This window comes from Molothrus aeneus, unplaced genomic scaffold, assembly GCF_037042795.1.
Source record: "Molothrus aeneus isolate 106 unplaced genomic scaffold, BPBGC_Maene_1.0 scaffold_30, whole genome shotgun sequence".
Taxonomy (NCBI): Eukaryota; Metazoa; Chordata; class Aves; order Passeriformes; family Icteridae; genus Molothrus; species Molothrus aeneus.
Genome location: NW_027098964.1, coordinates 1,237,645 through 1,304,523, shown reverse-complemented (window position 1 = coordinate 1,304,523; position 66,879 = coordinate 1,237,645). Strand labels below are relative to the sequence as shown.

The 66,879-nt window shown below is 53.6% G+C and overlaps 6 protein-coding genes and 1 long non-coding RNA gene across 8 annotated transcripts in view; 4 read left to right on the top strand and 3 right to left on the bottom strand.

Annotated features, from left to right (window-relative positions):
• The window catches only part of KPTN (kaptin, actin binding protein), a 13,569-nt gene extending 7,883 nt beyond the window's left edge, over nt 1–5,686 (bottom strand). The window contains exons 1-4 of one of the 2 annotated variants that reach the window (XR_010785511.1): nt 5,576–5,686; nt 4,027–5,260; nt 1,724–1,806; nt 1–944 (exon numbers count right to left, since the gene is read on the bottom strand). The exon at nt 1–944 is cut by the window's left edge and continues 143 nt beyond it. Coding sequence is in view for 1 of the 2 variants with exons in the window: in XM_066570611.1 (XP_066426708.1) it covers nt 860–944; nt 1,724–1,806; nt 4,027–5,218 (1,360 nt within the window). In the remaining variant the exon portion in view is untranslated. The remainder of the gene's footprint in view (nt 945–1,723; nt 1,807–4,026; nt 5,261–5,575) is intronic. The other variant, XM_066570611.1, reaches the window with a different exon arrangement.
• Nucleotides 5,687–6,374: 688 nt separating this feature from the next.
• On the bottom strand, nt 6,375–18,681 carry NAPA (NSF attachment protein alpha). Its single transcript, XM_066570728.1, has 11 exons — nt 18,491–18,681; nt 17,975–18,054; nt 17,426–17,542; nt 15,842–15,888; nt 14,788–14,865; nt 12,575–12,630; nt 10,808–10,892; nt 9,709–9,813; nt 8,877–8,945; nt 8,021–8,071; nt 6,375–7,254 (listed from the first exon to the last, which is right to left on the bottom strand). Exons 1-11 carry the CDS (start codon nt 18,592–18,594, stop codon nt 7,153–7,155), a joined length of 894 nt encoding a protein of 297 aa, XP_066426825.1. The 5' UTR covers nt 18,595–18,681; the 3' UTR covers nt 6,375–7,152.
• Nucleotides 18,682–19,288: 607 nt separating this feature from the next.
• BICRA (BRD4 interacting chromatin remodeling complex associated protein) lies at nt 19,289–43,037 on the top strand. The gene is made up of 14 exons (XM_066570832.1): nt 19,289–19,320; nt 23,246–23,291; nt 24,426–24,468; nt 25,238–25,303; nt 26,980–28,722; nt 32,568–32,685; nt 33,865–34,013; nt 35,155–35,226; nt 36,018–36,076; nt 37,112–37,260; nt 37,705–37,799; nt 38,239–38,341; nt 39,696–39,930; nt 40,015–43,037. Exons 2-14 carry the CDS (start codon nt 23,251–23,253, stop codon nt 41,123–41,125), a joined length of 3,984 nt encoding a protein of 1,327 aa, XP_066426929.1. The 5' UTR covers nt 19,289–19,320; nt 23,246–23,250; the 3' UTR covers nt 41,126–43,037.
• Nucleotides 43,038–46,469: 3,432 nt separating this feature from the next.
• Nucleotides 46,470–53,471, top strand: LOC136570331 (EH domain-containing protein 2-like). Its single transcript, XM_066570831.1, has 5 exons — nt 46,470–46,873; nt 48,097–48,194; nt 50,223–50,635; nt 51,382–51,540; nt 52,316–53,471. The coding sequence occupies exons 1-5, from the start codon at nt 46,470–46,472 to the stop codon at nt 52,862–52,864; spliced, it is 1,623 nt and encodes a 540-aa protein (XP_066426928.1). The 3' UTR covers nt 52,865–53,471.
• Nucleotides 53,472–54,338: 867 nt separating this feature from the next.
• Nucleotides 54,339–65,295, top strand: NOP53 (NOP53 ribosome biogenesis factor). Its single transcript, XM_066570679.1, has 13 exons — nt 54,339–54,553; nt 55,166–55,230; nt 55,326–55,416; nt 56,279–56,487; nt 57,077–57,147; nt 57,915–58,010; nt 58,853–58,951; nt 59,509–59,667; nt 60,357–60,532; nt 61,095–61,161; nt 63,510–63,586; nt 64,623–64,679; nt 65,249–65,295. Exons 1-13 carry the CDS (start codon nt 54,360–54,362, stop codon nt 65,253–65,255), a joined length of 1,368 nt encoding a protein of 455 aa, XP_066426776.1. The 5' UTR covers nt 54,339–54,359; the 3' UTR covers nt 65,256–65,295.
• Nucleotides 65,296–65,599: 304 nt separating this feature from the next.
• LOC136570280 (uncharacterized) overlaps nt 65,600–66,879 on the top strand; it is a 4,743-nt gene continuing 3,463 nt past the window's right edge. The window contains exon 1 of the long non-coding RNA XR_010785521.1: nt 65,600–66,879. This exon is cut by the window's right edge and continues 1,961 nt beyond it. This is a non-coding gene — a long non-coding RNA (uncharacterized lncRNA).
• The window catches only part of LOC136570224 (gap junction delta-2 protein-like), a 6,967-nt gene continuing 6,104 nt past the window's right edge, over nt 66,017–66,879 (bottom strand). The window contains exon 4 of the mRNA XM_066570729.1: nt 66,017–66,879. This exon is cut by the window's right edge and continues 1,943 nt beyond it. The gene's annotated coding sequence lies outside the window, so the exon portion shown is untranslated.

The window sequence follows — 66,879 nt, the reverse complement described above, 5'->3', positions numbered from 1 at the left end:
GGGGTCCCAAATCCCCTTTGGCATCCAAAATCCCATTTTTGGGGCCCCAAACCCCTTTTGTGGTCCCAATCCCACTTTTGGTTTCCCAATCCCATTTTGAGGTCCCAAACCCATTTTTGGGAGTCTCAGCCCCAATTTGGGGGATCCCAAACCCCTTCTGGGGAGTCCCATCCCCAGTTTTGGCTCCCCAATCCCTTTCTTGGGTTCTCATCCCCATTTTGGGTTCCCAATTCCATTTTCGGGGTCCCAAACCCATTTTTGAGCTCCCAAATCCCAGTTTTTGGGTTTCCATCCCCATTTTCGGGGTCCCATCCCCATTTTTGGGGTTCCCATCCCCATTTTTGAGCTCCCATCCCCATTTTTGGGGTCCCATCCCCGTTTTTGGGGTCCCATCCCAATTTTTTGGGTCCCATCGCCATTTTTGGGTCCCCATCCCCATTTTCGGGGTCCCATCCCCATTTTTGGGTCCCCATCCCCATTTTTGGGGTTCCCATCCCCATTTTCGGGTTCCCATCCCCATTTTCGGGTTCCCATCCCCATTTTCGGGGTCCCATCCCCATTTTTGGGTCCCCATCCCCATTTTTGGGTCCCCATCCCCATTTTTGAGCTCCCCATCCCCATTTTTGGGGTTCCCATCCCCATTTTCGGGGTCCCATCCCCATTTTTGGGGTTCCCATCCCCATTTTCGGGGTCCCATCCCCATTTTTGGGGTCCCATCCCCATTTTCGGGGTCCCATTCCCATTGTGGGTTCCCAATTCCATTTTCGGGGTCCCATCCCCATTTTTGGGGTCCCAAATCCCATTTTCGGGGTCCCATCTCCATTTTCGGGGTCCCATCCCCATTTTCGGGGTCTCTCACGGGCCACGGAGTCCAGGTCGAACTCGCAGCCGGGCTCGTAGTCGCAGTAAATGTTGAGGAAGGGGCTGGGTTTGTCCCCCGAGTCCTGGGGGACCCCAAAAATCGCCTGAGACTCCCCCAAAAACCCCCCGGACCCCTCAGAAACCATCTGAGACCCCCAAAAACGGCCTGAGAACCCCAAAAAATAACCCCAGAACCCCCCAAAAAACAACCCCAGAACCCCTAAAAAAGAACCCCAGAACCCCCCAAAAAACAACCCCAGAACCCCCCAAAAAACAACCCCAGAATCCCCAAAAAACAACCCCAGAACCCCCCAAAAAACAACCCCAGAACCCCCCAAAAAAAACCTCAGAACCCCCAAAAAACAACCCCAAAACCCCCCAAAAAACAACCCCAGAACCCCCAAAAAAACAACCCCAGAATCCCCAAAAAACAACCTCAGAACCCCTAAAAAACAACCCCAGAATCCCCAAAAAACAACCTCAGAACCCCTAAAAAACAACCCCAGAATCCCCAAAAAACAACCCCAGAACCCCCCAAAAAACCTCAGAGCCCCCAAAAAAACAACCCCAGAACCCCCTAAAACCTCTTGGACTCCCCCCCAAAATCCCATCTGAGACCCCCAAATGCCCTCTCAGACCCCTCAAATTCCCCCCAAATCCCCCCCAAATCCCATCTGGGATCCCCCAGAACCCCTCAAATCCCACTCAGAACCCCTCAAATCCCCCCCAAAGCCCCCCAGGACCCCCCAAATCCCCCCCAAATCCCCTCAGAGCCCCTCCAGGACCCCCCAAACCCCACTGGGATCCCCCAGACCCCCCCAAATCCCCCCAAAGCCCCCAGGACCCCCGGTGCCCTCCCCACCTTGATGAAGGTGATCCCCACCACGAGGCCGCGCTGGGGCGGGGATTTGGGGAAGGAATCGATGGAAACGATCTCGGCATCCACTGCAGGGCAGGGGCAGAAAAATCCACTGGGGACCCCAAAAACATCCCCCCAAACGCCTCGAAAATATCCCCAAAAAATGCCCCGGAAAATAAAAAAAAAAATACCCAAAAAATCCCCCCAAAAAATAAAAAAAATCCCCCCAAAACTCCTCAAACACCCACCAAAACTCCCCCAAAATATCCCCCCAAAATCCCCCCCAACAAATCCCAAAAAGTTCCTCAAAAATCCTAAGAAATAATTTTTAAAATGCCCCCAAAAATTCCCAAAAGAATCCTAAAAATTCCTCTAAAAACCCCCCAAAAATCCCCCCAAAAATCCCTACAAAATCATAAAAAAAAAAAAAATCCAAAAATCCCCCCAAAAAACTCCCCAAGAAAAATCCCCTAAAAAGAAAAAAAAATCCTAAAAAATCCCCAAAAATTCCCAACCATTTCCTGTGTCCTGTTTGCCTCGCCATCATTCCTGTTGTTATCCCCATCATTCTCATTGTTATTCCCATTATTCTCATTGTTATTCCTGTTATTCCTGTTGTTATCCCCATCATTCCCATTGTTATCCCCGTTGTTATTCTCGTTGTTATCCCCGTTATTCCTGTTGTTATCCCCATCATTCCCATTGTTATCCCCGTTATTCCTGTTGTTATCCCCATCATTCCTATTGTTATTCCTGTTATTCCCGTTGTTATCCCCATCATTCCCATTGTTATTCCCATTATTCTCATTGTTATTCCCGTTATTCCAGTTGTTATCCCCATCATTCCCATTGTTATTCCCATTATTCTCATTGTTATTCCTGTTATTCCAGTTGTTACCCCCATCATTCCCATTGTTATTCCCGTTGTTATTCCCGTTGTTATCCCATTCTTATCCCCGTTACCCCCGCCATTATTCCCTCTGTTATCCCCATTATTCCCGTTGTTATCCCGTTGTTGTTATTCCCGCTGTTATCCCCTTGTTATTCCCGTTGTTATTCCCATTATCCCGTTGTTATTCCCATTCTCATCCCGTTGTTATTCCCGCTGTTATTCCCATTGTCATCCCGTTGTTATTCCCGTTGTTATTCCCGTTGTTACCCCCATTGTCATCCCGTTGTTATTCCCGTTGTTATTTCCATTATCCCCGTTGTTATTCCGGCTGTTATTCCCATTCTCATCCCGTTGTTATTCCCGCTGTTATTCCCATTCTCATCCCGTTGTTATTCCCGCTGTTATTCCCATTCTCATCCCGTTGTTATTCCCGTTGTTTTCCCCCCCATTATCCCGTTGTTGTTGTTGTTGTTGCTATCCCTGCCGTTATTCCCGTTATTCCCGTTGTTATCCCCTTCATTATCCCGTTGTTATTCCCATTGTTATCCCAGTTATCCCCGTTGTTATTCCTGACCTTATCCCGTTGTTATTCCCATTGTTATTCCCATTGTTATTCCCGTTATCCCGTTGCTATTCCCGTTATCCCGTGGTTGTTGTTGTCGTTATCCCATTGTTATTCCCATTGTTATCCCGTTGTTATTCCCGTTGTTATTCCCGTTATCCCCCCCGTACCGGGTATGCAGGTGAACTGCAGCTGTTCCCGTTACCCCGTTGTTGTTATCCCTGTTGTTGTTCCCGTTATTCCCGTTGTTATTCCCGTTATTCCCGTTGTTATTCCCGTTGTTGTTCCCATTGTTATTCCCGTTATCCCCCCCGTACCGGGTATGCAGGTGAACTGCAGCTGTTCCCGTTATCCCATTGTTGTTATCCCTGTTGTTGTTCCCGTTATTCCCGTTACCCCGTTATCCCCCCCGTACCGGGTATGTAGATGAACTGCAGCTGTTCCCGTTACCCTGTTGTTGTTATCCCGTCATTCCCGTTGTTGTTATCCCGTTATTCCCGTTGTTGTTCCCATTGTTATTCCCGTTATCCCCCCCGTACCGGGTATGTAGGTGAACTGCAGCTGTTCCTGTTATCCCATTGTTGTTATCCCTGTTGTTGTTCCCGTTATTCCCGTTGTTATTCCCGTTGTTATTCCCATTGTTATTCCCGTTATCCCCCCCGTACCGGGTATGTAGGTGAACTGCAGCTGTTCCCGTTATCCCGTTATTCCCGTTATCCCCCCCGTACCGGGTATGTAGATGAACTGCAGCTGTTCCCGTTACCCCGTTGTTGTTATCCCGTCATTCCCGTTGTTGTTATCCCGTTATTCCCGTTGTTATTCCCATTGTTATTCCCGTTATCCCCCCCGTACCGGGTATGTAGGTGAACTGCAGCTCCCGGGCCAGGGGCCGCAGGCGCGGCCGCAGCTGCCGGTACCGGAACAGCAAAACCTTTCCCTTGAGGGCCGCCGCCAGCAGCGCGCCGGGACCCGGCACCGCAACGGGAACGGGACCGGGAACGGAACCGGGAACAGGACTGGGAACAGGACCGGGACCCAGAACCGAACCAGGAACGGGACTGGGACAGGAACCGGGACAGGGACCCGGAACCGGCACCGAACCGGGAACAGAACTGGGACATGGAACAGAACCAGGAGAGGAACCGGGACAGGGACCGGGATCCGGAACAGAACCAGGAACGGAACTGGGAATGGAACCGGGACCCAGAACCGAACCAGGACACGAACTGGGAACGGGAATGGGAACAGAACCGGGACCGGGACCAGAACTGGGACAGGAACCGGGAACAGAACCAGGAATGGGACTGGGAACGGGAACAGAACCGGGAACGGGAACCGGGTCAGGATCAGAACCAGAACCATGGCCCAAAACGGGATTGGAACCGGGAACGGAACCGGAAACGGAACCGGGAACGGAACCAGGAACGGAACCGGGAATGGGAACAGAACCAGAACCGGGGCATTGAACTGGGTCAGGATCAGAACCAGGACCAGGAATGGAACCAGGAACAGAACTGGGACAGGAACCGGGACCAGGACAGGAACCGGGACTGGGACCAGAACCGGGACCAGGAGCAGAACTGGGGCCAGAACCAGGACAGGGACTGGGACAGGGACTGGAACATGGAACTGGGGCAGGATCTGAACTGGAACCGGGACCAGAACCGGGACCAGAACCGGGACCCAAACTGGAACGGGCACCACGAACTGGGTCAGAACCGGCACCAGGATTGGGACTGGGACCAGAACCAGAACTGGGGCCCCAAACTGGACCAGAGCTGGTACCGGAACCAGGGCAGGGCCATTGGGGCAGTGAGTCAGAACTGGGACCCCGAACTGGGTCAGAACCAGAACCGGTCCCAGAACCGGCACTGAAAGCAGCCCCGGGCCCCCGGCCCGGGTCAGGAGCGGTGCCGGTACCGGAACCAGGCCAGGCCCGGGCGGGAACGGCCCCGGGCAGCGCGGCCAGGCCGTAGACGTTGCTCTGGGAGCCGAGGCGGCTGAAACTGTCCTCGACCAACGGGCACCGGGACCAGAGAGACATCACGGAACCGGGACAGAACCGGGACAGAACCGGGACCGGGACCTGCGGGAAACGGGAGAGAAACGGGATTGAAATAACGGGAGAGAACCGGGAGAGAACTGGGGTTGAAGCAGGACCAGACAGGGAGAGAACCGGGACCAGAACGGAACCGGGACCGGGAGAGAACCGAGACAGGAACGGGACCGAACCGGGACCGCTGGGACTGGGAGAGAACCGGGACAGAACCAAGACCGGGCGAACCGGGCCAGGCAACGCCGCGGGCAACCCCAGCGTGAGCGAACCGAGCCAGAGCCGGGAGCGACCCGGGAGCGGACCGGGAGCGACCCGGGAGGAACCGGAGCAGAAACGGGAACGAACCGAGGCAGAGCGAGAGGAACCGAGAGCGAACCGGGCCGGGCAGCGCCGCGGGCAGCCCCACCGGCAGCGCCGCGCCGGGGCCTTGCGGGGAGCGCGGCGCGCGGCGATGACGTCAACAAGCGGCGACGGGAGGGGTTTGGCCGCGCGGGCGGGGGTTGAGCGAAAGCTCCGCCTCTTGTGGGCGTGGTCAAAGCGCCATATAAGGTAATGGAGCGCTTAGAGGGCGTGGTTTGTGAGGGGGCGTGGCCGAAGGGGGGGGAAAGGGAATTTTGGGGTCAAAAATGGAATTTTGAGGTAAAGGGGGAAATTTTGGGGAATTCCGGGGAAAATGAAGCAGCCCCTCCCTGCTTGTGCCCACTTAAAAAAGACCCGCCCAAAATGAGGCCACGCCCCCCAAACCAGGGAACGCCCCCCCAAACCAGGCCACACCCCCATAATTAGTGAAGGGTAAAAAAATAGGATGCCACGCCCCTCAAAAACAGGTCACGCCCCCCGAATACAGGCCACGCCTCAAAAAACCCAGGGAACGCCCACAAAATGAGGCCACACCTCCAAAAAGAGGGAACGCCCCCCAGAAGAGGCCACGCCCCTCAAACACAGAGACTGTTCCCTAAAATCCAGGGAATGGTCATAAAAACCCGAGGCCACACCCCCAAAATTAAGCCCCACCCCCAAAAATTCAGGCCACGCCCCCCAATTTGGGATATGCTGGTAAAAACCACAGGCCACACCCCCAAATGTCAGGTCACGCCCCCCAAAGATGAACACCACACCCCTAAAATGAGGCCACACCCCCAAAGCCAAGTCCATGAATATTTAATGAGGGCCCGCGGGGGCAGGGGCGGGGCCAGGAATGTTCTGGAAGGGGGAGGAGGGGAATTTTGGGGGAATTTTTTGGGGGAATTTTTGCAGCATTTTTGGGGTGATCTTGAGGGGTTTATTGCTGTTTTTTTGGTGCTGTTTTGGGGTTTTTTATGAGTTTTTTTTGCGGGATTTTTGTGGGATTTTGGGGGATTTTTTGTAGTATTTTGGGGGTTTTTTGGGGGGGGTTTTTTGTGGATTTTTGGGGGTTTTTTTTGTGGTGTTTTGGGGGGAATTTTTGGGGGGATTTTTGGAATTTGGGGTATTTTTAAGTCAATTTTTTGGGGTTTTTTTGGGGTGTTTTTTAAGGTATTTTTAGCCTATTTTTGTGGGGGTTTTGCGGTATTTTTGGGGGTGTTTTTATCTTTTTTTTTTTGCATTTTTAAGATATTTTTGGGGTATTTGGGGGGTATTTTTAGCATTTTCTGAGGGGATTTTTGGGGGTATTTTTATCTTTTTTTTTGTATTTTAAAGATATTTTTGGGGTATTTTTAACACATTTTCTGCGGGGGGCGGTTGGGTATTTTTGGGGGTATTTTTAGGGTATTTTAGGAGGGTTTTGGGGGTATTTTTGGGGGTATTTTAAGCACATTTTTACCATATTTTGGGGGATATTTTAAGCACATTTTTACCATATTTTGGGGGTTGGTTTTAGTATATTTTCACCCTATTTTTGGGGTGTTTTGGGGCTGTTTTTGGGGCGCTTTGGGGCGCTCTCAGCGCAGGTCCTGCTCCTCTCCCTGGATGCTCCTCTTGATGCGCAGCAGCAGCGACGTCAGCCACTGGTCCAGGCGGGAGATGGAGTCAAACTCCTTCACCTGCGGGGATTTGGGGGCAAAACGGGGAAATTTGGGGCTTCTGGGGGCATTGGGGCACATCTGGGGAGATTTGAGGGGATTTGAGGGGAGATTCCAGGTGGGTTTGGGGGGGTTTGGGGCAGAAATCAGGGGATTGTGGGGGGATTTGGGAGGAATTCAGGTGGGATTTGGGGGATTTTAAGGGGGTTTGGAGGAATTTGGGGTGAAATCAGGGGGATTTTGGAGGAATTTGGGGTGAAAATAGGGGGATTTGGGGTGAAATCAGGGCGATTTGGGAGAAATTTGGGGCTTTTCAGGGGGATTTGGGGGAATTTGGGGGTTTTGGAGTGAAACTGGGGGGAATTTGGGGGAGTTTGGGGCCCTTCGGGGAAATTTGGGGGGATTTGGGTTGAATTCGGGGTGAATTTGGGTGAATTTGTGGGATTTAGAGTAAATTTGGGGATTTGGGCTGAAATTTGGGGTAAATTTGGGGGATTTGGGGTTCCCCACAAACAGCGTTGGTGATTGGGGGTGAATTTAGGGTAAATTGGGGGTTTGGGGTAAATTTGGGGGGATTTGGGGGGGATTTCAGGGTAATTTTGGGGTAATTTTGGGGTAATTTTGGGGGTTTTGGAGGTTTGGGGGGGATTTTGGGGGGATTTGGGGGGATTTTGAGGGGATTTTGGGGGTATTGGGGTGATTTTGGGGTGATTTTGGGGTAAATTTGGGGGGTTTTGGGGGGATTTTGGGGTAAATTTGGGGGTTTTGGGGGGGTTTTGCCACGTACGGCGTCGGTGAAGGCGTCCACGTTCTGCTCCTCGTGAGCCTCCAGCAGCTTCTGGGGAGGAGGAGGAGGAGGAGGAGGAAGGTGAGGATGAGGAGGGTGAGGATAATGAGGAAGACAAGGAGGGGGGACGGGGATGAAGATGATGAGGAGGATGAGGGGCAGGATGGGATGATGATGGGACGAGGAGGATGAGGAGGAGGAGGATACTGAGGATGAGGAGGGAGGGGAGGAAGGCTGATGGAGATGAGGATCAGGATGAAGGTGAAGATGATGAAGGTGATGATGAGGATGATGAAGGAGGGGAGGAAGGCTGATGGAGATGGAGATGAGGACCAGGATGAAGATGATGAAGATGATGAAGGTGATGAAGATGAGGATGATGAGGATGATGAGGGAGGGGAGGAAGGCTGATGGAGATGGAGATGAGGACCAGGATGAAGGTGAAGATGATGAAGATGATGATGAAGGTGACGATGAGGATGATGAGGGAGGGGAGGAAGGCTGATGGTGATGGAGATGAGGATCAGGATGAAGGTGATGAAGGTGATGAAGGTGATGATGAAGATGATGAGGAAGGGGAGGAAGGCTCACGATAGAGAGGAGAATGAAGATGAAAATTACGATGAAGATGAAGATGAGGATGATGAGAGAGGGGAGGAAGGCTGAAGATGATGCAGATGATGAGGCAGGGGAGGAAGGCTGATGGAGATGAGGACCAGGATGAAGATGAAGGTGATGAAGGTGATGATGAGGATGATGAAGGAGGGGAGGAAGGCTGATGGTGATGGAGATGAGGACCAGGATGAAGGTGATGAAGGTGATGATGAGGATGATGAGGGAGGGGAGCAAGGCTGACCTTGAGGAGTTTGCACTCGCGGCAGTCGGAGAAGGCCGGGAACATCTCCTCATAGCGCTGCACCGCCAGCTGGGGGCAATTAACGCTCGTTAACCCCTAATTAACGCTAATTAATGCTAATTAACGCTAATTAATGCTAATGAATCACCTTGGCATGGAGCACACAGAGGTGGCTCAGGGCAGCCCTGAGGAAATGCTCCATTCCCAATCCCAAATTAACCCCAAATTGAACCCCAAATGTAACCCCTAATTAACGCTAATTAGTTAATCACCTTGGCGTTGAGCATGTCGACGCAGAAGTGGCACAGGGCGGCCCTGAAGAAATGCTCCATTCCCAATCCCAAATTAACCCCCAATACCCCAAATTTAACCCCTAATTAACGCTAATTAACGCTAATTAACTAGTTAATCACCTTGGCGTTGAGCATGTCGACGCAGAAGTGGCACAGGGCGGCCCTGAAGAAATGCTCCATTCCCAATCCCAAATTAACCCCCAATACCCCAAATTTAACCCCTAATTAACGCTAATTAACGCTAATTAACTAGTTAATCACCTTGGCGTTGAGCATGTCGACGCAGAAGTGGCACAGGGCGGCCCTGAAGAAATGCTCCATTCCCAATCCCAAATTAACCCCAAATACCCCAAATTAACCCCAAATTAACCCCTAATTAACGCTAATTAACTAATTAATCACCTTGGCGTTGAGCATGTCGACGCAGAAGTGGCACAGGGCGGCCCTGAAGAAATGCTCCATTCCCAATCCCAAATTAACCCCAAATACCCCAAATTTAACCCCTAATTAACGCTAATTAACGCTAATTAGTTAATCACCTTGGCGTTGAGCATGTCGACGCAGAAGTGGCACAGGGCGGCCCTGAAGAAATGCTCCTTGGCGCTGTACTTGAGCAGGGGGCTGTCCATGGCCACCGAGCCCACCTGGAACGGCCCGGAACGTTCCGGAACAAAACGGGAAATCCCGGGAAAACCCCGGGAAAATTCCAGAAAAATCCAGAAAATTCCGGGAAAATCCGGAAAAAAAAACCCCGGAAAATCCGGAGAAAAATCCGGAGAAAAATCCGGAACATTCCGGGAATTTCAAAGGGGGATCGGAGAGGGGGGAAGGGGAAAAGAAGAGGAGGAAAAGACCAGAAAAATGAGGGGAAAATTCACAAAAATGAGGGGAAAAGCCACGAAAATGAGAGGGAAAAAAAGCAGAAAAATCAAGGGAAAAACGCAAGGAAATGAGAGGGAAAAACAAGAAAATAAAGGGGAAAAAACAGGGAAATAAGGAGAAAAGCAGGAAAATGACTGAAAAAAAAAAAAGGAAAGAATATGAGGGGAAAAAACAGGAAAACGAGGAGAAAAATGGAAAAACGAGGGGGAAAGCCAGAGAAATCAGGGGGAAAAGCAGAAAAATTAGGGAAAAAGCAGAAAAATCAGGGAAAAAGCAGAAAAATTACTAAAGACGTGCAGGAGAATGAGAAAAAATAGCAAGAAATTGAGAGGAAAAAACAGCAAGAAAATGAGAGAAAACCCCAGGAAAATAAAGAAACAAATGGCAAAATGAAGGGAAACGACAGGGAAATAAGGGGAAAAAGCACGAAAATGAGAAAGCAAAAGCAAAAAAATTAGGAAAAAAAGCAGAAAAATTCCTGAAAAAGTGCAGGAGAATGAGAAAAATTAGCAAGAAAATGAGAAAAAAAAAAAAAAAAAAAAGGAAAAATGAGGAGAAAACCAGAGAAATCGGGGAAAAAAAGCAAGAAAATGATTTTAAAAAGGCAAGAAAAAGCAGGAAAAAAAGCAGGAAAATGAGGGGAGAAGCAGAAAAATGAGCAAAAAAAAAAGCAGGAAAAGAGGAGGAGGAGGAGGAGGAGGAGGAGGAGGAGGAGGAGGAGGAGGAGGAGGAGGAGGAGGAGGAGGAAGGCCCCACCTGCTCGTAGATGTCGATGGCGCGCGGGAACTGCTCGAGCTGGGCCGCGTACGCCGCCACCTTCAGCAGGCACTTGTTGGCTGAGCTGGGGACGGGGAGCGGGGCAGGATTGCGGGGAAAGCCCAAAATCCCGGGGAAAGCCCAAAATCCCGGAAACCCCGCCCAAAAAACCCCACCGGGCGTCGAAATTCCTAAAAAATCCCAGCGCAAAAAAACCCGGAAAGTTCCAGGAAAAAGGCCCAAAATCCCGGGCCAAAAAAGGGAATTCCTGTTAAAATCCCATCCAGGAAACCCCAATTCCCATGGAAACCCCAAAAATCGCACCCAAAAAACCCCAAATCTCACCCAAAACTCCCCAAAATTCCCACCCACATCCCAAAAAATCCCACTCAGAAAAAGCCCAAAATCCTGAAAAATCTCCCCTGGCAAACCCCAATGGGGACGGGACAGAATTCCCAAAATGCCCAAAAATGCCCCAAAATGCCAAAAATTCCACCCGAAAAACCCAAATCCCCGCCCAAAGCCCAAAAATCCCAACCGCAAATGGCAAATCCCGGCCAAAATCCCAACAAATGCACCCAAACCCCTCAAAGTGCACCCAAACACCCCAAAGTGCACCCAAACCACCCCAAAGTGCACCCAAACCACCCCAAAGTGCACCCAAACCACCCCAAAGTGCACCCAAACTGCACCAAATCACCCCGAAACTGCACCCAACCCCCCCCAAAGTGCACCCAAACCGTTGGATCCATTGGAATTGGGATTTGGGATCCATTGGGAGCAGGGCGGATTCAGGCTGGGATCCTTTGGGAGCCATTGGGATTTGGGGTCCCTCGGGATCCCCGGGATCTGTTGGGATTTGGGTCGGGATCCCTTGGGATCCTCCAGTGTCAGCTGGGATCCACTGGGATCCCTTGGGATTGGTCAGAATCCATTGGGATTCGGCTCGGGATCCGTTGGAATCCACTGGGATCCCTCAGGAGCTGTTGGGATTTGGAGCTGGGATCGGTTGGGATCCGTTGGGAACCCTCGGAATCCCTCAGGATTTGGCCCAGGGTCATTGGGATCCATTGGGATCCGCTGGGACCCCTCAGGATTCGGCCCAGGATCGTTGGGATCCCCCAGGATCCATTGGGATCCATTGGAAACCCTTGGGACCCCTCAGGATTCAGCCCAGGATCGTTGGGATCCCCCAGGATCCATTGACATCCATCAGAACCCCTCAAGATTCGGCCCAGGATCATTGGGATCCTTTGGGATCCTTTGGGAACCCTCAGAACCCCTCAGGATTCGGCCCAGGATCATTGGGATCCTTTGGGAACCCTCAGAACCCCTCAGGATTCGGCTCAGGATCATTGGGATCCTTTGGGATCCTTTGGGAACCCTCAGAACCCCTCAGGATTCGGCTCAGGGTCGTTGGGATCCCCCAGGATCCATTGGGAACCCTCAGAACCCCTCAGGATTCGGCCCAGGATCATTGGGATCCATTGGGATCCATTGGAAACCCTTGGGACCCCTCAGGATTCGGCTCAGGGTCGTTGGGATCCCCCGGGATCCATTGGGAACCCTCAGAACCCCTCAGGATTCGGCCCAGGATCATTGGGATCCATTGGGAACCCTTGGGACCCCTCAGGATTCAGCCCAGGATCGTTGGGATCCATTGGGATCCCTTGGGAACCCTCAGAACCCCTCAGGATTCAGCCCAGGGTCGTTGGGATCCATTGGGATCCTTTGGGATCCTTTGGGACCATGGGGATCCCCCGGTACCTGGTGGATTCCTCCCCTCTGTAGTAATCGGCCGCCTGCTCGTAGTGCGCCACGGCCTGGGGGCAAAAACGGAGAAATTGGGAAAAATGGGGAAAATCCCACCAGAATCCCCCGGGGAAAGCACGGAAAATTCCAGAGAAATCACCCAAAAAATCGTGGGAAAACCTCGGGGAAACTCAAAGAGATCACGGGAAATCCCGGGGAAAATCCCAGCGAAATAATGGGGAAAAACCCGCAAAAAATCCCAGGAAAATCCTGGAAAAATCCTGGAAAAATCCTGGAAAAATCCTGGAAACCCCAGTGAAAACCCCAGAAAAACCTCGGAAAAGATCCCAGGGAAATCCTGGGAAAAAACCCCAAAAAGTCCTGGGAAAATACTGGGAAAAAAACCCTGGAAAAATCCCCCAAAAATTCCAGGAAAAAACCCTGGAGAAACCCAAAAAGATCCTGGAAAAATCTGGAAATACTCCAGAAAAAAATCCTGGGAAAATCCCAGGAAAAAGTCTCAGAACAATCCTGAAAAAATTCCCAGAAAAAGCCTGGAAAAGTCCTGGGGAAAAAAAAAAACCTGGAAAAATCCCAGAAAAATCCAGGAAAAAATTGGATAAAAATGAGATTAAAATGGAATAAAGTTAGGATAAAAAAGGGATAAAAATGGGATTAAAATGGAGTAAAAAAAGAATAAAAATGGCACAGAAATGGCATTAAAATGGACTAAAACTTGGATTAGAACAGGATCAAAATGGGGTAAAAATGGATTAAAATGGGGTAAAAAAGGGATTAAAATGGGCTAAAAATGGGATAAAAATGGGGTAATAAAAGATAAAAATGGGCTAAAAAAGGAATTAAAAGGGGTAAAATTGGGATTAAAATGGGTAAAATTGGGATTAAAATGGGCTAAAAAAGGGATTAAAAGGGGTAAAAATTGGGATTAAAATGGGCTAAAAAAGGGATTAAAAGGGGTAAAATTGGGCCAAACGTGGGCTGAAGGTGCCAGAATTTCAGGTAAATCCCAGCAGGGAGGGAAAAGCTCCCGGGACCCTGGAATTGTCCATCCCCGCCCCTCCCCCTCCCCAGCACCGCGGAAAGTTCTGGAAAATTCCGGAATTCCGGCGGCGCCGGGGCCGCCCCCGCCCCAGCTGCTCCTGCTGGGCACAGGCAGCGCTGGCAAAACCCAGAACGTTCTGGAAAGAGCCCAGGAAAAGACTGCAAAGGCCAGAAAAGCCCCGAATTCCCAGGAAAAAATCGGAAAAAATCCCAGAAAAATCCCCCCAAAAATCCCGGAAAAATCCCAGGAAAATCATTTTTAAAAATCCCCAAAAAAATCCCCCCAAAAATCCCAGAAAATCCTGGAAAATCCCAGAAAAATCCCGGAAAAATCACAGGAAAATCATTTTAAAAAATCCCCAAAAAATCCCCCCAAAAATCCCAGAAAAATCCCGGAAAATCCCAGAAAAATCCCAGGAAAATTCCCCCAAAAATCCCGGAAAAATCCCAGGAAAATCATTTTAAAAAATTCCCAAAAAATCCCCCCAAAAAATCCCGGAAAAATCCCCCAAAAATCCCAGAAAATATCCCAGAAAATCCCGGAAAACTCCCGAAAAAATCCCGGAAAAATCCCAGAAAAATAATTTTTAAAAATCCCCAAAAAATCCCCCAAAAGTCCCCAAAAAAATCCCAGAAAAATCCCCCAAATTTCCAGAAATTTCCCAGGATTTTCAGGGATTTTTCCCCAGAATTTTTAGGATTTTTTGGGGATTTTTCTCAGAATTTTTGGGGATTTTTCCAGGGATTTTTTCCAGGATTTTTCCAGGGTTTTTCTCCGAACTTTTTAAGATTTTCTGGGATTTTTCCGGGATTTCCCCCAGAATTTTTGGGATTTTTTTGGGGATTTTTCCCAGGATTTTTCTAGGGATTTTCTCCGAATTTTTTCAGATTTTCCAAGATTTTTCCAGGGATTTTTGCAGGATTTTCTGGGATTTTTCTGAGAATTTTCCCAGGATTTTTTAATATTATCATGGGATCATTTCTTTTCAGGATTTTCCCAGGTTTTTATTGGGATTTCTCTGGGATTTTGTGCTGCTTTTTGCAGATTTTTGGGAGGATTTTCCCGGGATTTTTCCATTATTTTTCTGTGGGGTTTTTCTGCAGGGATTTTCATGGGAATTTGGGGTTTTTTTGGGGGTTTTTTGGGATTTGTGTGGGGTTTTCACCTTCTCAATGTCCAGCAGGTCGCTCTCGTAGATCTCAGCAATGGAGATGTGGTGCTTGGCAGCGATGGTGAAACGGCCCTGGGGGAAAATGGGGAAAAAACAGGGGGAAATGGGGGGAAATGGGGAAAAAATGGGGAAAAATGGGGGAAAAAACGGGGGGAAACGGGGGAAAAATGGGGGAAAATGGGGGAAAATGGGGGAAAACGGGGAAAATGGGGGAAAACGGGGGAAAATGGGGAAAAATGGAAATATTCCAGGGGAAAATGGGGAAAAATGGGAATATTCCAGGGAAAAAATGGGAATATTCCAGGGGAAAATGGGGAAAAACAGGGGGAAATGGGGAAAAACAGGGGAAAATGGGAATATTCCAGGGGAAAATGGGAGAGAACATGGAAAAATGGGGAAGAACAGGGGAAAATAGGGAAAAACTGGGGAAAATGGGGAAAATAGGAATATTCCAGGGGGAAATGGGGAAAAACTGGGGAAAACTGGGGGAAAAACATGGAAAAATGGGAATACTCCGGGGGAAACGGGAGAAAACTGGGGAAAATGGGGAAAGACTGGGGAAAATGGGGAAAAACAGGGGAAAATGGGGAAAAACGGGGAAATGGGGGAAAAACTGGGGAAATGGGGGAAAAACTGGGGAAAATGGGAATATTCCAGGGGAAAATGGGGAAAAACGGGGAAATGGGGGGAAAACTGGGGAAAATGGGAAAAAACAGGGGAAAATGGGGAAAAACGGGGAAATGGGGGGAAAACTGGGGAAAATGGGAAAAAACAGGGGAAAATGGGAATATTCCAGGGGAAAATGGGAAATTCCCGGGAAAACAGGAGAGCCCTGGGCTGGGGTGTGGGAGGGGGAGGAGAAACCCCCAAATCCCGAATTCCAGGGGGGAATTTTGGGAATTCCAGGGGGGAATTTTGGGGATTCCAGGGGGAATTTTGGGAATTCCAGGGGGGAATTTTGGGGATTCCAGGGGGGAATTTTGGGGATTCCAGGGGGGAATTTTGGGGATTCCAGGGGGGAATTTTGGGGATTCCAGGGGGGTCTCACCATGTCCGTGTAGATCTCGATGGCGCGGAGCAGGCACGTGACAGCCTCTGGAAAAATGGGAAAAATTGGGAAAAATTGGGGGGAAAAAAGGGGGAAAAAACGGGGCCCCAAATCCTCGTGATTGAACCACAAAATCTTTGGGATCAGAGCCTGAAAATTTCCAGGATGGGACCTGAAAATCTTTGGGACAAAGCCCAAAATCTTTGGGACAAAGCCCAAAGTCTTCAGGATCAAACCCCAAAATCTTCAGGATCAAACCCCAAAATCTTCAGGATCAGAACCCCAAAATTCCCAAAATTAAAATCTAAAAAATTCAGGATTAGAACCCCAAAAACTCAGGATTGGACATCCCGAAAATCCTTGGGATCAGACCCCAAAAACTTCGGGATCAAACCCCAAAATCTTTGGGATCAGAGGCTCAAATTTCAGGATCTGACCCCAAAAAAATGGGAATTCTTCTCATAAAATGCAGGAATTCTGCCCAAAACTTTGGGAATTCTGCCCAAAATCCTGGGAATTCTGCCCAAAAACCACAGGAATTGTGCTCAAAACTTTGGGAATTCTGCCCAAAAAACACAGGAATTGTGCTCAAAACTGGGAATTCTGCCCAAAACTTCGGGAATTTTGCCCAAAAAATGCAGGAATTGAGCTCAAAATTCTCAGAATTTTGCCCAAAACTTTGGGAATTCTGCCCAAAAAACACAGGAATTGTGCTCAAAACTGGGAATTCTGCCCAAAACTTGGGGAATTTTGCCCAAAATCCTGGGAATTCTGCCCAAAGCCGCGGGAATTCAGCTCCATCTGCCGGGCTCAGGGATCCCCGGCTGGGAGCGGATCCCGCCCCCGAATTCCTGGGGAAAAGTGGGAAAAAAAAGGGAAAAAAAGTGGGAAAAGGTGAGAAAAATGGGAAAAAAATAAAGCCAGGCAGGAAGGTCACGGGAGACGGAAAAATCCGGGAATTTTGGGGGGTTCTGGGATTTTAGGGGGATTTTGGGGAGTTTTAGGGGGATTTGGGAAGATTTTAGAGAGATTTTAATGGGATTTAACAGCATTTTAATGAGATTTTAATGGGATTTTAAGGGAATTTTAGAGGTATTTTAGTAAGGTTTTAGTAGGATTTTAGTGGGATTTTACTGGAATTTCAGTGGGATTTTAATGGGATTCTAATGGGATTGTAAGAAAATTTTAAGAAAATTTTTAATAGGATTAAATGGGATGTTAGACAGATTTTAGTGAAATTTTAATGGGATTTTAATGAGATTTCAGTGAGACTTTAATGGGATTTTAGAGAGATCTCAGTGAGATTTTAGTGGGATCTTAATGGGATTTTAAAGAGCTCTCAATGGGATTTTAAGGGTTTTAGTGGGATTTCAGTGAGATTTTAATGGAATTTTAGTGAGATTTTAATGGGATTTTGATGGGATTTTAGTGAGATTTTAATGGGATTGTGATGGGATTTTAGTGAGATTTTAAGGGAATTTCAGTGGGATTTCAGTAGAATTCCCTCCCCCACACCCCCAGCCCCCCAGATAATTCCCCAAATTCCCCAAATTCCCCGAATTCCGCCATTCCCAGCCCCCCTACCCTGTGGATCAGCCTTCTTGAAGGCGTTGCCGGCGTCCACGAAATTGGTGGCGGCGTCGTGTTTGCTCTGGAGCTGCAGCTGCAGCTGAGCCGCTCGGGAAAAGGCAGCCCCAGCCTCTGGGAACAGGGAAAAACACGGAATTAACACCTGGAATTAATTAATAATTAATAAGAATTAATGGGGAATTGACGGGGTCAGTGATGGGGAAGTGATGGGGTCAGTGATGGGGTTGGAGCTGCAGCTGAGGCGCTCGGGAAAAGGCAGCCCCAGCCTCTGGAAAACAGGGGCAAATACAAAATTAACACCTGGAATTCATTGGGAATTAATTAATAATTAATGAGAATTCATGGGGAATTGATGGGGTCAGTGATGGGGAAGTGATGGGGTCAGTGATGGGGTTGGGGTTGGAGCTGCAGCTGAGCCGCTCGGGAAAAGGCAGCCCCAGCCTCTGGGAAACAGGGAAAAAAGATGGAAAAATGTGGGATAAATATTAGGAATCAATTAGTAATTAATTGGCAATGAATGGGAGTTGTCCTGCCCTGACTCACGGCTCCAGTTTTTGGCCATTTTGAAGAGGTTGGCAGCGCGGGTGTAGCACTCACAGGCCTCCTCCAGGCGCGAGGAGCCCCTGGGGAACAGGAAAATGGGGATTAGTCCAGGAAAAATGGGAATTCTGGGAGTTATCCTGGGAATTCTGGGGGAAAAAACGGAATTAGTCCAGGAAAAATGGAGTTTTTCTGGGAAAAAAGGGAATTACTTTGAGAATTCTGGGTGGTAGGGAAGGAACTGCGGTGGGAAAAGGGGAATTGGGGGAATTTTGGGTGCCCCCCTCAAGAAAATCCCCAAATTTCCCCCTCAGGACCCCCCAGTTCTCCTCCGCCACCCCAATTCCCCTCGCCCCCCCCACATTCCCCTCACGACTCCCCCAATTCCCGCCTTTTTCCCCCCCATTTTCCCGCCCTTTCCCCCCTCAGGCCTCCCTGTCTCCCCTTCCCCCCCCGTTCCCCTCAGGCCTCCCGCGGCCTCCCCGGCGCCGCCGCCCGCCCCGTTCCCCCCGCACTCACCCGAAGAGGCCCCCGAGGAAGGACTGAGCCCCCCGGACCTTCCGCTCGGCCTCGCTCAGCAACCGCTGCGCCTCCGCTTCCTTCTCCGCCGCCATGGCCGCCATGACGGCGCCGCCGCCGTCCCACGTGACCCCCACGCCGCGTCACGTGACGGGGAGCGCCCCCCTCAGCAGCGCGTGGCGCCCCCTGGCGGGCGGGAGGACTGAGGAGAGCGATGTGTGGGCGTGGTTTATGCAAATCAGGACGCGCAGAGGGGACGGACATAACTCTGTGTTGGGGGCGTGGTTTGTGGTGATTTACGGCCTGTGGGGGCGTGGCTTACGCAAATTAAGAGTATGGGGTTGTCGCCGGTTTGTGATGGGGCGTGGTCTATGTAAATGAAGCACCCAGGCCTGGCTCGCTGCGCATCGGGGCGTGGTTCATGCTAATATCCAGACTAGTGGGCGTGGTTTATACTAATACCCACCCTGCTAGGCGTGGTTTATTCAAATGAGAGGTCCCTCACGGGGGGGGCTTGGACGCTGAGGCGCCAGCGCGGGGGCGTGTCTATTCTAATGCCTGTCCGGGGGCGCGGTTTATGCTAATCAATTCCTCCCCGTCCTTTCGCAGGGGGGGCCCGGTACAGAGAGAGGGGATCCCGTTAAACCCCCCCTGACCTTTCCAAGTGCTCTCCCGGTCGTTTCCGGTCCGCGTTGAACGGCGGCGATGTGACGGCCGCGATCAGGCATCGCCGCGAACCCCTAAGCGGCGGGGCCCGCCGGGGTCCTGGCGGCGTTGCCCGTGCGGGGGCGCCTGGGAGACCCCGCGCCGGGCGCCGCTGAGGCCTCACGGTGAGTCCGCCACAAAAAAAAAAAAAAAAAAAAAAAATTAAAAATCCAAAATCCCCAAAATCCCCCAAATCCCCAAAAGCCCCGAAACGGCCCCGAATCGCGGCTCTGTCGCGACAGCGGCGGCGACAGCGCGGCCGCGCCCCCTCCCCCCCCTCCTCAGGCCGGGATTTCCCCCCCCTCCTCTCCCCCCTCACGGGGCCGCCGCGCCCCCTCCCCCCCTCCCCTCCCCCCCCCCGCGCGCACCGGGACAGGGGGGGCGGGGCCCCTCCCCCACCCCCTCCCCCACCCCCAGCGGGGCCGTTCGGGCCCGGTCCCACCGGGATAGGGGGGGAGGGGAGCGGGGTGGGGCCTTCGGCCTCCTCCTCCTCCTCCTGCTGCTGCTGCTGCTCTTCTTCCTCTTCCTCTTCCTCCTGCTGGCGGCGGGGCGGGCGGGGCGGCCGGAGCCTTCCTCACCCTCATCTTCCTCCCCCTGCTCTGTGTCTTCCTCATCTTCCTCGTATTCCTCATCCTCACCCTGCTCTTCCTCTTCCTCGGCCTCTTCTTCCTCCCCCTGCTCTGCTTCCTCTTCCTCATCCTCGTCCTCCTCATCCTCCTCCTCATCTTCCTCCCCCTGCTCTGTGTCTTCCTCATCTTCCCCGTATTCTTCATCCTCACTCTGCTCTTCCTCTTCCTCGGCCTCCTCTTCCTCATCCTCTGCCTCGTCCTCCTCATCCTCTTCCTCCTCCTCCTCACCCTGCTCTGTCTCACCCTCCTCTTCCTCTGCCTCAGTCTCTTCCTCCTCATCTTCCTCTGCCTCATCCTCATCCTCACCCGCTCTTCCTGCTCTGCCCCTTCCTCATCTTCCTCTGCCCCTGCCTCTTCTTCCTCCTCTTCCTCTGCCCCTTCCTCATCTTCCTCTGCATCCTGCTCTTCCTCCTCTGTCCTGTCCTCGTCTTCCTCATCTTCTTCACCCTGCTCTGTGTCTTCCTCATCTTCCTCCTCATCTTCCTCCTCCTCACCCTGCTCTTCCTCATCCTCCCCCTGCCTCTGCCTCCTCATCTTCCTCATCCTCCCCCTGCCTCCTGCTCTTCCTTTTCTGCCTCTTCTTCCTCCTCTTCCTCCTCTTCCCATGCCCCTTCTTCGTCCTCCTCTTCCTCCTCTGCTTCTTCTTCCTGTGCGTCTTCCTCATCTTCCTCACCCTGCTCTGTCTCATCTTCCTCATCCTCTTTTGGTCCTTCCTCCTCCTCAGGGCTCTGGGAAGGAGCTGGGCCGGGGGTGCGTGGCCTTCATCCCCTCCTCATCCTCCCTGGGGAGCGGCTGCTGTTGGGGTTGGGGCTGGAGCTGTCCTGCTCTTCCTCCCCCTTATCCTCCTCCTCTTCCTCCTCCTCTTCCTCCCGCTCTTCCTCCCGCTCTTCCTCCTCCTCTTCCTCCTCCTCTTCCTCCCGCTCTTCCTCCTCCTCTTCCTCCTCCTCTTCCTCCTCCTCTTCCTCCTGCCCTTCCTCCTCTTCCTTTCCTTTTCCTCCTCTTCATCCTCGTCTTCCTCATCTTCATCCTCCTCATCCTCAGGGTTCCCCTGGCCTGTTCCCCCCTTTCTGCCCTTCCTCCTCTTCCTCCTCTTCCTCCCGTTCTTCCTCCTCCTCTTCCTCGGGAGCTGCTTTGGCTGCTTTGGGAATGTCCCAGCTCTGGCTCCGTGTGTGGCCTTCCTCCTCCTCCTCCTCTTCCTCCTCCTCTTCCTCCTCTTCACCTTCATCCTCCTCATCCTCAGGGTGTCCCTGGCCTGTTCCACCCTTTCTGCTCTTCCTCCTCATCTTCCTCTTCCTTTCCTCCTCCTCCTCTTCCTCCTCCTCATTTCCTCCTCTTCTTCCTCTCCTTCCTCTTCCTCCTCATCCTCAGTGGTTCAGTTCTGGGGCTGCCCCCGGCCTGTCCTGCCCTTCCTCCCCTTCCTCCTCCTCCTCTTCCTCCTCTCCCCTCCCCCCGCTCAGGTTCAGAATTTGGGATTTCCCCTCCCCCTTCCCAGGGCCCTGAAATCCCAAAAAATCCCAAAAATTCCGGGAATTGGCCCCAAAATCTTGGGAATTCTCCCTGAAATCCTGAATTTCCCCAACCCCCCAAATCCTGGGAATTGACCCCAAAATCCCCAAATCCCCCGAACCCCCAGGATGTCAGGAATTGGCCTCAAAATCCTGGGAATTCTCCCCAATAACGGCGCTCCCTGCTCCTCCCTGGGGCCTTTTCCAGGCTTTTTTGGGAATTCTGGGATTTTTTGGGATTTCTGGGGATGTTTTCGGGAATTTGGGGGGATTTTTTGGGGAATTCTGGAGGCTTTTATTGGGAATTTTCGGGTTTTTCAGGAATTTTGGAGGTTTTTTGGTGGAATTCTGGTGATTTTTTGTTGTGGAATTCTGGGGGTTTGGGGGGGAATTTTGGGGGATTTTTTGGAATTTTGGGGGTTTTGGTGTTTCCGGGGAAACTGAGGCACGGCGAGAGGCGGAAGGGGGAGGGGAATTCTGGGGGTTCCAGCCTGGATGGGGCTGGGGCTGAGGCCTGGAGTAACCCCGGAGTAACAGCGGAGTAACCGCGCTGTATTCCTGGAGTAACCCCGGAGTAACCCCGGGGTATTCATGGAGTAACCCCAGGGTATCCCTGGAGTATTGCTGGTGTATTTATGGAGTAATCTTGGAGCATTCCTGGAGCAGACCCAGAGTAACTCTGGAGTATTCATTGAGTGACCCCAGGGTACTGGTGTTGTATTTATGGGAGTATTCCTGGAGTAACCCTGGAGTAACCTCAGAGCAACCCCAGAGTACCCCAGGATATTGGTGTGGTGTTTATGGAGTAACCCCAGAGTATCATTGTTGTGTTCTTGGAGTAGACCCAGAGTAACTCTGGAGTATTCCTGGAGTACCCCCAGGGTAACCCCTTGGAGCATCCCCTGAGTATGGTGGGCAATCTGTGCCGTGTGTAACCCCTGAGTAGGAGCTTGGGGCTGGAATTCCGGCCTGGAGTATCCCTGGAGTATCCCTGGAGTATCCCTGGAGTATCCCCAGAGTATTGGGCAGGATGCGGGAATGAGGCTCTGAGTAACCCTGGAGTATTCTTGGAGTATCCCCTGAGTATGGGATGGGATTTGTGCCGTGTGTAACCCCTGAGTGGGAGCTTGGGGCTGGAATTCCAGCCTGGAGTATCCCTGGAGTATCCCTGGAGTATCCCTGGAGTATCCCCAGAGTTCGAGGTCCAGGTCCTGGAGTATCCCCTGAGTGAGAGATCAGAGGTCAAACCCAGAGTATCCCTGGAGTATCCCCTGAGAGGTCAAAGGTCAAGCCCTGAGTATCCCTGGAGTATCCCCTGAGTGAGAGGTCAAAGGTCGAGCTCTGAGTATCCTCTGTGCATCCCTGGAGTATCCCTGGAGTATCCCCTGAGTAAAAGGTCAAAGGTCAAACCTGGAGTATCCCTGGAGTAAATCCCCCCCAGTCCCATTCCAGGGCTCAAACTGGGATTGGGGAATCCCAAAATCAAAAATGAGAATTTGGGGATTTCCCCCCAAAAACCACGTCAAAAATGAGAATTTGGGGATTTTCCCCCAGAATTCCCAACAAAAATGAGAATTTGGGGATTTTCCCCCAGAATTCCCAACAAAAATGAGAATTTGGGATTTTTCTCCCCAGAACTGTGACAAAAATGAGAATTTGGGGATTTTGCCCCCAGAACTGTGACAAAAATGAGAATTTGGGGATTTTCCCCAGAATTCCCACCAAAACTGAGACTTTGGGGATTTCCCCCCAAAAACCACGTCAAAAATGAGAATTTTGGGGGTTTTCCCCCAGAACTGTGACAAAACTGAGACTTTGGGGATTTCCCTGGGGTCTCCCCTGCCCCAAGGGGGGAAGGCCCCGGGCGCGGGGATTTTCCGGAACGTTCCGGGCGCTGACGCTGCCTCTCCTTGCAGTTGTCATGGATGATGAAGACGGCCGGTGCCTGTTAGACGTCATCTGGTGAGGCCGGAATGTTCCGGAATCTGCTGGAATTTCCCTGGGAAACGGGGCCGGAAATGGGGGAAAAACAGGAGGGAAATGGGGGGAAAAAAAGGGTGGGAAATGACCCAAAAATGGGTGGGAAATGGTAAAAAAAAGGAGGGAAATGGCCCAAAAATGGGCGGGAAATGGTAAAAAAAAAGGAGGGAAATGGTCCAAAAATGGGCGGGAAATAGTCCAAAAATAGGCAGAAAATGGTAAAAAAAAGGAGGGAAATGGTCCAAAAAAAAGGTGGGAAATGGCCCCAAAAAACCCCACAGAAAATGGTAAAAAACAAAGCAGGGAAATGGTCCAAAAATGGGCAGGAAATGTCTCAAAAAAAGGTGGGAAATGGTAAAAAAAAAGGAGGGAAATGGTCCAAGAAAAGGCAGAAAATGGTAAAAAAAAGGAGGGAAATGGCCCAAAAATGGGTGGGAAATGGTCCCCAGAAAAAAAGGTGGGAAATGGTAAAAAAAAGAAGGGAAATGGTCCAAAAATGGGCGGGAAATGGAAAAAAAGAAGGGCAGGAAATGGCCCCATAAAAAAGGCGGGAAATGGCCCAAAAAATTGAGGGAAATGGTCCTCAAAAAAGGAGGGAAATGGATGAAAAAAAGGAAGGAAATGGTCCCCAAAAAAAGTGAGAAATGGATCAATAAACAAGGTGGGAAATTACCCAAAAAAGGAGGGAAATGGTCCCCAAAAAAAGGCTGGAAAGGGGAAACAAAAGGTGGGAATGGGCCCCAAAAAAAGGTGGGAAATGGATCATAAAAAGGAGGGAAATGACCCAAAAAAGGCGAGAAATGGATTAAAAAAAAAGGTGGGAAATGGTAAAAATAAAAGGTGGGAAATGGATCATAAAAAGGAGGGAAATGACCCAAAAAAGGCGAGAAATGGATTAAAAAAAAGGTGGGAAATGGTAAAAAACAAGGGGAGGAAATGCCCCAAAACGGGCAGGAAATGACCCAGAAAAAGGGTGGGAAATGGTAAAAATAAAAGGTGAGAAATGGATCAAAAAAGGAGGGAAATGACCCAAAAAAAGGGAATTTTGGGCCAAGGAGGGCGAGGAATCCCAAATTCTGCCGGGATCCCCCCTGAGGCTCCTCCCTCTCTCCCCAGCGATCCGCAGGCCCTGAACGATTTCCTCCATGGATCCGAGAAGGTGAGCGCCCCCAAATCCCCCAAATCCCCCTTTCTCCTGAAAAAATCCCGGTTTGCCTGAAAAAACCCCATTTTTTCTAATAAAAATCCCGTTTTTCCCGAAAAAAACCCATTTTTTCTAATAAAAATCCCGGTTTGCCTGAAAAAACCCCATTCTCCATTTAAAAAATCCCATTTTTCCCTTTAAAAAATTCCTATTTTTTCCATTAAAAAATCCCCCCATTTCCCCCCCCATATTTTCCCATTTCCCCACACTTTTCCCCATTTTTTTCCCCATTTCCCCCATTCTTTCCCCTTTTCCCTCATTTTCCCCCAATTTCCCCCCATTTTTCCTTTTTTTTCAATTATTTTCATTTTCATTTTTCCCCCAATTTTTCCCCTCAGTTTTCCCCCATTTCCCCTCACTTTTCCCCCATTTTCCCCTCAGTTTTCCCCATTTCCCCTCAGTTTCTCCCATTTCCCCTCATTTTTCCCCATTTCCCCTCAGTTTTTCCCATTTCCCTCATTTTTCCCCATTTCCCCCTCAGTTTTCCCCATTTTCCCAGTAATTTTCCCATTTCCCTCAGTTCTTCCCATTCCCCTCATTTTTCCCCATTTTCCTCTCAGTTTTCCCCAATTTCCCCTCATTTTTCCCCATTTTCCCCTCAGTTTTCCCCATTTTCCTGGTAATTTTCCCATTCCCCCTCATTTTTCCCCATTCCCCCTCATTTTTTCCCTTTTTCCCCTCATTTTTCTCCATTTTCCCCTCATTTTTCCCGTTTCCGTTGCAGATTGACAGCGATGATCTCCTGGACAACTCCGGGGACGCCGCCAGCGCCTTCTTCGAGGGGGCCGGGGTGGGTGTGGCCTCCCCTCCCCCCTTTTCCTGCTTTTTTGGGTGCAATTCCCGGGAAAAAAACCCAAATTTTCCAGGAAAAAAAACCCCAAATTTTCCAGGAAGAAAACTCCAAATTTCCCAGGAAAAAGCTCCAAATTTCCCGGGAAAAAAACTCCAAATTTCCTGGGAAAAACCCCTCAGATTCTGGGGGAAAACTCCCTGGATTTCCTGGCAAAACCCACCAGATTTTGGGGAAAACCCTCCCTGGATTTTGGGAGAAATCCCCCCCAGATTTCCTGGAAAACCCCGCATTGGGTCCTGTTGGGGCCCGTTGGGTCCTGTTGGGTCCTGTTGGATCCCGTTGGGTCCTGTTGGGTCCCGTTGGGCTCCGTTGGATCCCGCTGGGTCCCATTGAGCTCTGTTGGTTCCTCCAAACCCCTCTGAGCTCTGTCGAGTCCCGTTGAGCTCCATTGGGTTCTGGCAAGTTCTGTTGGGTTCCATTGGGTTCTGTTGGGCTCCACTGAGGTCCCCTGAACCCCTCTGAGCTCTGTTGGGTTCCGTTGGGCTCAGTTGGGCTCAGTTGGGTCCCTCTGAACCCCTCTGAGCTCCATTGGGTTCCATGGGGTTCCGTTGAGCTCCGTTGGGTTCTGTTGGGCCCCACTGGGTTCTGTTGGGCTCAGTTGGGTTCCACTGAGGTCCCCGGAACCCCTCTGAGCTCCGTTGGGTTCCATTGGGTTCTGTTGGGCTCAGTTGGGTTCCATTGGGTCCCATTGGGTTCTGTTGGGCTCAGTTGGGTTCCACTGAGGTCCCCGGAACCCCTCTGAGCTCCGTTGGGTTCCACTGGGTCCCATTGGGTCCTGTTGGGCTCAGTTGGGTTTTTCTGAACCCCTCTGAGATCCATTGGGTTCCATTGAGCTCCGTTGGGTTCCATTGGGCCCCATTGGGTCCTGTTGGGCTCAGTTGGGTTCCACTGAGGTCCCCGGAACCCCTCTGAGCTCCGTTGGGTTCTGTTGGGTTCTGTTGGGTTCCACTGGGCCCCATTGGGTCCTGTTGAGCTCCGTTGGGTTCCATTGAGGTCCCCAGAACCCCTCTGAGCTCCGTTGGGTTCCATTGGGCCCCATTGGGTTCTGTTGGGCTCAGTTGGGTCCCTCTGAGCTCCATTGGGTTCCATGGGGTTCCACTGAGCCCCGTTGGGTCCCCTGAACTCATCTGAGCTCCACTGGGTTCTGTTGGGCTCCGTTGGGTTCTGTTGGGTTCCATTGGGTTCCATTGGGTTCTGTTGAGCTCTGTTGGGTTCCATTGGGTTCCATTGATCTCCATTGGATTCTTTTGAGCTCCTTTAGGTTCCGTTGAGCTCTGTTGGGCTTCATTGGATCCCATTGAGTTCCTTTGAGCTGTGTTGGGTTCCGTTGGGTTCCATTGAGCTCTGTTGAGCTCCGTTGGGTTCCGTTGTGTTCTGTTGAGCTCTGTTGGGTTCCATTGAGCTCCGTTGGGTTCCGTTGAGTTCCATTGAGCTCAGTTGGGTTCCATTGAGTTCTGTTGAGCTCCGTTGGGTTCCGTTGAGTTCCATTGAGCTCAGTTGGATTCCATTGGGTCCTGTTGGGTTCCACTGAGCTCCCCCGAGCCCCCCAAACCCCTCTCACCTCCACCCCACCCCCCATCCATCTAAGCCCTGCCCCTTTGCCGTCCCCGCAGCTCCACGGCCAGGAGGCCTCGGGGAACCCTCTGAGCTCGGAGCCCAGCCAGCCCCCGGCCAGCGTGGACCTGGACTTCCTGGAGGATGACATCCTGGGCTCGCCGGGCGGCGCCGGCGCGGGCGCCGAGCAGCCGTGCGACATCCTCCAGCAGAGCCTGCAGGAGGCCAACATCACCGAGCAGACGCTGGAGGCCGAGGCCGAGCTGGACCTGGGCTCCTTCCAGCTGCCGGCGCTGCAGCCGGTGGTGCAGGCGGCCGACGGCACGCCCCAGATCTTCTCGGGCGGCGCCGACCTGCTGGGGCTGCAGCCGCCGGCCGTGCTGGCGCCGCAGGCCCTGGTGCAGCCGCCCGACGTGGTCAACAAAGCCATCAGCGTCCAGCCCTTCCTGCAGCAGGTGGGGCTGGGCAACGTCACCATCCAGCCGCTGCCCAACCTGCCCGGTTTGCCCAACGGCAGCCCCGGCGGCGCGCTGGGGCTGGGCCCCATCCAGGTGGTGGGCCAGCAGGTGATGGCCATCAACCAGCCGGCGGCGCCGCAGCTCCTGGCCAAGCCGGCGCCCGTGGCGGCCGTGGGCGGCTACATCGCCCAGCCCGAGGCGGCGGCGGCGGCGGCGGCGCAGGGAGCGGGCTTGGTGATCCAGAAGAGCCTCCCGGCCGTGGCCACCACCACGCTCAACGGCAGCTCGGTGTTCGGCGGCGTCTCGGCGGCGTCGGCGCAGCCGCTCACCGTCACCTCGGGGCTGGGCGGCTCCTTGGTGCCGGCGCCCAACGTCATCATCCACCGCACGCCCACGCCCATCCAGCCCAAGCCCGCCGGCGTGCTGCAGCAGAAGCTCTACCAGATCACGCCCAAGCCCTTCGCGCCCGGCGGGGCCCTGGCGCTGCCCGGCGAGGCGCCGGCCAAGGCGCAGCAGAACCTCACCTTCATGGCCGGCAAGGCCGCGCCCAACGTGGTGCTCCAGGGCTTCCCCCCCAACGTCTTCAAGCCGCCGCCGCCGCAGCCCGCGGCGCTGGGCAAATCCATGAGCGTGCACGTGCTCAACCAGGGCGGCTCCATCGTCATCCCGGCGCAGCCCTTCCAGGGGCAGAACCAGTTCCTGCTGCCGGGCCAGCTGGCCGGCGCCTCGGTGCCGCTGCCGCAGCCGCTCTCGGCGCTGCCGGCCAACGTCGGCGGCCAGCTCCTGCCGGGTGCCGGCCAGGCGCACATCATCGCCGGCCAAGGCGCCGGCGCCGCCCAGCTCCTGGCCAACCCCGCCCTGCCGGCGCAGCTGCTCAACCAGAACCTGGCCGGGCAGCTGAACCTGGGCCCGGTGCTGGCGTCGCCGGGCGCGGCGGGCACGGCGCACATCCTGTCGGCGGCGCCCATCCAGCTGCAGCCGGGCCAGCCGGCGCCCGCGCTCTTCCAGATGCCGGTGTCGCTGGCCGGGCCCCTGCCCAGCCCCGGCTCGGCGGCGGCGGCGGCGGCGGCGCCCACGGTGATCCAAGGGGTGACCCTGGCCAGCCCCGTGGCCATGCTCAACGCCGGCGACGGCTTGGGCGCCGCCGTCAGCATCCAGACGGCCGCCGGCAGCCCCGAGGCCGGGCCCGGCTCTGGCACCGGCGCCGCGCAGCCCCCGGCGGCCCCGGCGCCCGCCCAGCCCAGCCCCGGCCTGGCCGGCAGCCCCGAGAAAATCCTGCTGGGAACGGCGGCGGCGCCGGCAGCGGTGATGGGGCAGGACGGGGTGCCCGTGTTCCTGCAGCAGGTGCGCCACAAACGCACGGGAACGGCGGGGACAGCGGGATATGGGGTTATTGGGGGGTTTATTGGGGGTATTGGGGATTTATTGGGGGTTATTGGGGTTATTGGGGGTTATTGGGAGATTTATTGGGGGTTATTGGGAGATTTATTGGGGTTTATTGGGGTTATTGGGAGATTTATTGGGGGTTATTGGGGAGATATTGGGGTTATTGGGGAGATACTGGGGATTTATTGAGAGTTATTGGGGTTTATTGGGGGTTTTGGGGGGTTTATTGGGGGTTATTGGGAGTTATTTTGGGGATTTTTTGGGGGTTTATTGGGGGTTTATTGGAGATTTATTGGGGATTTATTGGGGATTTATGGGAGATTTATTGGGGATGTATTGAGAATTATTGGGGATTTATTGGGGAGATTTTGGGGATTTATTGGGGATTTATTGGGGATTTTTGGGAGATTTATTGGGGATTTATTGGGAGTTTTTGGGGATTTATTGGGGATATTTGGGGGGTTTTGGGGGATTTTTTTGGGGGGATTTTTTGGAGAGTTTTTTTTTGGAGGTTTTTGAGTGATTTTTTTGGGGGGGGTTTGGGGAATGTTTTGGATTTATTTGGAGTTTTTAGGGATTTTTTAGTGAATTTTTTTTGGAGATTTTTAGGGGATTTGGGGGGGGATTTATTGGGGGGATTTTTCTGAATTTTCGGGGGAACTTTTTGGCATTTTTGGGGGATTTTGGGGGATTTTTTGGGAGTTTTTTGGGGAAGATTTTTGGGATTTATTGGGGATTTTTTTTGAGATTTTTTGAAGGGTTTGAGGGAGTTTTTTGGGATTTTGGGGGGGACTTTGTGGGGTTTTGGGGGGATTTTTTGGGGGGATTTGGGGTGGTGGGATTTGGGGTTTGTGGAATTTTGGGTTTATGGGATTTGGGAGTTCTTTGGATTCAGGAATTCCCAGGATTTGGGGATTTCCAGGGGCGGGAATTTGGGATCTGGGCATTTTCCAGCCCTTTTTTCCCAAAATCCCAACATTTCTGCCCAATTCCCTCCCAGCTGCTTCGCTGGCTTGGCGCTCACTAACCCCCAATGCTGCTGCTGCTGCTGCTGCCTGCGCCCCAAAACGCCCAAATTCACCCCAAAACCACCAAAGTTGGCCCCAAAATCCCCGAAATTCACTCCAAAAACCCCAAATTCTACCCCAAACCCTGGGAATTCAGCCCAAACCCCCATTCCTGCCTCCCAAAAATGCCTTAAAAATCAGAATTTGGGGCAGAATTGGGGTTTTGGGGATGGATTGGGGATCCCCTCCAAAAACTCCAAATTTGGGGCTGAATTTGCCATTTTTGGTTCATTCCCGAGCCTCTTTTACCTGGGAATTGCCCAAAACCGTGAAAATTTGGGGCTGAATTTGCCCAAAACGGTGAAAATTTGGGGCTGAATTTGCCCAAAACGGTGAAAATTTGGGGCTGAATTTGCCATTTTTGGTTCATTCCTGAGCCACTTTCCCCCAGGAATTGCCCAAAACCCGTGAAAATTTGGGGCTGAATTTGCCATTTTTGGTTCATTCCCGACCTCCTTTCCCCGGGAATTGCCCCAAATCCCCAAATTCGGGGCTGAATTTGCTCCTCCGGGGGCGTTTCCCGGCCGCTTTTCCCTGGACACCCCCCAAAAAAGCGAATTTCGGTGCAGAATTCGGGTTTTTTTGGGCCATTTCCCTGGCAAACCCCCAAAAAAGCGAATTTCGGTGCAGAATTTGGGCCTTTTTGGGTCATTTCCAGCCGCTTTTCCCTGGACACCCCCCCAAAAAAGCGAATTTCGCTGCAGAATTCGGGTTTTTTGGGCCATTTCCCTGGCAAACCCCCCAAAAAAGCGAATTTCCGTGCAGAATTCGGGTTTTTTGGGGCCACTTCCCCGCACTAACCGAGCTCTTCCTGTGCTTCCGTTGCAGCCCAAGGTGCCGGGAGCGTCCCCGGGGGACGCCGCGGCCGCGCCGCTGCCCCCACTGGCCCCGATTTCCGCCCAAGCGCCGCCGTCCCGCCCCCCCTCGCAGCCCCAGCCGCTCTCCCGGCCGCCGTCCCAGCCCCGGCCGCCCTCGGAGCCGCCCCCGGGGCTTTTCCCGGCGCCTTTCGCGGAGCCCCCCGAGCCCCCCCAGCACCCTCCCCAGCATTCCCAACATTCCCAACATCCCCAGCACCATCCCCAGCATCCTCCCCAGCACCCCCAGCCCGCCCCGTTCCCGCTGCCGCTCCCGGCGCTCAAGGGCGCGGCGGCCCCGGCGCTGCTGCCCCCGGAGCCCCCGCGGAGCTTCGCGCTCGTCCCGGCCGCGTTCGCGGCGCCGCCCAAGGGCGGGGCCGAGCGCTTCCAGCAGGTAAAGAGCAAATACCCGAAAATACCCGAAAATACCCGAAAATACCCCAAAAATACCCCCAAAAATACCCCAAAATACCCCAAAATACCCAATAGTGCAATTGTTGCAATTATTGGAAGCGTTGGAAGCGTTTCTGAGCGCTTCCAGCAGGTAAAGAGCAACGGGAAATACCCGAAAATACCCCGAAAATACCCCAAAATACCCAATATTGTAATTATTGGAAGCGTTGGAAGCGTTTCTGAGCGCTTCCAGCAGGTAAAGAGCAACGCAAAATACCCCAAAATACCCCAAAATACCCCAAAATACCCAATAGTGCAATTGTTGGAATCGTTGGAAGCGTTTCTGAGCGCTTCCAGCAGGTAAAGCAACAAAAAATACCTAAAAATCACCGAAAAACCCAAAAAAATCACCCAAAAATACGCAATAGTGCAATTATTGGAATTATTGGAATTATTGGAATCGTTTCTGAGCGCTTCCAGCAGGTAAAGCACCCGAAAATACCCAAAAATCACCCAAAAATACCCAAATATTACAGATATTCCAAATATTGCAATCATTGGAATCGTTTCTGAGCGCTTCCAGCAGGTAAAGCACCCGAAAAACTAAAAATCACCAAAAAATCCCAAATAATCCAATTATTGCAATTATTGCAATCATTTCTGGGCGCTTCCGGCAGGTAAAACCCAGGAATTCCTGAATATCCCAATGAAATTCCTGGGAAATCCCAAAAATCCCAAAGATTCTGAGCGCTTCCAGCAGGTCAATCCTGGGAATTCCCAAAAATCCCCAAAAATCCCCGTGGAAATTCCCCAAAAATCCCCAAAATCCCAGTGGAAATCCCGATCAATTCCTAGGAAATCCCAAAAATTCCAGGCTGGGATTTTTGGGATTCAGGTTTTGGATTTGGGATTTTGGGGGGGGATTCAGGGTTTGGATCCCCCTGGATTTGGGATTTTTGGGGGTTCGGGGCACTTCTGATGGGATTTGGGGTTTTTTTAGGGCCATTTTGCCAGGATTTGGGGGTTTGGGTCCATTCCTTGCAGGATTTGGGGTTTTGGGTCCATTCCTGATGGGATTTGAGGTTTTTTGGGGGCTGTTTTGATGGAATTTGAGGGTTTTGGGTCCATTCCTGACAGGATTTGGGATTTCTAGGGCCGTTCTCTCAGGATTTGGGGTTTTGGGTCCATTCGTTATGGGATTTCAGGGCTTTGGGTCCGTTCTGCCAGGATTTGGGGTTTTTGGGTCCGTCCTAACAGGATTTGGGATTTTTGGGTCCATTCCTAACAGGATTTGGGGTTTCTGGCTCCATTCCTGACGGTCTCTGGGGTTTTGGGTCCGTTCTTTATGGGATTTGGGGTTTTTGGCTCCATTCCTGACGGTCTCTGGGGGTTTTGGGTCCGTTCTTTATGGGATTTGGGGTTTCTGGCTCCGTTCCTGATGGGATTTGGGGTTTCTGGCTCGTTCCTGACGGTCTCTGGGCTTTTGCAGGTGCCCCAGGGGCTGCTGCTGCAGCCGAAGCCGCCCCCGTCCAGCCCGGCCCCGTTCCCGGCCCCGGCCGCTCCCGTCCTGGTGCCGGCGGCTCCGGGAACGCCCGGCCCGGCCTCAGGTGGGTCCGGACCCCGAGATCCCGGAGCAGCTCCACGGCCCCAAATCCCAAAATCCACAAATCCCAAATCCCCGAGATCCCACAGCAGCTCCACGGCCCAAAATCCCAAATCCCAAATCCCCGAGATCCCGGAGCAGCCCCCACGTCCCAATGTCCCAAAATCCACAAATCCCCGAGATCCCGGAGCAGCTCCACGGCCCCAAATCCCAAATCCCAAATCCCCGAGATCCCGGAGCAGCTCCACGGCCCAAAATCCCAAATCCCAAAACCCCGAGATCCCGGAGCCGCTCCACGGCCCCAAAATCCCAAATCCCAAATCCCCGAGATCCCACAGCAGCTCCACGGCCCAAAATCCCAAAATCCCAAATCCCAAATCCCCGAGATCCCGGAGCCGCTCCACGGCCCAAAATCCACAATCCCAGAGCGCCCCACGCCCCAGTGTCCCAAAATCCACAAATCCCAAAATCCCAGTGTCCCAATACCCTGAACTCCCAGTATCCCAAAATCCCAATGTCCCAAAAATCCCAAAATCCCAAAATCCCAGTACTTCCCATCCCAGTATCTCCCAGTATCCCACCCCGCCTTTGGGAATTCCCAGTGTTCCCAATTTCCTGCTGCCATTCCCAGTTCCCATTCCCAGTTCCCCATTCCCATTTTCCCAATCCCATTTTCCTGATCCCATTCCCAGTTTCCCATTTCCCGTTTCTCTCCCTCAGGTGCTGCTGTTCCATTCCCATTCCCATTTTCCCAGTTTCCCATTCCCATTTTCCCAGTTTCATTCCCAGTTTCCCGATCCCATTCCCAGTTTCCCATTTTCCCAGTTTCCCATTTCCCATTTCCCGTTTCTCTCCCTCAGGTGCTGCTGTTCCATTCCCATTCCCATTCCCAGTTTCCCATTTTCCCAGTTCCCGATCCCATTCCCAGTTTAATTCCCAGTTCCCCAATTTCCCATTTCCCGTTTCTCTCCCTCAGGTGCCGCTGTTCCATTCCCATTCCCAGTTTCATTCCCAGTTTCCCAGTTCCCCATTCCCATTCCCATTTTCCCAGTTTCCCGATCCCATTCCCAGTTCCCCATTCCCAGTTTCATTCCCAGTTTCCCGATCCCATTCCCATTTTCCCAATTTCCCAATTTCCCAGTTTCCCATTTCCCATTTCCCATTTCCCGTTTCTCTCCCTCAGGTGCCGCTGCCGGGGCCGAGCCCCCGAAGCCGCCGCCGTTCTCAGGCCCCGCCCCCGGCGCAGGCCCCGCCCCCGGCCCCGCCCCCGGCAAAGCGGCCCCGCCCCCCGGGAAAGCGGGGCCGCCCCTCCCCCCCCCGCAGCCGGCCCAGGTGAGCGCCCCTCCCCCACCCCTTCCTTCCCTGCTTTTCCTCCTTTTCCCCATTTTCCCCTTTTTCCCCTTTTTTCCCATTTTCCCCATTTTTCCCTTTTTTCCCCTTTTTTCCCATTTTCCCCTTTTTTCCCATTTTCCCCTTTTTTCCCCTTTTTTCCCATTTTCCCCATTTTCCCCTTTTTCCCCTTTTTTCCCGTTTTCCCCTTTTTTCCCATTTTCCCCTTTTTTCCCCTTTTTTCCCATTTTCCCCTTTTTTCCCATTTTCCCCTTTTTTCCCGTTTTCCCCATTTTTCCCATTTTCCCCTTTTTTCCCGAGTTTTCCCCTTCATTCTGCTTTTCCCACTTTGATTTCATTTTTTCCCATTTAAATTTTTCCCATTTTTTCCCATTTTAATTCAATTTTTCCCACTTCATTTCCAAGCTTTTCCTCCTTTAATCCCATTTTTTCCCCTTTGTTTCTCTTTTCCTCTTTTTATTTCCAAGGTTTCCCCCTTTAATTTCAGCTTTTTCGCTGTAATTCGGGTTTTTCCCCTTTGACTCAATTTCTCCCACTTTAATTCCACTTTTCCCCCTTTAATTCCATTTTTTCCCACTTAAATTCCACTTTTTCTTCTCTAATTCTGGTTTTTCCCCTTTAATTCCATTTTTTGCCCTTTCATTCCAGTTTTCCGTGTTTAATTCCATTTTCTCCTCCTATCATTCCACTTTTCCCACCTCCATTCCCCAGTTTTATCCCATTTTCCCCAATTCTTTCCCATTTTTTCCAATTTTGTCCCTTTTTTCCTGAGTTTTTCCCCATTTTCTCCCCATTTTTTCCATTTTTCCTGATTTTTCCCAATTCTTTCCGTTTTTCTCCAATTTACTCTCATTTGGTCCAATTCTTTCCCTTTTTTCCTGTTTTCCCAATTTTTCCCCATTTTTCCTGATTTTTCCTATTTTCCTCTGATTTTCCCCATTTTTCTCCTTTTTCTTCCATTTTTCTCCATTCTTCCCCTTTTGTCCCCATTTTTTCCCATTTTTCCCCCATTCTGTCCCATTTTGTCCCATTTTCCCCAATTTTTGTCCCATTTTTTCCCATTTTCCCAATTTTTGTCCCATTTTTTCCCATTTTTCCCAAATTTTGTCCCATTTTTCCGCAGGCGAAGCCGCCTGGGCTCAAGGGCCCCCCCCAGCCCTCGGGAGGGGGGAAGGGACCCCAGGCCCCGCCCACGGTGAGTCCCAAAATCCTCACAATTCACCCCAAAATCTGGGGATTCACCCAAAACCCCCAGAATTTGTCCCAAAATCCTCAAAATTCACCCCAAAATCTGGGGATTGACCCAAAATCCTGGGATTCCACCCCAAACTTTCGGGAGTTGACCCCAAATCCCAGGAATTCTCCCCAAAATCCCTGGAATTTACCCCAAACCCTGGGAAATGACCCAAAATTCCTGAGAATTCTCCCCAAACTCTGGGAATTGCCCCAAAATCCCTGGAATTCACCCCAAAATCCCGGCATTTCCACCCATATTTTTGGGAATTTTCCCAAAATCCCAGGATTTCACCCCAAAATTTGGGAATTGCTCCAAAATCCTGTGGTTTCACCCCAAAGTCTTGGGAATTGACCCAAAACCCCGGGAATTGACCTCAAATCCTGGGAATTGCTCCAAAATTGGGGAATTTTCCCCAAAATCCCAGGATTTCCCCCCAAACTCTGTGAATTTTCCCAAAATCCCAGGGTTTCACGCCAAACTCTGTGATTTTTCCCCCAAACTGTGACTTTTCCCCAAAACCCCAGGATTTCCCCCAAACTGTGACTTTTCCCCAAACCCCAGATTTCACCCCCAAATTCTGATTTTTCCCCAAAACCCCAGATTTCACCCCCAAACTGTGACTTTTCCCCAAACCCCAGATTTCACCCCCAAACTGTGACTTTTCCCAAACCCCAGATTTCACCCCCAAACTGTGACTTTTCCCCAACCCCGGGGTTTGGCCCCAATCCGGGCTCTCTCTCTCTCTGCAGCTGGAGCCGAAGCTGGCGCTGAAGAAGCCGCCGGTGCTGCAGCCCAGCAAGGAGGCCTGGTCAGGAGGGACTGGGATTGAACTGGGATGGACTGGGAGGGACTGGGATTGAACTGGGATTGAACTGGGAGGGACTGGGATTGAACTGGGATGGACTGGGATTGAACTGGGATTGAACTGGGATGGACTGGGAGGGACTGGGATTGAACTGGGAGGGACTGGGATGGACTGGGAGGGACTGGGATTGAACTGGGATGGACTGGGATTGAACTGGGAGGGACTGGGATTGAACTGGGAGGGACTGGGATTGAACTGGGATAAACTGGGATTGAACTGGGAGGGACTGGGAGGGACTGGGATTGAACTGGGATTGAACTGGGAGGGACTGGGGGGAACTGGGAGGGACTGGGATTGAACTGGGATTGAACTGGGAGGGACTGGGATGGACTGGGAGAAACTGGGATTGAACTGGGAGAGACTGGGATGGACTGGGAGAAACTGGGATTGAACTGGGATAAACTGGGATTGAACTGGGAGGGACTGGGGGGGACTGGGAGAAACTGGGATTGAACTGGGATAAACTGGGATTGAACTGGGAGGGACTGGGTTTGAACTGGGAGGGACTGGGGGGAACTGGGATTGAACTGGGAGTTACTGGTTTGAACTGGTTTATACTGGGATTGAACTGGGGGGGACTGGGAGGGACTGGGGGGGAACTGGGATTTCCCCGTTTCTGTTCAATTTCCCCAGATTTCTGTTCAGATTTCCCCATTTCTGTTCAGATTTCCCCATTTCTGTTCAATTTCCCCAGATTTCTGTTCAGATTTCCCCGTTTCTGTTCAGATTTTCCCGGATTTTTGTTCAGATTTCCCCATTTCTGTTCAGATTTCCCCATTTCTGTTCAGATTTCCCCATTTCTGTTCAATTTCCCCAGATTTCTGTTCAGATTTCCCCGTTTCTGTTCAGATTTCCCCGTTTCTGTTCAATTTCCCCATTTCTGTTCAGATTTCCCCATTTCTGTTCAGATTTCCCCGTTTCTGTTCAATTTCCCATTTTTGTTCAATCCCCGTCTCTGTGCTTTCTGCCCCGCCGCAGCCTCCTGGAGCAGCTGCACAAGCACCAGGGCGCCGTCCTGCAGCCCGAGCTGCGCGCGCCCTTCCGCTCGCTGGGCGACGCCCTCAGGCGCCTGCTGCCCTACCACGTCTACCAGGGGGTGCTGCCGGGCGAGCAGGAGTGCCAGAGAGGTATTTATATCGCGATAGTCGCGATAGTGAACGGGGATATCGCGATAGTCATTGGGGTTAATGGGGGTAAATGGGAACAATGGGGATATCGCGATATCGGGGACACCCTCAGGCGCCTCCTGCCCTACCACGTCTACCAGGGGGTGCTGCCGGGGTAACCAGAGAGGTGTCGTGACATAGGCAATATCGCGATAGTCACAATAATTAATGGGGATATTCCCCCTCAATTCCCTACCAATTCCCCATTCATTAATTCATTACTTTCCCATTCATTTCCTCATTAATTCCCCACTAATGATCCATTAATTCCACCTTAATCTCACGTCAATTTCTCATTAATCTCCCATTTATTCCCCAATAATCCCCCACCAATCCCCCCCTAATTGCCCCCCATTAATTACCCCCACTCAATAATTAATTAATTAACCCCCCCCCCCCTTGCAGTGGACGAGGAGTTCGAGGCGGTGTCGGAGCAGCTCCTGCGCCGCACGCGGGCCATGCTCAACAAATACCGGCTGCTGCTGCTCGAGGAGTCCCGGGTGAGCCCCAAATACCCCCTGGGACCCCCAAAATACCCCCCAAAATCCCCCTGGGACCCCCAAACCCCCCCTGGCTGCTGCTGCTCGAGGAGTCCCGGGTGAGCCCCAAATACCCCCTGGGACCCCCAAAATACCCCCCAAAATCCCCCTGGGGCCCCCAAACCCCCCCTGGCTGCTGCTGCTCGAGGAGTCCCGGGTGAGCCCCAAATACCCCCTGGGACCCCCAAAATACCCCCTAAAATCCCCCTGGGACCCCCAAAACGCCCCTGGGACCCCCCTAATGCCCCCTGAACCCTCCCCGGCTGCTGCTGCTGCTCGAGGAGTCCCGGGTGAGCTCTGGGACCCCCAAATCCCCCCTGGGCCCCCCCAAATCCCCCTTGGGAGCCCCCAAACCGCCCCCGGGACCCCCCCTGACCGCCCGGTGCCGGTGCCCCCGCAGCGCTCGAGCCCCTCGGCGGAGATGGTGATGATCGATCGCATCTTCATCCAGGAGGAGAAAACGGCGCTGGCGCTCGACCGGCAGCTGGCCCGGGACAGGCCCGGTGCGGAACGGGAGAACGGGGCGGGATCCATGGGGAAAGGGGCGGGAATCCCGGGAAATGGGGCGGGATCCATGGGGAAAGGGGCCGGAATGGGGCGGGATCAATGGGACCGGCAGCTGGCCCGGGACAGGCCCGGTGCGGACCCGGGGAGAACGGGGCGGGATCCGTGGGGAAAGGGGCGGGAATCCCGGGAAATGGGGCGGGATCCCGGGAAACGGGGCGGGATCCATGGGGAAAGGGGCGGGATCAATGGGACCGGCAGCTGGGCCGGGACAGGCCCGGTGCGGAACGGGGAGAACGGGGCGGGATCCGTGGGGAAAGGGGCGGGAATCCCGGGAAATGGGGCGGGATCCCGGGAAACGGGGCGGGATCCATGGGGAAAGGGGCGGGATCAATGGGACCGGCAGCTGGGCCGGGACAGGCCCGGTGCGGAACGGGGAGAACGGGGCGGGATCAACGGGGCGGGATCCATGGGAAAGGGGCGGGAATCCCGGGAAATTCGGGCGGGATCAATGGGACCGGCAGCTGGCCCGGGACAGGCCCGGGGCGGAACCGGGGAGAACGGGGCGGGATCCGTGGGGCGGGGATCCCGGGAATGGGGTGGGAATGGGGTGGGAATGGGGCGGGATTCATGGGAACAGGGCGGGAATCCCCAGGGATGGGGTTGGAATCCCGGGAATGGGGCGGGAACGGGGGCGGGATCCATGGGAAAGGGGCGGGAATCCCGGGGATGGGGGTGGGATTGAATTGGGGTGGGAATCAGGGAAATGGGGCGGGGGGGATCCATGGGAACGGGGCGGGAATCCCCAGGGATGGGGTCGGAATCCCGGGAACGGGGCGGGATCCCGGGAATGGGGCGGGGATCCCGGCGGGAATGGGGCGGGAATCCCGGCGGGAATGGGGGCGGGGTCAATGGGCGTGTCCGGATGGAATTCCCGCGGTTTGGGATGGAACTTTTGGGGTTTGGCGCCAAATTCCCGGGAATTCACCCAAAGTGCTTTGAAAAAAAAACCGGGGGTCAATCAAAAGGTTATTAAGGGTCAATTAAAGGGGTCAATTAAGGGTCAGTTAAAGGGGGCAATCAAGGGCCAATTAAAGATCAATTAAGGGCCAATTAAAAGGGAAAATCAAGGGCAAATCAAGGGTCAATTAAAGGTCAATTAAGGGCCAATTAAAGGGGTTAATTAGGAGTCCATTAAGGGTCCCGGCAGGGTCCTGGTGCAGCCTCTGGATCCTTGGGATCCCTGGGATGAATCCCGTGGGGAAAGGGACATTTTGGGCGGGAAACGGGGAAATTACTGCGATTGACATGCAAATGAGCTCTAACTAATGACCCTTCTCCTTTCCCTTGCAGACGAATACGTCTCCTCCTCCTCCTCCTCCTCCTCCTCCTCCTCGTCTTCCTCCCGCTCCCACCCCCTCGCCCCCACCTCCTCCTCCTCCTCCTCCCTGCCCCTCCCCCAACCCTCCCCCGCCCCTCCCCCGCCCGCCCCTCCCCCTCCCGCCCCCCCCAAGCTGCTGATCAAGCACGGGGGGGGCTCCCCCAGCGTCACGTGGTTGGGGGAACCCCGGGATTCCCCTGCCCAGAGAGGGGGAGGGGGAGGGGGCGGGGGGGATCCCCACCCGAGAGGGGGCGGGGGAGGGGCGGGCGGGGGCGGGGCCGGGGGCGGGGCCGGGGAGGAGGAGGCGCTGCCCTCGCGGAGCCGCCCCCCGATGATGAAGACGTACGAGGCGCGGAGCCGCATCGGCCTCAAGCTGAAGATCAAGCAGGAGGCGGGGCTGAGCAAGGTGATCCACAACACGGCCCTGGATCCGCCCGGGATCCCGCACGCTGGAATCCCGCACGCCGGGGCCACCCACGCCGGGGTCACCCATGCCGGGGCCACCCATGCCGGGGCCACCCATGCTGGGGTCACCCATGCCGGGGTCACCCACACCGGAGTCACCCACACGGGGGTGCCCCACGCCGGGATCACCCACACCGGGATCACCCACACCGGGGTCACCCACCCCGGGGTGCCCCAGCAGCCGCAGCAGCCGCCGGCGGCGGGGATGGGACAGCAACAACTGAACGGATCCCTGGAGAAAAAATCCCCGGTGCCGCCGACGGGAAATGGCGGGGCCGGGGCCGGGGCCGTGCCGTGCCGGCTGCCGCTGAGGAAAAGCTACCGGGAGATCAACCGGGAGATCCTCAACCGCGAGGTCATCAGCCGGGAGCGGGAGCACCACCGGGAGGTCCGAGACAGCCGGGATCTGACCCGGGAGCACCGGGATCTGCTCCGGGAGCTGCCCCCCGAGCCCCGGGAGCCTCCGCGCTCCGAGCGCCGCCCGGTGATCACGGCCCTGCGCCGAGAGCCCGGGGCCGCCGCCCGCCTGGGCCGCGCCGGGAAGGGGCCCCCGGAGGAGCCGTCGGACGGGGAGGAGGAGGAGGAGGAGGACGAGGAGGAGGATGAGGATGAGGAGGAGGACGAGGAGGAGGAGGAGGAGGAGGAGGAGGAGGAAGGCTGCGGGACGTGGGGCGGGAAGCGGCGGCGGGCGGAGGCCGAGGTGGACAAGGCCTCGTTCAGCAGCGACAGCCCCCAGGACGATTCGCTGAGCGAGCACCTGCAGAGCGCCATCGACAGCATCCTCAACCTGCAGCAGCCCCGCGGGGCGCCGGGAACGGCGCCGGGAACGGCACCGGGAGCGGCACCGGGAGCCACCGGGACCCCCCTGCCGGGACCCCTCGTGCCCCCCCCCAGCCACAACGGCGGCCTCGGAGCCGCCCGGACGTGCACCAGATGACGGCGGGGGCGGGGAAAGGACACCGGGATAACGGGAGCTGACCGGGGCCTCGCCGGGATAACGGGAGCTGACCGGGACCTCACCGGGACCTCGCCGGGATAACGGGAGCTGACTGGGGCCTCACCGGGATAACGGGAGCTGACCGGGGCCTCGCCGGGACCTCACCGGGATAACGGGAGCTGACCGGGGCCTCGCCGGGACCTCGCCGGGATAACGGGAGCTGACTGGGGCCTCACCGGGATAACGGGAGCTGACCGGGACCTCGCCGGGATAACGGGAGCTGACCGGGACCTCGCCGGGATAACGGGAGCTGACCGGGGCCTCGCCGGGACCTCACCGGGATAACGGGAGCTGACCGGGGCCTCGCCGGGATAACGGGGACACCAGGATCCAGAACGGACCCGGATCGCACCGGGATCGCACCGGGATGCTGGGATCAGGTCGCCGGGATCAGGAGCTGACCGGGACACCGGGAATGGGATCAGACCGGGATCCAGAATGGAACGGGGCACCGGGATCTGACCGGGACACCGGGAACAGAACAGGACACCGGGATCGGAACGGGACTGGGACACCGGGAACGGGATCAGGAGACCCAGATCAGACCGGGATCCAACCGGGAACGGAACGGGATCGAGACACCGGGATCAGACCGGGATCCAACCGGGACACCGGGGATGGAGCGGGATTGGGATACTGGGAATGGACTGGGATCGGCAATGGAACGGGAATGGGAGTGGGATGGGATTGGGATCAAACTGGGATTGGGATCAAACTGGGATTGGGATCAGGAACAGGAACAGACGGGGATCCCAGGAACGGGAATGGGAATGGGAACGGTATCGGGATTGGGATCAGAGCGGGATCGGGAGCAGAGCAGGAATGGGAACAGGATTGGGAATGGACCAGGAAGGGGATCGGGATCAGGAACGGGATCGGGAAATGGGATCGGGATTGGGATCGGGAATGGAGCAGGAATGGGATTGGGATCAGGATCGGGATGGACGAGGAGTAGGATTAGGATCAGACCGGGAATAGGGGGAGAAACGGACCAGGACCAGGATTGGGATTGGGAACAGGATCAGGACTGGGATCAGCTCAGGATCATCGGGACTGGGATCGGGATTGGGGTCGGGAATGGGATCAGGACTGGGGAGAGCAGCGGGGATTTGGGAATTTGGGAATTTGGGAACTTGGGATCGGCCCCGGGATGGGAAACCCCAAATCCATCGGGAATGGGATGGGAATGGGAAAAACCCCAGAGGCCCAAAATCTCCTTTTCTGCCCCAAAATCCCCTTTTTGGCCCCCAAAATCCCATTTTTCACCCCAGAAATCTCCGTTTTCATTTAAAAAATCCCATTTTAGCCCCAAAAACCTCATTTTAAATCCCAAAATGCCAAAATGCCTTTTTTTCCTGGCCCCTCCCCCCGAAAAATTCCCATTTTTAACCCTTTTCCTCCCATTTTCCCCCAAATTTGGGGGTTTTTAACCCTTTCCATCACAAAATTTGGTTTTGGGGTTTTTTTTTTAACCATTTCCATCCCAAAATTTGATGTTGTTTTAACCCTTTCCCTCCCATTTTTGTCCCCAAATTTGGGGGCATTTTTAACCCCTTTATTTTCCCGTTTTTATGCCAAAATTGGGGGGTTTTTTTAACCCTTTCCATCCCGAAATTTGGGGGGTTTTGGTTTTTTTTTGGTTTTTTTGGTTTTTTTTAACCCTTTCCCTGCCGCTGTTCCCGGCCTCCCTGGGGGGGATTTTTGGGGTCGGTTCCCGGATTTTTGGGCCGGAGGGAAATTCCCGGAATTTTCCCGGCTGGAATTTTGTACTGTATTTATTGTCCATAGCGCGTTTTTTAAGGAATTCCGGACATTTACTATTTCTGTGTAAATTAAAATCGCTTTTAATTAACCAACGGCTCGTTCGTGCGCTCGGCAATGAGGGGGTTAATGAGCAAAACTGCGGGAAAGGGAGAATTCCCAAAAAATGGGAATTTGGGGCAGGGGAGGGGCTGGGGGGGATTTGGGGGTTTGGGGGTTTTGGGGTTTTGGGGTTTTTTGGGTCTGGGGATTTTTAGGGGGGTTGGGATTTTTGGGGGGTTTTGGGGTTTTTTGCGTTTTTGATTTTTGGGGATTTTTGGGGTTTTTGGGGTTTTTGATTTTTTGGGGGTTTGGGGATTTTTGGGGTTTGGAGTTTGAGATATTTGGGGTTTTTGATATTTGGGATTTTTGGCGTTTTTAGCATTTTTGAGGCTTGGGATTTTGGGGATTTTTGGGGGGTTGAGATTTTGGGGTTTTTGGAATTTAGGGGATTTTTGGGGTTTGGGATTTTTGGCATTTTTGACATTTTTGGGATTTGGGGTTGAGATTTTTGGGGGTTGGGAATTTTTTGGAATTTTGGGGGGTTTTTGGTGTTTTGGGGGCATTTTGGGGTTCTTTTTTTTTATTTTTGGGGTTTGGGATTTTTGTGATTTCTGAGGTTTTTGGGATTTTTGGAATTTTTGGGGTTCTTTGGATTTTGGGGATTTTTGGGGTTTGGGATTTTTGTGATTTCTGAGATTTTTGGGATTTTGGGGGTTTTTGGGGTTTTTTTCAGATTTTTGAGCTTTCGGGGTTTGAGATTTTGGGGTTTTTTTGGGATTTTTGGGATTTGGGGCCCCCCTGGAACCCCCGGGTCCCTCCTCGCTCGTCCCTCGCTCCCCCCCAGGCCCCCCCCAGCTTTCATTAATTAATTCATTAATTTGGCCCCGCCCCCTTCATTAACTCCCGTTGCTCTTTTATGGCGCAGCGCTGCCGGCGGGCTCGGCTTATGGAGATTTATGGTAATTTATGCAAATGAGAGGAGTTTTTTCAGCCCCTCCCGGAGGGTTCTGAGGCTCAGAGCGGCGCCCGCGGCTTTGGGGCGAAATCGCCGGGAAAAAGGAGCGGGAAAAGCGCCGGGAAAAGGTCGGGAAAATGAAAATCAGGGGGAAAAAAAACGGGAAAAAATCAGGGGGGAAAAGAACGGGAAAAAAAACAGAAGAAAAAAAACAGAAGAAAAAAAAAAAGGAAAAACAAAAAGGAAAAAAAAGTCCGGGGAAAAAAAAAAAACTTCGGGAAAAATGAAATTCAGGAATATAAAATCCGGGAAAAAAAACCCCAAAACTTTTGGGAAAAAACTCCGGGAAAAAATCGGGGAAAAAATCCGGGAAAAAAAACTTCGGGAAAAAAAAAACTCCGGGAGCGGCGCCGGCCCCGCCCCGGCCGCACCCAGGGGGGAAAAATGGGAATTTTGGGGTGGAAAAGGAAGAATTTTGGGGTGGAAAAACGGGGATTTTTGGGGTGGGAAACCGGGGAACTTGGGGCGGGAAAAAATGAGGAATTTTGGGGCGGAAAAATGCGAAATTTTGGGGCAGAAAATGGGGATTTTGGGGCGGGAAAATGGGAAATTTGGGGCGGAAAAACGGGGATTTTCCCCCGGGCAGGGAGGGCGAAGGGATTTTTGTGGGATTGGGAGCGAGGGAATTCCGGGAACTTTGGGGTTTCCGCCTCTTTGCGGGGGGAAGTTTGGGATTTCTTCTTTTTCCTGGGGAAAAAACAAAATCCCCAAAATTCCCTTTTCCCGCTCCGTTTCCGGCAGGGAATCCCAAAAACTTCACGTTTTGAACTCGGATTTTACAGAAAAAAAAATCCCTAAAATTTCCTTTTCCGGCCGGGATTTGTGGGAACAAAACCCTGGAATTTTGGTTTTTTCCTCGTTGTTTTTACAGGAAAATCGCCCCCAAAATCCTCATTTTTCTCCTTGGTTTTTTTAGGGAAATCCCTAAAACTTCGTTTCTCCGCTTGTTTTGACAGGAAAAAAAATCTCCCAGCGCCCTCATTTTCCCTCAGTTTGCGACAGCTCCACCCTGAACTTTCACTTCTGGCTCGGATTTATGGAAAAAATTCCTCCAGCTCCGTTTTCTCCCTCCTTTTAAGGAAAAGCTCCCAAAAACTTTGTTTTTCTCCTCATTATTGCAGGAAAAACCCCTCAAATCCTCGTTTTTTTCCCCCATTTTTCGCGCCCAGCTCCCGAAATCTCCTTTCCCCCCCCTCCTTGAACCTCTTTTCCCACCTGGATTTTTGGGGCTAAATCCCCAAAATTTGCTGGTTTTGCTTTGGTTTCCACCCAAAAGCCCCAAAATTCTCCTTTTTCTGCCCCATCTGGGGGGGTCCAGGTGGGAACCCCTCCCCTCCCCCCCCATGGCTCCCCCCTCCAGCTGAGCCCCTCCCCCTTCCCCAGTTTTTCCCTTTTTTCCCCATTTTTCCCATTTTTTCCTGTTTTTTCCCGGTTTTTCCTGTTTTTTCCCATTTTTCCTGGTTTTTTTTTCCTGTTTTTTCCCATTTTTCCTGTTTTTTCCCATTTTTCCCTATTTTTTCCCATTTCCCCCTAAAATCCCCTAAAAAATAAAAATTAAAAAAAAAATCCCCTAAACCCCCCTAAAATCCCCTAAATCCCCTCCCCAAAATCTCCCAAAACCCCTCAAAGATCCCCCTAAAATCCCCCTAAACCCCCCTAACCCCCCTAAACCCCCCTAAAATCCCCCCAACCCCCTAAAATCCCTGTAAAACCCCCTAAATCCCCCAAACCGCCCCTAAAATCCCCCCAAACCCGTCAAAGGTCCCCCTAAACACCCCTAAACCCACTAAAATCCCCCAAAACCCCTCAAAGATCCCCCTAAAATCCCCCTGAAAGCCCCCCTAAAATCCCTCTAAAATCCCTGAAAACCCCTTAAAAATCCCCCCCAAACCCCTCAAAGATCCCCCTAAAATCCCCTAAATCCCCCTAAAAACCCCCCAAACCCCTCAAAGATCCCCCTAAAATCCTCCAAAACCCCTTAAAGATCCCCCTAAACCCCCTAAAATCCCCTAAACCTCCCTAACCCCCCCTAAAATCCCCCAAACCCCCTCAAAGATCCCCCTGACCCCCCCTTAAACCCCCCTAAAATCCCCTAAACCCCCCCCCCCAAAATCCCCCAAAAACCCCTTAAAGACCCCCCTGAGCCCTCCCTCAGACCCCTCTCCACCCCCGTTCCCCATTTCCCCCATTTCCCCCATTTCCCCCCATTTCCCCCCATTTCCCCCCATTTCCCCCCGTTCCCCATTTCCCCCCATTTCCCCCATTCCCCCATTTCCCCCATTTCCCCCATTTCCCCCCATTCCCCCCATTTCCCCCCATTTCCCCCATTTCCCCCATTTCCCCCATTTCCCCCCATTTCCCCCATTTCCCCCATTTCCCCCCATTCCCCCATTTCCCCCATTTCCCCCATTTCCCCCATTTCCCCCCATTTCCCCCCATTTCCCCCCATTTCCCCCCGTTCCCCCCATGTTCCGCCGCCTGCGCCGGCCCCGCGGGGCTGTCCCGGGGCCGGGCTCGGGGCCGGCGCTGCCGGCGGCCCTGGGCGCCCTGTACCGCTCCAAGCTGCTGCCCCTGGAGCGGCTCTGCGGGCGCGCGGGGCTGCGCTGGCCCCCGCTGGGCCCCGGCGACTTCGAGGCCAAGCCCATGGTGCTGGTGCTGGGCCCCTGCTCGAGCGGGAAGAGCTCCCTGATCCGGTACCTGCTGGAGGAGCCGGTGCCGGGCGCGCGCCTGGGCCCCGAGCCCAGCACCGACGGCTTCGTGGCCGTGATGCACGGCCCGGGCCCGGGGCTGATCCCCGGCAACGCCCTGGTGCTGGATCCCGGCAAACCCTTCCGGCAGCTGGAGGCCTTCGGCAGCGGCTTCCTCAACCGGTGAGCGGGGCCGGATCTGGGACGGGATCCACTGGGATGGGATCCACTGGGATGGGATCCACCGGGATGGGATCTGGGATGGGATCCACCGGGATGGGATCCACTCGGATGGGATCTGGGATGGGATCTGGGATGGGATCTGGGATGGGATCTGGGATGGGATCTGGGATGGGATCCACCGGGATGGGATCCACCAGGAACGGCTTCCTCAACCGGTGAGCAGGGCCGGATCTGGGACGGGATCTGGGATGGGATCCACCGGGATGGGATCTGGGATGGGATCCACTGGGATGGGATCTGGGATGGGATCTGGGATGGGATCTGGGCTGGGATCCACTGGGATGGGATCCACTGGGATGGGATCTGGGATGGGATCCACTGGGATGGGATCCACTGGGATGGGATCTGGGATGGGATCCACTGGGATGGGATCCACCGGGATGGGATCTGGGATGGGATCTGGGATGGGATCTGGGATGGGATCCACCGGGATGGGATCCACCAGGAACGGCTTCCTCAACCGGTGAGCAGGGCCGGATCTGGGACGGGATCTGGGATGGGATCTGGGATGGGATCTGGGCTGGGATCCACCGGGATCCACCAGGAACGGCTTCCTCAACCAGTGAGCGGGGCTGGATCTGGGATGGGATCTGCGATGGGATCTGGGATGGGATCCACTGGGATGGGATCTGGGCTGGGATCCATCAGGAACAGGTTCCTCAACCGGTGAGCAGGGCTGGGATCAGCTGGGATCCAGCTTGAGGGGTGTGCTGGGATCTGGGCTGGGATCTGGGCTGGGATCCACCAGGATTGGGTTCCTCAATGGTTGAGTTGGGGCTGGGATCAGGTGGGAGATGGGGCAGGAGCTGAGCTTGGATCCCCCCCAGGATCCCCCCCAGGATCCACCCCGGGATCTGCTCTGGGATCTGCTCTGGGATCCCCCCCAAGACCCATCCTGGGATCCCCCTTTTCCCTCTTTTTTTCCTCCTTTTTTTTGGTTTATTTTGGGAAAATTTTTTTGTTTATTTTGGGTTTTTTGGGGTTAATTTTGGGGTGGTTTTGTTTTGGTTTGGTTTTTTCTGGGGGGGGAGTTTTTTTGGGGTTTATTTTGGGGGTTTTTTTTTGGTTTTTGGGTTTTTTGGGGCAGTTTTTTTGGGGGGTTTATTTTGGGTTTCTTTTGGTTTCATTTGGGATTTTTTAACCCTTTCCTGCCCCCCCCCCAGGTTCGTTTGTGCCACGCTGAACAATCGGGTGCTGGAGAGCCTCACCCTGATCGACACCCCCGGGATCCTGGCGGGGCCCAGGCAGAGCCTCTGCAGGGGTGAGGGGGACCCCGAAATGGGGAGGGGTCCCTGGAACTGGGGAGGGGTCCCCGGAATTGAGGGGAGCCGAAAAAGTCCCGGAAAAAAACAAAAAAAACCCAAAAAAATCCCATGGGAGGGGACCTGGAATTGGGATGAAAGGGGCGCTGAGAAATTGGGGAGGGGTCCCCGAATTTGGGGAGGGGTCCCTGGAACTGGGGAGGGGTCCCCGGAATTGGGGGGAGCCGAAAAAATCCAGGAAAAAACAAAAAAAAAAACCCAAAAATGCGGAATTTGGGCTGGAAATTTGTCTGTGCACAAAAGGGGAGGGGACCCCGAATTTGAGGAGGTGACCCCAAATTGGGGAGGGGTCCCTAAAACTCGGGAAGGGTCCCCGAATTTGGGGAGGGGTCTCCAAAATTGGGGGGAGCCGAAAAAATCCTGGAAAAAAAAACAAAAAAAAAACCCCAAAAATCCCATGGGAGGGGACCCGGAATTGGGGAGGGGAATTGGGGAAATTTTGGACATTTTGGGGAATTTGGAGGAATTTTGGGAATTTTAAGGGAAAGATTTGGGGTGCTCGGGACAGATTTTGAGGAGATTTTGCAAAATTTGGATATTTAGGGGTGCTCGGGATGGATTTGGAGGAGTTTTGGGGATTTTGGGGGCGATTTGGGGAATTTGGGATGTTTTGAGGGGATTTTTGGGGCGCTCGGGATGGATTTTGGGGCGTTTTTGGGGGAATTTTAAGGATTTCGGGGATATTTTGGGGTGTTCGGGCCGCATTTTGGGGCGGTTTTTGGGTTTTTTTTTTTTTGAATTTTGGGAATTGTGCCCGGGCGGGGGCGGGGCCGCCCCGAATTCCCGGGAATTTCGCCAAAATTTCCAGGCGGGGCCCAACCCCCCCCGGCCCCTCCCCCCCCGCTTCCTCCCCCACCCCAAAATGCGGGGACGGTGCCAAGGGGGGGGAGGGGCGGGAAAGGGGGGGGAGGGGAAAAAGGGGGGGAGGGGAAAAGGGGGGTTGGGAATGGGGGGGGGGAAATGGGGAAAAATGGGGAAAAAAGGGGTTTGGGAATGGCCGGGAATGGGGAGAAAAAGGGAAAAAAGGGAGGAAAAGGGGTTTGGGAATGGGGGTTGGAAAAAGGGGGGAAAAAGGGAAAAAGGGATTTGGGAATGGGGGATGGTTTGGGGCAGGATTTGGGATTTCCATTGGGATTTTGGGATCCAACCCCACATTCTCCCCCAGACGGTGCTGCGCTGGACTTAGGGCTGGATTTAGGATTGGTTTAGGATGGATTTAGGATGGATTTGGGGTTTTCCATCAGGATTTCAAGATCAAATCCCACATATTCCCCAGGCTATGACTTCCTGGCGGCGCTGCGCTGGTTTCAGGGCTGGTTTTAGGATTGATTTAGGGTTGATTTAGGGTTGATTCAGGATCAAATCCCATATATTTTTTTAGGCTATGACTTCCCAGCGGTGCTGCGCTGGTTCTAGGGCTGGTTTTAGGATGGATTTAGGATGGATTTAGGATTGATTTAGGGTTGATTTAGGATGGATTTAGGGTTGATTCAGGATCAAATCCCATATATTCCCCAGGCTATGACTTCCCGGTGGTGCTGCGCTGGATTTAGGGCTGATTTAGGATTGATTTAGGATGGATTTAGGGTTGATTCAGGATGGCTTTAGGATGGATTTAGGGTTGATTTAGGGTTGATTTAGGATGGATTTAGGGTTGATTTAGGGTTGATTTAGGATGGATTTAGGATGGATTTAGGGTTGATTTAGGATGGATTTAGGATGGATTTAGGATGGATTTAGGGTTGATTTAGGATGGATTTAGGATGGATTTAGGATGGATTCAGGATCAAATGCCACCCCTTCCCCAGGCTATGACTTCCCGGCGGTGCTGCGCTGGTTCTTGGGCTGGTTCTAGGGCTGATTTAGGATGGATTTAGGGCTGATTCAGGATGGCTTTAGGATGGATTTAGGGTTGATTTAGGGTTGATTTAGGATGGATTCAGGATCAAATCCCATATATTCCCCAGGCTATGACTTCCCGGCGGTGCTGCGCTGGTTCGCCGAGCGCTCGGACCTGGTGATCCTGCTCTTCGACGCGCACAAGCTGGAGGTGTCGGAGGAGCTGGCGGCGGCGCTGGCGGCGCTGCGGGGCCACGAGGAGAAGCTGCGCGTGGTGCTCAACAAGGCCGACGCCGTGGGCGCCCAGCAGCTGCTCCGCGTCTACGGGGCGCTGCTCTGGGGCCTGGGCCGCGCCCTGGACGCCCCCGAGGTGCCCCGGGTGTTCGTGGGCTCCTTCTGGGACCGGCCCCTGCTGCAGGACGGCCACCGGCGCCTCCTGGAGACGGAGGAGCGGGCGCTGCTCCGGGAGATCCGCGAGCTGCCGCGCAACGCCGCGCGCCGCAAGCTCAACGACCTGGTCAAGAGGGCCAGGATGGTGCAGGTGAGGGGTCTGGGGGCTTTGGGGGCCTTTGAGGCGGGTTTGGGGTGATTTCAGGGGGTTTTGGGGTGGTTTGAGGGGATCTGCTGCCGCGCGCCGCAAGCTCAACGACCTGGTCAAGAGGGCCAGGATGGTGCAGGTGAGGGGTCTGGGGGCTTTGGGGGCCTTTGAGGCGGGTTTGGGGTGATTTCAGGGGGTTTTGGGGTGGTTTGAGGGGATCTGCTGCCGCGCAACGCCGCGCGCCGCAAGCTCAACGACCTGGTCAAACGGGCCAGGATGGTGCAGGTGAGGGGTCTGGGGGCTTTGGGGGGTCTGGGGATGTTTGGGGGGAGTTTTGGGGGTGTTTTGGGGGTTTGAGGGGGTTTGAGGGAGATCCAAGGGGATCCAAGGGGATCTGGGGGGGGTTGGGACCACCCTGGAGCTCCCTGTGGCTTTGGGGGACATGGAGGTACTTTGGGGGATCCCAGCGATCCCAGTCGATCCCAGCGATCCCTTTGGCCCCAGGTGCAGGCGCTGCTGCTGCGGCGGCTGCGGGAGGAGCTGCAGGGGGGGATCTCTGTGGGATCTTTATGGAATCTTTGGGGGATCCCCAGTCGATCCCAGCTGATCCCAGCTGATCCCTTTGGCCCCAGGTGCAGGCGCTGCTGCTGCGGCGGCTGCGGGAGGAGCTGCAGGGGGGGATCTCTGTGGGATCTCTGTGGGTTCTTTGGGTTGATCCCAGTCGATCCCAGCGATCCCTTTGGCCCCAGGTGCAGGCGCTGCTGCTGCGGCGGCTGCGGGAGGAGCTGCCGGCGCTGCCGGGCGGCCGCAGGAGGCGCCTGGAGCAGCGGCTGCCGGCGCTGCTGGGCCGGATCCAGAGCGAGCAGCGGATCCCGCCCGGGGATCTGCCCGACTGCGCCCACATCCAGGTGAGCCCCGCGGGGATCCCGGGGGGTCTGAAGGGGTTTTTACTGATTGTTTGGGTTCTGTTGGGATCTGATGGGTTTTTTTACTGATTTAATGGCTTTTGTTGCAATCTGACGGGATCTGCTGGGGTTTTTGGTGATTTAATGGCTTTTGTTGGGACCTAATCGGATTTTTTCACTCATTTTATGGGTTCTGTTGGGATCTGATGGGATCTGCTGGGGTTTTTTTGTGATTTGATGGCGTTTTTTGGTGATTTGATGGGGTTCTTTGGTGCCTACTGGGGTTTTTTTTTGTTTTTTTGCTGATTTTGTTCCGTTTGTGTCCCCCCAGGAGCAGCTGCTGGCCCAGGACCTGTCCTGCCTGCCCCGGCCGAAGCAGCGGCTCCTGGGGGGGACAATCAGAAAAAATTGGCCAAAAAAACCCCCAGTAGATACCAAAAACCCCAATTTTTTTCACTCATTTAATGGGTTCTATTGGGACCTGATGGAATCTGATGGGGTTTTTTACTGATTTAATGGTGGTTTTTGGTACCTACTGGGTTGTTTTTTTGGGGTTTTTTTTTGCTGATTTTTTTCCAGTTGTGTCCCCCCAGGAGCAGCTGAAAAATTGGCCAAAAAACCCTCAGTAGATACCAAAAACCCCAATTTTTTTCACTCATTTGATGGCTTCTATTGGGACCTGCTGGGGTGTTTTACTGATCTGATGGCGTTTTTTGGTACCTGATGGTTTGGGGGTTTTTGTTTTTGCTGATTTTTTTCTCCGTTTGTGTCCCCCCAGGAGCAGCTGCTGGCCCAGGACCTGTCCCGCCTGCCCCGGCCGAAGCAGCGGCTCCTGACCAAGCTGGAGGAGCTGCTGGGCCGGGACCTGCCCGCCCTGGCCCCGCTGCTGGCCGAGGAGGCCCCCGGCGAGCCCGGCGTGCGCGGGGGAGCCTTGGACGGCGCCCTGGGCCCCTTCGGCGCCGCCGGCTCCGAGGACGACGACAACGACGAGGACGAGGACGGCGACGACGGCGACGACGAGGAGTGGGTGGTGATGAAGGACAAGGCGAAGTACGACGAGATCTTCTACGGGCTGGCGCCCAGCGGGGGCAAGCTGAGCGGGAGGAGGGCCAAGGGCTGGATGGTGGCCAGCAACCTGCCCAGCTCGGTGCTGGGGCGCATCTGGCAGCTCAGCGACGTGGACAGGGACGGCATGCTGGACCACGAGGAGTTCGCGCTGGCCGGGCACCTGATCGGGGCCAAGCTGGAGGGACGGGGGCTGCCGGCCGACCTGCCGCCACGCCTGGTGCCGCCCTCCAAGAGGAGGCACAAGGGCTCTGCTGAGTGAGAGAAATCCCCAAAATCCACCCAAAATCCACCCAGAAACAGCCCAAAACTCCACCCAGAAATCCCCCAAAATCAGGGATTCACAGACGCCGCCACGCCTGGTGCCGCCCTCCAAGAGGAGGCACAAGGGCTCTGCTGAGTGAGAGAAATCCCCAAAATCCACCCAAAATCCACCCAGAAACAGCCCAAAACTCCACCCAGAAATCCCCCAAAATCAGGGATTCACAGACGCCCCCACGCCTGGTGCCGCCCTCCAAGAGGAGGCACAAGGGCTCTGCTGAGTGACCCCAAAATCCCAGAAATCCGATTGAAAAACCCCCAAAATCCACCCAAAAATCGACCTGGAAATATCCCAGAAATCCCCCAAAATCAGGGATTCACAGACGCCACCCCACCTGGTGCCACCCTCCAAGAGGAGGCACAAGGGCTCTGCTGAGTGACCAAAAAATCCCATAATTAACCCCAAAATTCCACCCAGAAATATCCCAGAAATAGCCAAAAAATCTACTCAGGGACCAGCCAGAAATACACCAAAAATAACCCATAAAAATCCACCCTAAAATCCCCCAAAAATCAGGAATCGCCAATAAAGGCAGAGCGAGGCTGAAGGTGATGTCCTGAATTTTGGGGTGCAGGGGAAAAAGGGCAAATTTGGGGGATTTGGGACCAATTTTGGGGAATTTGGTGCTTATTTTTGGGAAGATTTGGGGATCATTTTTGGGAGAATTTGGGGCTCAATTTTGGGGGTTTTCAGGTTCATTTTTGGGGATTTTCTGGCTAATTTTTTAGGGGATTTGGGACTTACTTTTGGGGGTTTTGGGGCTTATTTTTGGGGATATTTGGGACACATTTTTGGGGGATTTGGGGCCCGTTTTGGGGGGATTTGGGGTCACTGGGCCGTCCCAGCTGCTGATGGACCCCGACCTCAACAAGATGGCGTCAGGCCCAGTCCAAGCCCTTCTCAAAATGGCGGCCCAGCCCTTCCGGTCCTCCCAAAGATGGCGACACCTCCCCTTCCTGCTATTCCTGGAACGTGAACGACACCGTTTCCTGCCCTTACCAAGATGGCGACGAGAACATTTCCGGTTCTTTTCCGTAAGGGCGCCAAGACTTTTCCGATCCTTCCCAAGATGGCGAAGGAAACCATTCCGCCGTTCCCAAAGATGGCGGCCATGTTGTTTACGGTCCTTCACAAGATGGCGGCGAGGCCGTTCCTCGTCGTGGTGTTCGAGGACGTCTCGAGCGGGGCTTAGGGCACATGTGGGAGGACTCGTGGCGATTTTGGGAGGTTTAGGCACATCCGGGCGTGGTTTTAACGCATTTTAAACCCGATTTTTTGGTTACGTCTCCACTCCGCGACCTTCCCAAAATGGCGGCGCCGCCTTGTCACTCCTCCCTAAAATGGCGGCTCCCATGGCTTCCCGCCCTTTTTCCGGCCGGAAGCCGCCTTACGCCATATCCGGTTCCTTCCCGCCCTCACGCGGCTCCCTCACGAAATGGCGGCGGCCGAGTCGTTCCTCGCCTTCAACCCCGCGGGCTCGGCCAGCGCCGCCGCCGCCTCCCGGCGCCGTTCCCGGGGGCCGCGGAACCGCAAGAAAGGCTGGAAACGCTGGAGCGGCCCCGAGGCGAGGCTGGGCCGCGAAATCGGCGATTTCCTGGAGGATGTGGGGCTGCAGGAGCGAGCGGCGGGGTGAGCGGAGGGGTTCGGGGTGTTGAGGAGATTTGGAGAGGTCTCAGTGGGATTTGGAGGGGTGTCAGTGGTATATGAGGGGTCCTGAGGGGATTTTGGGGCGTCCTGAGAGGTTTGGGGGAGGTCTCAGTGCGATCTGGGGGGGTCTTGAGGGGATTTGGAGTGGTCCTGAAGGGATTTGGGGGACACTGAGGGGATTTCAGGGAGTTCTAAGGGGGTTTGGGGGGTCCTGAGGGGATTTGGGGGCTTCTCAGTGGGATTTTGGTGAGCTCAGAGGGGTTTGGGGGCAAATCTCTAATTTTGAGGAGAATTTTTCTAATTTTGGGGTAATCTTTTTATATTTTGAGGTGAATTTCGTGAAATCTTTCTAGTTTTGGCGTTAATCTTTAGCTTTGGGGTGAAATTTCTAATTTTAGGCTAAATATCTAATTTCTTGAGGGTGAAACTTCTAATTTGGGTGTGAATCTCTCATTTTTTGGATGAACCTCTCATTTTTTGAGGTGAATCTCTCTAATTTTGGGATAAATCTCTAACTTTGGGGTAAAATCCCTAATTTTAGGATGAATCCTTCATTTTTTGGTGTAGATCTCTCATTTTCTGCCTCTTTTCCAGGGGTCTGATCTCGGAGCAGCCCAACGAGGACCTTTTCTTCCTGGACACGGGCGCCACCCCCAAAAGTGAGATTTTTCCCGCCCGGATTTTGGGATTTTTGGGGTACCCTGACCCAGTTCTGAGGGTTTTGGGGTGCCCTGACCCCCCCAAACCCCCCCAGATCGGTCCCTGAAGAAGAAGAAGCCCCCGCAGAAGCCCCTGCACGTGGACCTGGTGCTGCAGCCCCTCTCCAAGGTGCCTCCCCCCAAAAAGTGAGTCTGGGGGCTTTGGGGGGGGCTCCTCACCCCAAAAATGGGGTCTGGGGGTGGGGTTTGGGGGGGGGGGTTCCAAAATCCCCTCTAAGATCTCCTAAATTCCCCTTGGGACCCCCCCAAATCCTCCCCGAGACCCCCCAGATCCCCTCAGGGACTCCAAATTCCTTTAGGACTCCCCAAATCCCCCTCAGGACCCACAAATCCCCCCCTGGGACCTCACAAATCCCCTCAGGGACCCCCAGATCCACTTGGGATCCCCCAAATCCCCTCAGGACGCCCCAAATCCCCCTCAGGGTCCCTTAAATCGACTCAGGACCCTCCAAATCCCCGTCAGGGACCCCTGAATCGACTCAGGACCCTCCAAATCCCCCTCAGGGACCCTTAAATCCACTCAGGACCCCCCAAGTCTCCCTCAGGGTCATCCAGGACCCCCCAAATTCCCCCCAGGACCCCCAAATCCCCCTCAGGACCCCCCAAATTCCCCCCAGGACCCCCAAATCCCGCCAGGACCCCTCCCCAGATCCCAGGGTCTCATTTTTGGGTGGGGATTTTTGGGTTGATCACCCAAGGACCCCCCAAACCTCCCAGGACCCCCAAATCCGCCCCCCAAATCCCTCCAGGACCCCTCCCCAAATTCCAGGCTCTCATTTTTGGGTGGGGGTTTTTGGGTTGATCCCCCCAGGACCCCCAAATCCTCCCCCCAAATCCCCCCAGGACCCCTCCCCAACTCCCGGGCTCTCATTTTTGGGTGGGGGTTTTTGGGTTGATCCCATCCCAGTTCCCCTTGGGACCCCCCCGGGACCCCTCCCCAACTCCCGGGCTCTCACTTTTGGGGTGCCCCCCTCCCCTCCCCTCCCAGCATCGGCGCCCACCAGGTGCCGAACGGGCGCAAGGAGCGGCTGCGGCGCCGCTTTTGGGAGCGGAAGGCGGCGCTCGGGGTCTTCCCCAGGGGGGAGCGGCGCCTCAGGGCCCGCCTGGCCCGGGGGGAGCCCCCGGCGCCCCAAAAACCCCCGGAGCTGGGGCGCTCCGACCCCCACCGGGCCTTCTACGACATCTGGGGGCAGCACAGTGAGTGAGAGGGGGGTATGGGGGATACGGGACCATCCGAGGGGATTTGGGACCATCTGGGGGGATTTGGGGGGATCTGGGACCATCCGGGGGGATTTGGGACCATCTGGGGGGATTTGGGGGGACTTGGGGGGATTTGGGACCATCCGGGGGGATTTGGGACCATCTGGGGGCAGCACAGTGAGCTGGGGGGATTTGGGGGGATTTGGGACAATTTGGGGGGATTTGGGACCATCCGGGGGGATTTGGGGGGATTTGGGACCATCTGGGGGCAGCACAATGAGCTGGGGGGAATTTGGGGGGATTTGGGACCATGTGGGGGGATTTGGGACAGTTTGGGGCGGATTGGGGGGGATTTGGGGGGGATCTGGGGGGGGTTGGGACAGTTTGGGGGGGATTTTGGGGGGGCTTGGGAAGATTTAGGGGGATTTTTTGGGGGCTTGGTGAAATTTGGGGGGATTTTGGGGGGTTTGTTACAATTTGGGGGATTTGGTAAAATTTGGGGGGGATTTTTGGGGTGGAAGGGTTGATTTTGGGGCTGGGGGCGTTTTGGGGACCCCCCTGGCTGAGGTCCCTGCGCCCCCCCCAGACCCCCTGGACGCCCCCCTGGCCGGGCAGGACCCCTGGTACCTGCAGCAGACCAAGAGGCTCAGGGTGCAGGTGGGACCCCAAAAACACCTCAAAAACACCCCAGAAACAGCCTGGGACCCCAAAAACACCCCTGGGACCCCCAAAGAAACCCCCAAAATTCACCTGGGGCCCTAAAAATCTCCCTGGGACCCCCAAAACCACCCCCAAAAACACCCCTGGGACCTCCCAAAGCACCCCAAAACCACCCTGAGATCCCCTAAAATCACCCAGAATTTCCCTGGGACCCCCCAAAAATCCCCTTGGAATCCTCAAAAACACCTGTGGGACCCCCAAAATCACCCCCAAAACCCCCTGGGACCCCCAAAATCCCCATGGGGCTCCCCCAAAATCCCCATGGGGCTCCCCAAACCACCTCTTGAGACCCCCAAAAATCCCCTCGAGACCCCCCAAAATCCACCCAGGACCCCCAAAACCACCCCAAAAATCCCCTTGAGACCCCCCAAAAACCCCCTGGGACCCCCCAAAAGCAACCCTGGGACCCCCAAAATCCCCTCAGGACTCCCCAAAACTCCCTCGAGACCCTCTAAAATCCATCTAGGATCCCCAAAACCACCCCAAAAATCCCCTTGAGACCCCCAAAATCCCCCGGGACCCCCAAAAATCCCCTTGAGACCCCCAAAATCCCCCTGGGACCCCCAAAAATCCCCTCGAGACCCCCCAAACTCCCCAAAATCCCCCTGGGACCCCCAGAATCCCCTCAGAGCCCCCCTTTGGGGCCCCCCTCCCCCAATGCCGGGGTCTCATTTTGGGGTCCCCCCCTCCCCCCCTTTTCCCAGCGCCCCCCCCGGCTCCAGGCCCGGCCCTCGCCCCTCCCCCCCGTGGAGGTCATCGCTCAGGGGGGCTCCTACAACCCCCCCTTCCAGGAGCACCAGGTCTGGGGGGCTATGAGGGGGTTTTGGGGGGGCTACGACGGGTTTGGGGAGGCTCTGAGCGGTTTTTGGGGGGGCTCTGAGGGGTTTTGGGGGGGCTCTGAGGGGGTTTGGGGGGGCTGTGAGGGGGTTTTGGGGGGGCTGTGAGGGGGTTTTGGGGGGTCAGGAGGGGATTTGGGGGGGCTCCGAGGGGTTTTTTAAGGGGTCTGGGGGTTTTGGGGGGCTATGAGGGGATTTGGGGGGTCAGGAGGGGTTTTGGGGGGGCTATGAGGGGATTTGGGGGGTCAGGAGGGGTTTTTGGGGGGGCTCTGAGGGGGTTTTGGGGGGTCAGGAGGGGATTTGGGGGGGCTCTGAGGGGTTTTTTAAGGGGTCTGGGGGTTTTGGGGGGCTCCCGGGAGGGAGTTTGGGGTCTCCAAAGGGTTTTGGGCTTCTCGGGGGGGTTTTGGGGTGGATTTTGGGGTTGGTTTTGGGGTGGTTTTTGGGGTTGATTTTGGGGTTGATTTTGAGGTGGTTTTGGGGCTCTCACGAGGGTTTTGGGGTGGTTTTTGAGGTGGTTTTGGGGTAGTTTTTGAGGTGGTTCTTGGGTGGTTTTTGGGGTGGTTTTGGGGTAGATTTTGGGGATGTTTTGGGGTGGTTTTTGAGGTGGTTTTGGGGCTCGCACGAGGGTTTTTGGGGTGGTTTTTGGGGTAGGTTTTTGGTTGGTTTTGGGGTGGTTTTGGGGTAGATTTTGAGGTGGTTTTGGGGTGGTTTTTGGGGTGGTTTGGGGGCGGTTTTTGGTCGGTTTGGGGGTGGTTTGGGGGCTCTCAGCAGGACTTTGGGGTATTTTTGGGGTGCCCCCTTTGCAGGATCTGCTGCGGAAGGCGCTGGAGGTGGAGCTGAGGAGGAGGAGGGAGGAGGAGAAGGTGGAGAGGAGGCTGAAGGTCACCGAGGAGCCGCCCTCGCAGGTGGGGACAGCCCCAGTGCGGCTTTGGGGTCGGGGTACCCAAATCGGGGGTATGAGCCCCAGAATTTGGGGTCTGAGCTGTGGGATTTGGGGTCTGACCCCAGAATTTGGGGTCTGAGCTCTGGAATTTGGGGTCTGAGCTCTGGAATTTGGGATCTGAGCTGTGGGATTTGGGGTCTGAGCCCAGAATTTGGGATCTGAGCTCTGGAATTTGGGATTTGAGCCCAGAATTTGGGGTCTGAGCTCTGGAATTTGGGGTCTGAGCTCTGAAATTTGGGGTCTGAGCTCTGGAATTTGGGGTCTGAGCTCTGGAATTTGGGGTCTGAGCTCTGGAATTTGGGTTCTTGGCCCCCAAATGTGGGGTCAGAGCTGTGGGGTTTGGGGCCTGAGCCCAGAATTTGGGGTCAGAGCTGTGGGGTTTGGGGTCAGAGCTGTGGGGTTTGGGTTCTTGGCCCCCAGAATTTGGGGTCAGAGCTGTGGGGTTTGGGGTCAGATCTGAGGGGTTTGGGGCCTGAGCCCAGAATTTGGGGTCAGGTCTCTGGAATTTGGGGTCCCCAGGAGGCCGTGCTGCGGGAGCAGCTGCAGGGGCTGCTGGAGGAGGAGGAGGAGGAGGAGGAGGAGGAGGAGGATGAAGAGCGGGAGCGGCCGCACAGGCGGGAACAGCCCGGGCGGAAAACGGAGAAACAGCGACGGAAGGAGAAGGAGCAGAGGGAGAAGGTGAGGGAGGGACGGGGTCGGGGTTGGGGTTGAGGGGAGTGGGATTGGGATTGGGATTGAATGGGGTCGGGGTTGGGGTTGGGATTGAATGGGGTTGGGATTGGGATTGAGGGGAGTGGGATTGAATGGGGTCGGGGTTGGGGTTTAATGGGGTCGGGGTTGGGATTGAATGGGGTCGGGATTGGGGTTGGGGTTGAGGGGAGTGGGGTTGGGGTTGGGGTTGGGATTTAATGGGGTTGGGATTGAGGGGAGTGGGAGTGGGGTCAGGATTGGGACGGAGGAGAGTGGGACAAGGGAGGGATCAGTGGGGTCAGGATGGATCCCTGATGGATTTATGGGATCAGGGCTGGGTCTATGGGATCAATTATGGGATCAATGATGTGTTTATGGGATCAATGATGGGTTTATGGGATCAATGGTTGGATCAGTGATGTGTTTATGGGGTTCCCCCCAGGCCGGTGCCCGTGCCCGTGCCCGCGCGGCCCTGCAGAGGCGCCAGGGGCTGTTCCAGGGCTGGGTCTATGGGATCAATGGTGGGTTTATGGGATCAGTGATGGGTTTGTGGGATCAGGGCTGGGTCTATGGGATCAGGGCTGGGTTTATGGGATCAATGATGGGATCAGTGATGGATTTATGGGATCAATGATGGATTTATGGGATCAATGATGTGTTTATGGGGTTCCCCCCAGGCCGGTGCCCGTGCCCGTGCCCGCGCGGCCCTGCAGAGGCGCCAGGGGCTGTTCCAGCTCCGTTCCCTGCGGCGCCTCCTGCGGCTCCGGGAGCTGGAGCTGCGGCGCCGGCGCCTCCTGAGGGAGCAGAGGCGGAGACTGCGGGAAACGGCCCCGAAACGGCTGGGACGGCTCCGGTACGGGGAAATGTGGGGGGAAATGGGGGAGAAATGGGGGGGAAATGGGGGGGAATGGGGGGAAATGGGGGGAAATGGGGGGGAATGGGGGAGAATGGGGGGGAATGGGGAAAAATGGGGGGGAAATGGGGAAAATGGGGGAAAATGGGGGGGAAATGGGGGGAAAAATGGGGGAGAATGGGGGGAAATGGGGGGAAATGGGGATTAATGGGGGGAAATATGGGGGGAAATGGGGAAAATGGGGGGAAATGGGGGAGAATGGGGAAAATGGGGGAGAATGGGGAAAAGGGGGGGAAATGGGGGAGAAATGGGGGGAAATGGGGATAAATGGGGGAGAATGGGGGGAAAATGGGGAAAAATGGGGGTTTGGGGTGGGGTTTGGGGGGCAAAAGGGAATTGGGATGGGGAAAATGGGGTTTGGGGTGGGGAAAATGGGGGTTTGGGGTGGGAAATAGGGGGCAGGATTTGGGGTGACCCCCTCCCCCTTTTTGAGGCTGGAACCCCCAGTTTTGGGCCTTGTGGGATTTTGGGGTGATCCCCTCCCAATTTGGGGCCTTTGCAGCTACGAGGAGCCCGAGCTTGAGGTGCAGCTGAGCGAGGAGATCCCAGAGTCCCTGAGGAGCCTCCGGGTGGGTCTGGGGGGAAAATCCCATTTTTGGGAAAAACTATCCCCTTTATTGGGGAAAAATCCCCATTTCTGGGGGGAAAATCTCAATTTTTTGATGGACAAAATCTCATTTTGGGGGGAAAGACTTAAATTTTTTTGGGGGGAAAAAGCCTCACTTTGGGAGGGAAAAATCTCCATTTTGGGGGAGAAAATCTCCATTTTTTGGGAGATAAATCCCATCTTTGTGGGAAAAAAATCTCAGTTTTGGAGGGGAAAAAATCACCATTTTGGAGGGGAAAAATTCTTATTTTGGAGGGGAAAAATTCTTATTTTGGAGGGGAAATGCCCATTTTTGGGGGGGAAAAGTCCTATTTTTTGGGCGGAAAACCCCAATTTTTGGAGGAAAATCTCCTTTTTTTCTGAGGAAAAAAATCCTTGTTTTTGGGGTGAAAATCCCCATTTTTGGGGAGAAAAATCCTGTTTTTGTGGGAAAAAAATCTCAATTTTTGTGGGGAAAAATCTCAATTTTTTTGTGAAAAATCCCAATTTTTTGGGGAAAAATCCCTTTTTTTTTGTGAAAAGTCCCATTTTTTTGGGGGAAAAATCCCAAATTTTTTGTGAAAAATCCCAATTTTTTGGGGAAAAATCTTCTTTTTTTTGGGGAGAAAAATCCCAATTTTTTGGGGGGGAAAAATCCCAATTTTTTTGAGGAAAAAAATCCTTATTTCTGGGTTGAAAATCCCAATTTTTTGGGGAGAAAAAATCCCAATTTTTTGGGGGAAAAATCCCATTTTTTTGGTGAAAAATCCCCATTTTTTGGGGGGGATCCCTGTTCGTTTCCCCCATCCCCGCTTTGGGGTGCAGCAGCCGGTGACGAGAGCCATCCTTGCGCTGGGAGAGTTCCCGGTGGGGAATTCTGTGAAGGCTTCGGGCTCTGGGGCTTTGTCACGGGGACGAGGCCCCAGCCGGGCTGAGGCTGCTGGGAGCCCAAACCTGGGCCCAAAAACCCCAAAGGGACGGGAACGAGAAATGGGAACGAGAAATGGGAACAGGAAATGGGAACAGGAAATGGGAACGAGAAATGGGAACAGGAAATGGGAACGAGAAATGGAACCAGGAAATGGGAACAGGAAATGGGAACGAGAAATGGGAACGAGAAATGGGAACAGGAAATGGGAACGAGAAATGGGAACAGGAAATGGGAACAGGAAATGGGAACAGGAAATGGGAACGAGAAATGGGAACAGGAAATGGGAACGGGAAATGGGAACAGGAAATGGGAACAGGAAATGGGAACGAGAAATGGGAACGAGAAATGGAACCAGGAAATGGGAACGAGAAATGGGAACAGGAAATGGGAACAGGAAATGGGAACGAGAAATGGGAACGAGAAATGGGAACAGGAAATGGGAACGAGAAATGGAACCAGGAAATGGGAACAGGAAATGGGAACGAGAAATGGGAACAGGAAATGGGAACAGGAAATGGGAACAGGAAATGGGAACGAGAAATGGGAACAGGAAATGGGAACGAGAAATGGGAACGAGAAATGGGAACAGGAAATGGGAACAGGAAATGGGAACGAGAAATGGGAACGAGAAATGGGAACAGGAAATGGGAACGAGAAATGGGAACGAGAAATGGGAACGAGAAATGGGAACAGGAAATGGGAACAGGAAATGGGAACGAGAAATGGGAACGAGAAATGGGAACAGGAAATGGGAACAGGAAATGGGAACGAGAAATGGAACCAGGAAATGGGAACAGGAAATGGGAACGAGAAATGGGAACGAGAAATGGGAACGAGAAATGGGAACAGGAAATGGGAACAGGAAATGGGAACGAGAAATGGGAACGAGAAATGGGAACAGGAAATGGGAACAGGAAATGGGAACGAGAAATGGAACCAGGAAATGGGAACAGGAAATGGGAACGAGAAATGGGAACGAGAAATGGGAACGAGAAATGGGAACAGGAAATGGAACCAGGAAATGGGAACGAGAAATGGGAACGAGAAATGGGAACAGGAAATGGGAACGAGAAATGGGAACGAGAAATGGGAACGAGAAATGGGAACAGGAAATGGAACCAGGAAATGGGAACGAGAAATGGGAACGAGAAATGGGAACGAGAAGTGGGAACAGGAAATGGGAACGAGAAATGGGAACAGGAAATGGAACTGAGCAATGGAACCAGGAAATGGGAACGAGAAATGGGAACGAGAAATGGGAACAGGAAATGGGAACGAGAAATGGGAACGAGAAATGGGAACAGGAAATGGGAACAGGAAATGGGAACGAGAAATGGGAACAGGAAATGGAACAGGAAAGGGAACTGAGCAATGGATTTTGGGCTTTGCTGAACCCACAGCCCCAGGGGAACCTGCTCAGGGACCGCTTCAGGAGCCTCCAGAGGAGAAACGTCCTGGAGCCGCGGCTCAGGGCCAGGTGAGCGACCCAGGATGGGGAAACCAAAATGGGGAGGGGGAAAAATGAAATGGGGACAGGAAAAACCAAAATGGGGAAAGGAAAACCAAAAATGGCAACTGAAAAAATGAAATTTGGGTGAAGGGAGTGACTGAGAATGGGGAAAAAACCAAAATGGGGGGGGGAGAAAAATGAAATGGGGACAGGAAAAACCAAAATGGGGACAGGAAAACACAAAATGGGGAGAGGAAAACCAAAATGGGGATGGGAAAAACGAAATGGGGACAGGAAACACAAAATGGGCACTGAACAAAACAACATTGACACAGAAAAAATGAAATTGGGGTGAAGTGAGCGACTGAGGATGGGGGAAAACACAAAATGGGGACAGGAAAAACCAAAATGGGGACAGGAAAAACCAAAATGGGGACAGGAAAAACCAAAATGGGGACAGGAAAACACAAAATGGGGACAGGAAAAACCAAAATGGGGGCGGGAAAACCAAAATGGGGACAGGAAAAACCAAAATGGGGACAGGAAAAACCAACGTTGACACAGAAAAAACGAAATTTGGGTGAAAAAAACCCCAAAATTTATACAGAAAACCTCAAAATGTACACAGGAAACCCTAAATTTACACAGAAAGTCCTAAAATTTGGGGGAAAACCCCCAAAATTTACACTGAAAACCCCCAAATTTTCACATAAAATCCCAAAATTCACAGGAAAAACCTCAAAGTTTACACTGAAAACCCCAAAATCTGTGGGGGAGACCCGAATATTCATGGGGGAAAAAAAAAATCCCAAAATTCATAGGGAAAACCGTAAAATTTATGGGAGAAAACTCCAAAATTCATGGAGAAAACCCCAAAATTCGGGGAAGAAACCTCAAAATAGACAGGAAAAAACCCCAGAATTTAGGAGAAAAATCCCAAAATTTATGGAAAAAACCTCGAAATTCACAGGAAAAAAACCCCAAAATTTATGAGAAAAATCCCCAAATTCATGGAAAACCCAAATTTTTGTGTTTCTGACCCAAATTTTTTGGTTCTGCCCAGGTTCAAGCGGCGCTACCGGGTGAAATACGTGGAGAAAAGATCCTTCAGGGCTGTGACGTGAGTGGGGGGACCCCGAAACTGCAACCCCAAATTGGGACCCCGAAACTGCAACCCCAAATTGGGACCCCGAAACTGGAACCCCAAATTGGGACCCCGAAACTGGAACCCCAAATTGGGACCCCAAAACTGCAACCCCAAATTGGGAACCCCAAAATGGGAACCTCAAATTGGGAACCCCAAAATGGGGACCCTAAATTGGGGATCCTGAAACTGGGGACCCCGAAATTGCGGACCCTTGAATTGGGGACCCTTGAATTGGGAACCCCAAAATTTGGGACCCTGAAATTGGGGACCCTGAAATTAGGAACCCCAAATTGGGAACCCTAAATTGGGGACCCTGAAATTGGGGACCCCCTGAACCCCCCTGATCCTTCAGAGCTGTGACGTGAGTGTGGGGGGACCCCAAATTGGGAACCCCAAACTGGGGACCCTGAAATTGGGGACCTTAAATTGGGGACCCCGAAATTTGGAACCCCAAAACTGGGGACTCTTAAATTGGGAACCCCAAATTGGGGACCCCGAAATTGGGGACCCCCCCTGACCCCCCCTCCCCATTTCTGTTGCAGGCTCTGACCCCGGGACCCCCCCAAATAAACCCTTGGAGCAACCTCGAGGCTGGGGGGGCTTCTTTGGGGTCTGGGACGATTTTGGGGGGTCTGGGACAATTTTGGGGGGGATCTGGACTCATTTTGGGGGATTTGGGACAATTTTGGGGGGCTTTGAACCCATTTTGGGCCATTCTGACCCCAATTTTGGGGGGTCTGAGCCCATTCTGGGGGGGCTTGTTTGGGAGTTTGGGGGGTCTGGGACAAATTCTGGGGGCTTTGACCTCATTTGGGGGGGCTGAGCCCATTTTGGGGGGTTCTGAACTCATTTTGGGGGGGTCTGAGCTCATTTTGGGGGGTTCTGAACTCATTTGGGGGGGTCTGAGCTCATTTTGGGGATTCTGAGCCCATTTTGGGAGCTCTGGGACCATTTTGGGGGGGCTTTTTTGGGAATTTGGGAGGTCTGGGACCATTTTGGGGGTTCTGACCCAAATTTTGGGGTCTCTGTGCCCCTTTGTGCCCAAATGAGCTCATTCTGGGGGGTCTGACCCCATTTTGGGGGTTCTGGGCTCATTTTTGGGGGCTCTGAACCCATTTTGGGGGATTCTGAGCCGCCCTTTCCCCCAGGGACACCCCCAAATGCACTCAGGGTCTTTCACCCCTTTATTGAGATTTTGGGGGGGCTCTGCCCCCCCCAGCACCTCTGAGCCCCCTCCCCAAAATTCAACATTGCCCTCAAATAAATACAAATTGCAATCAATGCACCCCAAAAGAATGGAAAGCTCCAAATGAAACGGCAAAGGTCTAAAATTGAATTGAAATCTGCCTAAAATTAATGGAAATTTCCCCCAAATTAATACAAACTTCTCTAAATAATTATAAATTTTCCTAAAATAAATACAAATCCCCTCTTTAAATAAATACACCCTAAAAGAAATAAAAACCTCCCTAAAATCATTACAAATGTCACTAAAATAAATACAAATACCCCAAAATAAATAAAAATCGTCCTAAATAAATACAAATGTCACTAAAATAAATACAAATGTCACTAAAAGAAATACAAATACCCCAAAATAAATAAAAATCGTCCTAAATAAATACAAATGTCACTAAAATAAATACAAATACATCAAAATAAATTCAAATTAACCCAGCCCCGTGTGCACCTGAAGGGCCAAAATGAAATCAGGGGAATAAAACCAGGAGGGGAAAAGCAGCAGCAACTTTGGGGTGAAACCCTGAAATTTGAGATTTTGGGGGGATCTGAGGATTTTTGGGCTGAATTCCCAAAGGATTTGGGGAGAAATTTCAGTTTTTTGGGCCCAAACTTCTCCCTGGTGATTTGGGTACAAAGTCCTGGATTTTGGGGACAAACCCTGGAAATTTGGGAATGAAACCCTGGAGGTTTTGGGGACAAACCCCAGAGATTTGGGGGTGAAATCCCCACAGATTTGGGGTCAAACCCTGGGGTTTTGGGGATGAAATCTCCACAGTTTTGGGTTCCAACCCCAACAGTTTTGGGAACAAACCCTGGAAATTCGGGGGTGAAATCCCAGGAGATTTGGGGGTGAAATCCCCACAGTTTTGGGGTCTGAAACCCCAACAGTTCAGGGGTGATCCCTGCTCCTTTTCAGTCCCAGTTCTGGTGA

Bases quoted from the DNA above. Each gene is read 5' to 3' on its own strand.
- BICRA (XM_066570832.1), top strand. From the start codon at position 23,251: ATGGATGATGAAGACGGCCGGTGCCTGTTAGACGTCATCTG. The intron at 23,292-24,425 runs GTGAGGCCGGAA...CTCTCTCCCCAG, and splicing joins TGCCTGTTAGACGTCATCTG to CGATCCGCAGGCCCTGAACG. The intron at 25,304-26,979 runs GTGGGTGTGGCC...CCGTCCCCGCAG, and splicing joins CCTTCTTCGAGGGGGCCGGG to CTCCACGGCCAGGAGGCCTC.
- NOP53 (XM_066570679.1), top strand. From the start codon at position 54,360: ATGGCGGCGGCCGAGTCGTTCCTCGCCTTCAACCCCGCGGGCTCGGCC. The intron at 57,148-57,914 runs GTGGGACCCCAA...CCCTTTTCCCAG, and splicing joins CCAAGAGGCTCAGGGTGCAG to CGCCCCCCCCGGCTCCAGGC. The intron at 63,587-64,622 runs GTGAGCGACCCA...GGTTCTGCCCAG, and splicing joins GAGCCGCGGCTCAGGGCCAG to GTTCAAGCGGCGCTACCGGG.
- NAPA (XM_066570728.1), bottom strand. From the start codon at position 18,594: ATGGCGGCCATGGCGGCGGAGAAGGAAGCGGAGGCGCAGCGGTTGCTG. The intron at 8,946-9,708 runs GTGATTAACTAA...AATTGCCCCCAG, and splicing joins TCGACATGCTCAACGCCAAG to CTGGCGGTGCAGCGCTATGA. The intron at 7,255-8,020 runs GTACGTGGCAAA...AAATCCCCGCAG, and splicing joins TGGACGCCTTCACCGACGCC to GTGAAGGAGTTTGACTCCAT.
- LOC136570331 (XM_066570831.1), top strand. From the start codon at position 46,470: ATGTTCCGCCGCCTGCGCCGGCCCCGCGGGGCTGTCCCGGGGCCGGGC. The intron at 46,874-48,096 runs GTGAGCGGGGCC...CCCCCCCCCCAG, and splicing joins GGCAGCGGCTTCCTCAACCG to GTTCGTTTGTGCCACGCTGA. The intron at 51,541-52,315 runs GTGAGCCCCGCG...GTGTCCCCCCAG, and splicing joins CCGACTGCGCCCACATCCAG to GAGCAGCTGCTGGCCCAGGA.